We start from the raw sequence: 72,089 nt of genomic DNA on the forward strand, positions 1-72,089 counted from the left end.
CAATCTACTTGATTCATATCAGAATCCCTTATAGCATCTTTCCATAGAGGGTGCAAAATAAAAATTTATAGAATCTAAAACCTGTTAGTGAATATCTATGTGAAGGTGGCGCAGAAGTTCAAAAGATTAAAACTTGAAATAAAAAGCCTGCACCATCCATTACAATGACCACTAGCTACACGTGGCTATTTAAGTTAATTGACGTTAAATAAAATTAAAAATCCACTTCCAAGCTACAGTAATCAGGACAGTGTGGTATTGGTGAAAGAACAGACAAACAGACCAATGGAACATAATAGAGAGCCCAGAAATAGACCCACATAAATACAGTCAACTGATCTTTAACAAAGGAGCAAAGACAATACAATGGAGAAAATGTAGTCTTTTTAATAAATGGTGCTGGAACAATTGGACATTTACATGCAAAAAAATGAACCTAGACACAGACCTTACAACTTTTCATAAATATTAACTCAAAATGAATCATATTCCTAAATGCATAACACAAAACTATAAAACTCTTAGACGGTAACATAGGAGAAAATCTAGATGACCTTGGACACAGTGATGACTTTTTAGATACAACGTCACAGGCATGATCCATGAAAGAAAGAATTGATAAGCTGGATTTCATTAAAATTAATCATTTCTGCTCTCTGAAAGACAGTGTCAGGAGAGTGAGAAGACAAGCCATAGACCAGGAGAAAATATTTCCAAAAGACATATCTGATGAAAGAATGGTATCTAAACTAAACAAATAGCTTAAAAATCAATAATAAGACAACAAACAGCACAAACAGCCCACTTAAAAACCGGTAAAAGATCTGAAAAGATACCTCACCAAAGAAGGTACACAGATGGCAAATAAGCATATGAAAAGATGCTCCACATCATATGTCATTAGGGAAATGTAAATTAAAACAACGAGATACCACTACAAGCCTCTTAGAATGGCCAAACTTCAGAACAAGAACACCAAATGCTGCAGAGGATGTAGAGAAACAGGAACTTCCATTCATTGCTGGTGGGAATGCAAAATGATAACAGAACTTTGGGACACAGTCTGGTAGTTTCTTACAAAATTCAACATACTCTTACCATATGACCCAGCAACTGGGCTCCTTGGTATTTACCCAAAGGAATTGAAAACTTATGTCCAAACAAAAACCTGCACATGGATGTTTATAGCAGCTTTAGAATTGCCATAACTTGGAAGCAACCAAGATGTCCTTCAGTTGGTGAATCGATAAATAAACTGTGGTATACCCAGACATGGAATATTATTTGGTGCTAAAAAGAAATCAGCTATTAAGCCATGAAATGACATGGAGGAAACTTAAATGCATATTACTCAGTGAAAGAAGCCCATCTGAAAAGGCTGCATACTGCGTGACGTTCTTGAAAAGGCAAAACTATGGAGACAGTAAAAAGATCAGTGGTGGCTAGGGGTTGGGAGGAGAGAGGGATGAATAGGTGGAGCACAGAGGATTTTTTAGGGCAGTGGAACTACTCTGTATGATACTATAATGGTGGACACATGTCATTATACATTTGTCAAAACCCATAGAATGTACAGCACCAAGAGTGAACCCTAATGTAAACTATGGACTTTGGGTGATAATTATGTGTCAGTGTAGGTTCATTGACTGTAACAAATGTACCACTCTGGTGGGGGATGTTATTATGGGGGATGCAGTGAGCGTGTGGAGGCAGGAGGCATATGGAAATCTGTGTACTTCTTGCTTAATTTTGCTGAACCTAAAACTGCTCTAAAAAAATAGAGTCTATTTAAAAGGAAAAAATTCAGTCACATCAACCTTATCTGAAGTGCTCAATAGCCACATATGGCTAGTGGCAATCATACTGGATAACACAAATATGGTTCTATTGGAGAGACTCCTCTAAGAATTCCCAAGTCACTTTTCATCTATATTATCAGACCCTCACCAACTCTGCTGTAAGTGGTTGAAAAAAAAGGTGATCAAACCCATTTCATAAATGGAAAGATGGATCTTTAGAGAAGTTAAGTGAATTGCTTCATGGCAAAGTGGAGGAGCCTAACCTATAGAATAACTATGAGACATGAGAGAGTATCTAGAATCTAATAGGTATTCAATAAATTGCACTCCTTTATTTGTTGATGTATTCACAGCTTCCTTTATTTTTTAGTTATTTATTTTTTTACGGTACGCGGGCCTCTCACTGCTCTGGCCTCTCCCACTGCGGAGCACAGGCCCCGGAGCGCAGGCTCAGCGGCCATGGCTCACGGGCCCAGCTGCTCCGCAGCATGTGGGATCCCCCCAGACCGGGGCACGAACCCGTGTTCCCTGCATCGGCAGGCGGACTCTCAACCACTGTGCCACCAGGGAAGCCCGCTTCCTTTATTTCTAAACCATACCTGCGTTTATCAATGTGTTAGACACAGAGCTCAGCACTGAGGATGCACAGGTGAAGAAGAGTGAGACACACTCCCTGTCTTCAAGGAGCTTACAGTCTAGCCTTCTTTCCCCTTGTGTATTCCAAAGTCAGCCAAAGACGTTAGTGAGCTCAATACCAGTGGGCTCATCATGATGGTTCTTTAACAAACACTGACCCAATACATCACCTCACCTCACCCAGGTGAAGCTTAGGTGTTTCAGGTTGGAAACACTGGACTGCAGGACACCTGTTCTTAGGTTCCCTGGCAATTGCATGTTGTCAAATGCCGTTTTTCTTATCAAAGTCCACGGCCTCAGGTCCAGAAGTGAAGGAAGGGAACATTAGCTTCCCAGGGCAGAGCCCTTCCTGCTCCATTCCCTGAGGGAGATTCTTAGTTCCTTTTGTGGTAGTCTCTAGGGCAGCTGAAGCCTCATCACTGAATGCCACTTAGTTTTGGTGAGCACATCTTACTTTCTCTGTAAAACACAATAGTTTTGCTTCTCTTTTCCTTAGCACCCAGCTTAATGCCCTGCAAAAAGTAGGCACGCAATTAAGATTTTGTAAAATGACAAGATGGATGTTAACTCTTGACCCAGTGGTGCCCCCCAGCTGAACCCTAGCAATTACTCTAGTTAAATCATTAGAATACCTACTATGTACCAGATACATTCCATACCAGCCCTAATAGATGTATAATGTAAAGTACACAGTAATTTTATATTTTCAGTAGCCAGATTTTTAAAAGTTAAAAGAGATGAAATTATTTAAATAATATATTTTATTTAACCCAATATATCCAACCTATTGTCATTTCAACATGCACTCAATATAAAATTATTAATGAGACACTCTACATTTTTTTGTACTGTCTTCAAAATCTAATGTGGATTTTTAACATTTATCACGTATTTCAGTTTGGATTAGCCACATTTCAAGTAGTCAGTAGCCACATGCAGCTAGTGGTTACTGCATTGGACAGTACAGTTTTTTACAGTATTTTATTAAAGATGCATAACAATAATAGCAAAATTTTGAGTGGTAAGCATTTTAGAAGGCTCATCTTATCTAACCCTCCTAATTACCCTCATCTATAGATGAGGAAACACAGGCGTAGAAATGGTTAGTGGCTCATCCTTGACCACACTGCTAGTACATGGCAGAGTTGGATCTTGAATTCAGGTAATAGGAAGATTCCACACCCTGCCATGGATTAATTGGGTGTCTTGAGCACGTCACTTTAGTTTCCTCTTCTACAAAATAGGAAGAGGGGTGGAGTGGATCATCCAAAGTGGACATTGCATGCCTTCATCTTCCTTTTTATTTTGAAGCATCTGGCAAGCCTGGATCTCCTGTTCCACCCATGAGGACTTCAGATTTATACCGGTCCTCCTCTGATTTGAACAAAGTGCTGTTCTTAACCTGGACTTTTCTGGTTGGGGCTACTCTGACCATAAACCTATAAACTTGCAGCAGGATGGAGAGCCCCTCCCATGCCCAAGAGTGGTGCTGCATATTTGTTTGAGTTTCTTCTATTTTCAGCATGTTGTCCAGCTGCAGTTTCTTGATGCTTTTTTGAAAGAAAAGAAACTTCTTGCCTGGGCACTTGGTTTTAATTTTCTGTCTTCTTTGTTCTTAGGTATGTTGTAGAAAGCTCCCCTCTCCCAAGGAAATTCTACTATATATTTCCATAATTTTCCTTCTCTCCCTCTCCCAGAAATGCAAAGAAAATAACTGTCAACATTTTTTTGCATATGTAAATTTTAACAGCCCATACATGTCAACTAATCTTTTATCCAGGAAGGAAAAGCTTATTTCAAGTGATTGAAAATTGAAACACTTTGGTTTTCATTCTTGTTGCGTAATGGAATCACTGTGTGGACATGCTACCTTATGATTAGATCATCAATTCCATTCCTCAAATCCACTAACTCTAATAAGTTCCTACTGTGTGCAAGGGCAAAGCCCCTGTTTTCTAGGAATGGATCTTCCACCAGGAAGGGTAAGGCAAATGTTCAACCAACCACAGCACAAGGCAGACCAGATGCCTTAAGAGGGGTGCACAGTACTAAGGCAGTTCAAATATTTGGTTTGGGGTAAACTGGGGTGGTTGTACAGAGGAGTTGGCTTTTAGAATGGACCTCTAAAGAAAGGTAGGGATTCAATTAACAGAGAAGGCAGAAAAGGCATTTCAGAAGAGGCAGAGGCAACTGTGCCTGTGTCCTGCACTACAAGCAGGAAGAGTAGAGAGCAGCACGTGGCCTGGTCTGAGGATTACACATGGATTGCAGGAATTATGTAAGGATGTCAGGCCGTTTAGCAAACTCCTGGCGCCAGTGTCCCGCTCCCAACCCTCCACCCATGGGAGACAGCATTCATCAATCACCGCCCACACCTTTCCAAACAGCCTCAGGAGTTCCTTCATGAGATGAGATCAGTTTGCCATCCCTGGTGCAGAAGTGCAGGGATAAGTGAGGTAGAGCCTTGAATACCGTGTTGACTAGTTAGTAGTTAATTGGATAGGCGATAGGGAGCCATTAAAGTCTTGTAAGCAGGGGAGTGACATGGTGGGAAATGAGAACTGTAGTTCAGGATAATGAACTTGGCAATGCTTTCTGGGATGGATTAGCATGGTTATAAGACCAAAGGCCAGTTATTTGGAAGGTTATGGTTTAGACGAGCAATAATGTCTGGAATTGGAGTGTTAGCTGCAGAAAGGAGGGGCAGATGTCACAGAGGTAGAATTGAAAGCAACTGGCGAGTCTGGCCAGCTGTGGAGAGCGAGGTGCAGGAGTGAGAGAGGGGAGTCAAAGCCAACTCTGAGCTTCCTAGTAATGACCTTGGAATAAGAAAAAACTGGAGTCACCATTAAGAGGGGAGCCTGTGATTGAAGAGGAGGTAGGGGAGTTCTGGTGAGTTTGGGGAGGGCAAGAGGAGTCTACAGAAAATGGTTTTTAGGTTTCCGTCTTCTACAAAGCATAGGTTTTTCTAAGCCATTGTCTGTCTCAGAACTCAGTACTGCAAAGTACAATAACCATTTTTAAGCAAACACTATTGCCTTTCACAATGAACAGAGTCTAAGGAAGGCTCCCATCTTTCCAAATATTTGGAAAATTGGAAAGCCTTATAATTAGTAATCAGGGAAGGGACATGAGGGAAGGAAAGAAATATAAACTTAATCACTGTGCTTCTCAGGTTTCAAACGCTTCCCCATCGAGGTAATTTACACTTTAGTAACAATGATTGACAGTCAAGGAATGTATCTAACTCACTTTTATTTTTCCCTTAGGGAAAGCACTTGAGTTCCCAATTGTTTTAAATTGCAGAAGCAGTAATTGTTTTAGGAAGGCAAGAGAAATGGCTTTTTGGTACCCTGAGGGGAATATGGAGTCTATCTTAACTAAGGTCACTGGGGCCATATTCAGGATGGTCTTTCCTGGGTAAACAAATACCAGTTTAGTCGAAGGAAAACAGCAAAAGAACCCATAAAGGCCCAGGGGAATAGATTTCACCCAAAATATTAATAAGTTGCTATTGGTACCTAAAATGAGCCAGAGATATTTTTTAAGCTGCTTGCATCCCAAATAGAATCATTGGTGAAATTTAATATGAAAAGTTTCTTTTCTCCCAAATATTCTAAAATAAATATGGAGCAGTGGATGTATTTTGACATACTTGCTGTCCCAGAGGAACTTGTTTATTAAACCATGCACTTTGATATATTTGTTTACTTAGAAAAGTCAAGTGTGACAAGCTAGGTCAATTGCATCAAGAACGTTATTAACAGGCTGACCCATTGTAAATGGCGTGAAGGCTGCTCTGGAAATCTGTGCTTTGATGTATGGGGAAACCAACACATCTGATTTGGGAGGGAGGAGACAATCATGGCATTGTTTGTAGGCGCCAACAGACAGGCAAAAGCCAGGGATCCTTGCAGAGACTGGATTAAGGTATCAGAACTGTTCACATCTCATTTGTATCACTCCGAAGAGTGGACCACAGGTTTTGCTGATTAACACACAGACCATGGCAAATAGCATTGTGTATTTGAAATCAGACCAAGATCAGTAACAGTAACACAAACCATGTGTGAAGTTTGGCATATGGAGGTTCCTCTTAAGCTATTATCTAACTAGGTTTTTTTCCTCTTATTTTTCAAAAGCATTTTTCCAAACCAGGAAGTTAGCAAAAGCAAAATGTTCCCCAATTCCCTCTCCACCCCCTAAATACTCATATTTATGCCACCTTCTGGTATATAACAATATTTTTTGTTGTCAAAATTTGCAAGTGTTCTGAAAGGAAGGTGGGCGTGTGTTAAAAATGTACTGATTTCATCAGTGTCTCGGCAGGCAAGAGGAAATGGTGGATTGAGTATTGAGGCAGGGAAATCAGGCTACTACCACCTGAATATTTTCCACTCATCCAATTTGTATTTTTCCTTCATAGTGGAGTTCCAGATCAAAGTAACACTGATGCAATTCTTCACTACCCTTGGGTTTCATTAAGCACCTGATGGGCGTGTTTCAGTGGAAGGGGGGAGTGCGGAATGATGCCTACAATGATGTGACTTATTAAAAGCTGTTAATTACCTGAATTTTATCATCCAGATGTTATTAACGCCTCTCCAGTATATCTTTTATGGATGAGACTGTACATTTTATAGCAATAGTACCAGTGGGAATTGACAATTAGCAGCCATGCATTAACTAGATGCAGTGTGGCATATTTCATCCAGTTTAGATAGTCCTCGACCAAACAAGCCAAAGTTTTCTTTAGTGGAAATTGCCCTGCCAAGTGGTTTCTGGATCCTTCTCGGAGGAAACAGCAAAGGAGCTGAAAGCGACCTCTTTCAACCATACCAAAAATTGGCTATCCATGGCAATTCTAGACTCACAAATTGTGTTTTAGACACATATATCAATCCAATACTGGAACCCACTGGACGTCCCATCGCAAAGTAAGAAGTGCCACGTCCTCCGTCCTCCCATCCTCTGCCTTCCTTGGGGTGTCAGCCCAGGTCTAACTCCTTTTTAGTTTCTCCTCAGTCCTGGTCTGGGCCGGCAGGGAGCTACCTGCGATTCCCCAACGTGGATAACCGGATTTGTTTCTTCCCAGGCTGGCTGCGGATGGGGACAAGTTCTGCTCCCGAGAGAGTCTCAGAAGTAGGTACAGAATCCTTGTCGCCAATCTTAATTTCTGTCCCTGGGCTAGGGGGGCACGTGAGGCTCTCCCCTCCTCCTCCACTCTTTTCCCCACCTCCCAAAATTGGCAGCCAGTCCGTGGCTCTCGGTCTGGGGTCTGGAGGGTGGGGAATGTGGGTGTGGGGACCGGCTGGAGAAGCTCTCGCTAGCGCTGCCTGTGGCCAGACCCGCCTCCCATCCCCTCTCCGGCGCACACACACGTCCACCCAGACACACTTCGCGCGCTCCCTTGCGCTCTCGCCCGCCCGCCCGCCGCCGCCTGCTCTCTCCTTCTTGCTCTCCCCGGTCTCCTTCTCTGATTTTTTTTTTTTTTTTTTTTTTTTGGTACCATAGAGTTGCTCCGAAAACAGAAGATAGAGGGAGTCTCGGAGCTCGCCATCTCCAGCGATCTCTACATTGGGAAAAAACATGGAGTCAGCTCCGGCAGCCCCCGACCCCGCCGCCAGCGAGCCGGGCAGCAGCGGCGCGGACGCGGCCGCCGGCTCCAGGGAGACCCCGCTGAACCAGGAATCCGCCCGCAAGAGCGAGCCGCCCGCCCCGGTGCGCAGACAGAGCTATTCCAGCACCAGCAGAGGTAGGAGGCTGCGAGAGGGGCTGAGGAGGGGGCGGCGGGAGCCCCGGCGCGGAGCTGGGGGCGGCCGGGAGCGGGCGCCCGGGGCGCGGGGTCGGGGGCCGCGCGCGAGCCTGCGCCGGCGCCCCGAGCTCGGAGCACCCCCTTCCCCTCCCCCCTCGGCCCCCCAGAAATGTTGCAAACTTTTGCAGCCCGTTCTCGGGTTGCGGGAGGAGAGGGGGGCGGGGGACGCGGCAGGAGGGTTGACAGCCGGCGGGTTCACCCCCTGGCTTTGATTTTTCTGCAAAGAGAGGAGGAAAGCCGCGTTGCCGAAATTAAATACGCTCCCCAAAATACGGAGAACCGGAGAGTGGGGGCCCGGGAAAGAAACTTTTAAAGCGGCAGTGTCCTTTAAAAAGGAAAGGAAGGGAAAAAAAATTCTGTTTATGACCACCCTCTTCCCCCTTTACCTTTTCTCCTCTTGACAGTCTTGGCCCCGGCAGCCCGAGACGGGGTGGGTTTTCGGCTCCCCACAGAGCTGAGGGGGGCGTTAGGAGTGAGTGACCAGGGCAGCTCCAGGGGTGGAGAGGGGGCGCTCCTGGACTTGGGGGGCGACGTGGGCACCTTCTCTGGAGCACGGCGTTGGGTTTGGGATTTGGAGATTGGGCTGGAGGAAGCAGGGTGCGGGCGCGCGAGGTGCTCGCCAAGTTGTCTAGCGGGCGCGGCGAGGGGAGATGCGCAAGTTTGCAGACCCGGGGTTCGCAGCCGGACGCCCATCTTGGCGGGGGGCGTGTGCGCGTCAACTCGCCCGGGCGGCGGTCTTGTGGGGCGCTCCACGCGCATTCGGAGTGAGCGTCTGCAAAAGCAAACAAGCAGAAAAGAAAGATCGCCAAGGCACCCAAACTTATTTCTGACCTGGGAAATCCTTCCCTCTCCAAGCGTTTCTGCAAGAACCTGGGAATGGTCAGTGCGAGTTGAATGCTGGTTGGATAGTGCGATCGATGTTCCCCCCTCCCCGGGCGATATTTACACACTTCATTTTGTAGAATGTGTGTGCGTGTGTATGTGTTTGTTTGGTGGGGGGCTCCATTGCCGCCTCCTTGCTTTTTTTCTAGTTAAAGTGAAGTGTTGGGGAAAGCTCACCCTCTTCCTTTCTTAAAGGTATCGGCACCTGATTTGGTGTTTTTCTTGGGGATGGGGGATTATTTATTTGAATGCGCCTGGAGTTTGCAAACAACAGGAGGAAGCTACGGCTTTAATTACTGTTGTTAATAATGTATAAATCATCCCTGTCACTCTAGAGGAAGCAGACTCGCGCGAGCCGCCCAGGGCTGGGGGGCAGAGAGGATCTCCAGCCCTGGCTTGGGCACTGGCCCAGCGGGCCCCCTCTTCTTGCCACTCGGCTTCTGGCGGCGATTGGGGAGGGCGGGAGAGGCGAGTGGGGGGCCCCCGGGAGCCGCTCCCTTCTTCTCGATGTTAGAGTTGGAGGTAGGAATATGGCTGATCATGTGCTAGCTGTTTTACAGTATTCCCCCCCTACACACACACCTTAGCCACACCCCCTGTCCAGGCGCTTTCCCATTCACGGAATTCGAGTACAGTAAAAGCCATCAGGATGACACACGCGAAAAACATTTAATTAAAGGCGATTTCGAAAGAGTGAACACATTGAACTGCGGTTTGAGCGGGAGGGAGGGGGCAACGAGGGTCGGGAGTACAGGGAGGGGGATGGGGCTGGGGGCCGGGACCTGCAGCTAGCTCGGGGAGTTTGTGTGTGGCGAGCTTTTGGCTGCACAGAGTATATTTAGACCTGAGACGGTGGATTTGGAATGCGAGCGGGTTATGTAACAGGGTTAATCAGAAACACTGGAGAAAATCCCCTTCATGTGTTTCTGAGGCTTTTTTTTTTTTTTTTTTGGAAGGATGGGGGACATAGTATGTAGGAAGCCACAGTCATTTCTGGTTTGTGCTGCCACCCCCCTCCGTCTTAGGCATCCCCCTCCCGTGTGTTATTAGCATCTTCAGGTGTCATTCTTGCCAGAAGGTGTTCTTGCAAGAGATCGGGGTGGCAGGCTGCAGAACCGACTAGCAAATCCGTAACTGGCTGTTCTTGCAAATTATATAACGATGGGGCTTTCAGTACCACCAGCCCTCTAGGCTCAGCAACAAGGGGAGAGGGACAGTGTAGGGGTAGGATGCATCTTGCACAGCTGACCTGCTGACCCACATCCCCTTGCCCCCTAGAGGGCCACCCCCCACTCTCTCTTCTTTGAACCAACCTCTTGTCCATCCCTCCAGAGATTTAATGGGGGGAGGGAGAGGAGGTAAGGCCCAAACACTCAACTCACATCCTGCACGCAGGCACTAGGTTATATAACAGTCTGAATGGAAAAAGGAAGGTCAGAGATGGAGGCATCCTTTAGCTAACACAGCAGTAGTAATAGCTTCCAGAAATTATGTGCATTTGCAGACTTTAACCTCAGATGTACTGTCTGCTCCTCAGGGGTACCAATCTTTGAGAGTGAGAGCTAGGGAGAAAAAGAGAGAATGTGTAAGTATGCTTGGTAGATGAGAGTGATTTGAAAATGGGAAATGTTTGGGTTTTCAGATGATGTAATGGAGTTGGCAGAATATGCAAGTCGGCTCCCAGAGTGTAAGCAGCAAGAAAATTGGAGCTGGCATCCAGTATTAATGTTGCATAAATTACAATATCGGAAAGAAATTAACCTACACACTAGGTGATTATGCCTTTTTAATACTTAAAACCTAAAGGCACACAACTCAAAAGGAAAAGCAAACATCATCACCTTAAAATTAGCATTTTCAACCTCAAGGAGGGTTGAGTGGAGTCCTTGGCATTGGGTGAAGTGCGTGCTTTCTGATTCGGAAGATGCTTTCCAGAGAGGTAGCTGGGTTAGCTTCCAGGCAGCCAGTGTTTGCAGTCCACAGAGATTGTGGTCAGGATTCTCGTGACATTGAGGTGACCTCATGAGACATTACCTGGGTAGACTTGAAGCTGTTGCTGGATTCTGAACACCTGAGAATCTACCAGTGAATGGGCCATGCACCATGAGTGCCTGAGCTTCCAAAATCAGATGTGTGACTTTATAATCTGAAAGACGGCCTCCCCTTCTTCTGAAAACTGGGCAGGGAATGTTAGCAGTTTTAGTGGAACTGTTCTGTTTTCTGGGTGCTATTCATGATGGCTGGTGTCGTTCAGTTCCATCTTTTCAGCCCAATGAAAGGGAAGAAAGAAAGGCAAGAGGCAACGTGGGAAGTAAGAATGAAGCGGAAAAACTACAGCGAATCTTTAATATAACATGGCTTTCAGGGACTTAAGGGAGCCACGAGCATTGTGACATAACTGTTGTTAAAAACCCTCTTTCAAGTAAGTCAGAAAGAGAAAAACAAATATCGTATATTAATGCATATATGTGGACTCTAGAAAAATGGTACAGACGAACCGGTTTGCAAGGTGGAAATACAGACACAGATGTAGAGAACAAACGTATGGACACCAAGCGGGGAAAGGAGGGGGTGGTGGGAGGAACTGGGAGATTGGGATTGACATGTATACACCAATATGTATAAAATAGATAACTAATAAGAACCTGCTATATAGAAAATAAATAAATAAAATAAAATTTAAAAATTCACCCCCCCCCAAAAAAAACCCTCTTTCAGAATCTCATTATTATGCACACGCCAGAATTATGTATTCTACCTCCCTAAAGTTTACCTCACGGAGCTGTGTGCCCCGCAGTTGGTCTGGAACGCCAGTGCTGAAGGTGGAAGGCTTTTAGGGCAGGCTGACCTAAGGGAAAAATCGAAGCCAAAAGATGGGATTAACACTGAAAAGCTCAGTTGGGTTGAGATCGAACCTCCTGGAAGCTCAGCTTAGATTGACTTAAAATCAGTTAAGAAGGCCTGTAGTATATATGGAGCCCTGAGGACTTCTAGACCTACAGAAGTCTTTGCCTTTCAAAGTGCTTTGCCACCATTCCCCTCCTCAGTCTTGGCTGATTCACTTTCTGGTCTGCTTTCTTGCCTGGCAATTTCGAGCACTTTCTAGAGATTGATTCTTGAATCAGCTTTTCTTATGTGGACCTGGCTCTCCCCAGTGAACAAATGATGCCCCATAGTTTGAAGGAGCTACTGGCTGGGATAAAATTCTTTGCCAGAGGGATGGAATAATTATTTTTTAAACTAAGGGGCTTTCATTTTCCAGTAAATTGCTCATAAAAACATTTATAATTATACCCTTTAAAAATGTAATAGAATAATTTTAGAAAATGCATTTGATGATGATTAGGATAACCTTTTCTGTTGCTTCCTCCTTCTTCCTTAAAAAGAATTGAATTATATGAATCCAGAAGTCAAATCCTGAGTGGCTAAAAACATTTACAACAGACTCTGTTTTTATGTTAGTCACCTGCTAGAATTTTCCAAAACCTACCGGTGTTAAGAGGAGCTCTTGGCTTTAGAAAACGTCTCTGTTTCCGAAACTGAAATATGGAGCCTGCATGGATCAGACCCCTCACCAGGAGACCTTAAGCTTGTGTTTTCCAGGTAGCAGAGGTGGGGGGGGGGCGGTACAAGCGCGAACTGCTGGTTCCACATCAGACTCCAAGGTGGGATGTAGGGAGGTGTAGGAATGTTCATCGCAATAGCTGTTACCTCCGGATGCAAATGTTCTGGGGTCTTTGGTGACAGCTGAATCACTTTTGAAAGCAAACTGATCCCTGTCGAAAGCTAACCTTTGGAATGTGAGTGAGACAAGCCCGGGGTTCTTCTCCATGGGCCATACTCTTGTCAGTTCTGAGTTAAGATTCACGTTTTTCTCCCGATTCTCCCATTCTTGCGTTTAGGAAGTTGTGATGTGATGTTGGAAGGACAGACTGAGTTGGGTGTCACTTCGAATTCCGTTGGTGTGGTGTGGTCCCTAACAGCATGTGCCACTTTTTCTGAGGGTGTCCCCCCCCCATCTTCCTGGTCTCCTTGATGAATGGTGCTTCTATACTTATCTATGTATTTCTGTGTCTGTGGAAGCAAAATACTTAACTACATTTCAGGTGTCTGGGGAAAGAGTTGTAATGTGATTGCCCCACGCACAAAATTTTTCACAGAGATTGCTACTCTCCTCAAATGACGTATCCTGCTGCTTACCCTCTTTGTCTTTCACGAGCCAGTGTGCTGGAACTCTGAGGTAGACATCATCCTTCCCCTCCTCAAGGAGATTCCTGACCCATTCATCCCAGACTAGTAAGAGGTTCTTCCAGAGCAAGAAGAGTCTGCTTTGAAAGGCCTTGAGGTGCCAGAGTGAACACCAACCTAGAATGTGCAATACCTTTCTGAAAATGAAGACTGTCTTCCTTGCTGAGAATTTAAGAACAGCCTCCTCTTTATTTCTCTCTCTGCCTCTCTGAGGTGTTCTCTCTTCCATCATTTAAAACAAAATGTTTTTTTACAAGGGTGTTTTTTTTTTGGTATCTCATTCAGAATGGAAAGTGTTGGTTTGAAATGAGCTGTTAAAATGTTCATCCATCTTATTAAGCTGTACATTAAGAAAATTACAGTTGAATATTGTGAATTAACACCTCCCCAAAACTCTACAGGTAGACAGTGTTGGAGCATTGATTAATATACAATAAACCATGATTTTTCTATAAGAGTACCAAGGTGTCACTGATGAATTAGTTTTTCTGGCTAACAGGAGATTGAGCAGAAATATTTTTTGTCTTTTCCTTACTGAATGTGTTTTTAAAGTGTGCTGGTCCCCTTTCCTGCCCTGGAAAGAACATCGAGGATGTAATTGAATCTTTCTTGGAGGTTCGAGGATCTTAGGGTACCACAGTGTCACTGTTCTGAGGATGAATTCTGATTGTACATTATACAACTGTAAATGGAGACAGTATCAGAAATTGGGCTAATCTGTCCTGATCCCTGCTTGGAAATTGTTTTCTTTTTTTGGTTAAATCTTCAATATCGGTATGTTTTGTTACTTGCCTCCTTTGTTCTCTGAGTTGCAAGTTGCAGAATAGAAATTCACATCAGTTAGTTGATTCTGATTAGTTGATATTTTTACTTTAGAGGAAAATTTCAACCTGAGTCTAGACCTTAATTCTTTCTCTAGCAGCGTAGAGGATGTAAAATCATCCTTAAGAATGTGGGAAGGCTATTGTATTTACAGATAAGTTACATGCTGTATTACCGTAGCATTATGTAACTTCTCCCCTGTGTAGTGGTAGATAGAAACGTCAGCTATTTTTGCCTCTCCTTTAGGTGAGTTGAAGGTGTTTCATCAATCCTGAAAGTTAGGAAATTCTAGGGTTAGAAGGAAGACTTTCAAGGATGTCAGTAAAGAACAGTTAGATTTCTCCAGAGGAGACTCTCTCTCCAAGCTTAGGCCCTCGTTCACTGGACCAGTGTGGAAAGCATCCCAGGTACTACAATCAGAGGCTGACTTTCTCAAGACCATCCCACCTGATTTAATGGTAGTCTGTGGTTATCTTATGATATCTTTTTTTTTAACATCTTTATTCGAGTATTATTGCTTTACAATGGTGTGTTAGTTTCTGCTTTATAACAAAGTGAATCAGCTCTACATATACACATATCCCCATATCTCCTCCCTCTTGCGTCTTCCTCCCACCCTCCCTATCCCACCCCTCTAGGTGGTCACAAAGCACCGAGCTGGTCTCCCTGTGCTATGTGGCTGCTTCCCACTAGCTATCTATTTTACATTTGGTAGTGTGTATATGTCCATGCCACTATCTTCCTTCGTCCCAGCTTACCCTTCCCCCTCCCCATGTCCTCAAGTCTGTTCTCTACATCTGCGTCTTTAGTCCTGTCCTGCCCCTAGGTTCTTCAGAACCATTTTTTTTTAGACTCCATATATACGTGTTAGCATACGGTTATGTGTTTTTCTTTTTCTGACTTACTTCACTCTGTATGACAGACTCTAGGTCCATCTACCTCACTACAAATAACTCAACTGAGTTATCTTATGATATCTTTGATATCCTAGTGTTGGAAATTCAGCTGGGGAGTCTTGGTGTTCTTTTGTGACAGGCTTATTATTATTATTATCATTATTTTACTTTTGGAGTAAAGACATAAAGGAGATTGTCTAAAGAAATCCTTAGAAGAGTGGAGTAGGGCATGATGAGGAATAAACGTACCATAGCCCGTGGGTTAGGCAGGCTCCATTTCGGCTCTGGCTTCTACATGCTAATGTAAAAATGAATTACAGGTAACAATTCCCTTGTGTTGGTGGAAGAACAATCTTTCTTTTCCTAACAGATGTTTATGGCCTCCACTGACACATCATTATTACAAACTGTCTTATCACATTACGTGCTGTGGCACGTTGACAATGGCACGGCCCTGTGGTTTTCCAGTGATTGTCTTGTCCACAGAATGTGCCCGTCGTGGCCCTGTCTGCAGGACCCACCACAGTGGAGAGGACAGGTTTTCCCACACCCTGGAAGGTGCTGGAGGCCTCCAGGCTGTCCCAGGTAGTTTCTACACCCTTGCTGCTTTCCCTGGAGCTCAATCAGAGGCTGGAAACCGAGAGGAATAATCAAGGTGTAGAGGATTTATAGTCACCCAGCCTCCAATGATCTCTAACAGCATGGTTGGGCGTTTGAATTTTGATCATGAACTATCGTAAAGTTTTTTGAAACAATTAGGAAGTTCCTACATCTGTGAACAGACCATAATAGATGAAACTCTTCCTGGGTACCAGGAAGGGTACCACTTGGTACAGGATTCTCACGCCTGTGAAGGAGGCAGTGCACTGTTAAAAATACCTAGCTTACTTCGGGGGAGGATTTGGCTGAATACTGATGAAGTTTATGAAATATGAATGTTGTGAAGTTGCTGTACGTAAGTGGTAGGCGTGTGTGAAAGAAGTAAAAAGCAATAAAATGGTGTATAAATGACACTGAAACTTGATGGACTTGTATACGTGACAAGAATGGTGACGTTCGGGTCTGTGCCTAATGGGGGAGAATCAACTGGCTTAAAATCTATGTCAGACTCTGAATGTGGGACTAAAAATTACAGCATATAGAGTCATTTGACTTATTTTATAAGCGAAGAATGCTACCCAGGGTAAGCAGGCAGGTTGCAAAGAAGAGAGGTGAAACGGAATGGGGGGAAAACAGGAGGGACCAACACTTGAATTTATAATGAGGTATGGTAATCACTGTTTTAAATAATCCAGACTATTAACAGCTGTGCTGCTAGGTAGAGAATTCGTTATAGCCAAACAAAAGGCATCACTATGAATTTTAGGTTGTGTGGGAGAAATCCTCTTGGTCCCCAAAGCATAAAGGCATGTACTGAGAAGCAGAGCTGCACATGTAATTTTTTCTATCTCATCCTGATTAATTGACAGCCGACTGTATGCCTGTTTCCTGAAGGTGACTTTACAATCTCCAGACACAGACATTTCTCTCAGAAGTGGAGTGAAGGAAGGAGAGCCACATGCTAAAGTGTGTTTCACTGAGTGAAGTATTGGGGGGGAAAGATAAGAGTGGTGAAATAGGGGAAGGGGGTCGTGCATACAGAGATTAAGGATGCTGCCTGTGGGGGGCTGGGGAGCGGGGGCTGTGAGTGAAGGAAGGGAATCTCTAGAGGGAAGGAGATTCCCATGCAAAAGAGGATGAAATTAGCAGTAACTCTGAAATGGCTGGGAACGTGCCTTTCTAATTTTAAATTATCTTTAACAAGGACGATGAACAGAGGAAAAGTTGGCACTTTGAGAAGTTATGATGAACTTGTTGAGAATGCCAATTGACAAAGGCAGGTAAGGGAATATTTGGAGAAACAGAACAAGAGCAGGTCTGAAGGGCAGGCCGATCTGCTGCCTAGTGTGTTAAGGGAATTGGCTGGCGTGTTTATTGACTCTTCCAATTAGTTTTAAAGAAACCCGAAGAAATGGACAAAGACGGAGAAAAGACAGCCCGATATGATTCTGCCCTTCCAGAAGCAAAGGGGCCTATATCATCCCGTATGATCAACGCCAGTCATGGGGAGGAGTGATTGCTTACAAGTTAATGGATTTTCAACAGACAAATGGCAGAAGAAACGGGTACATTTCGCAATTCTCAATAAACTGCATTGCTTTTCATTTTCACTGTACACTTATAAAGCCAGTGGATGGTAAAAAGGCCACGGTAACAATACAGCACGTACTCCCAGGAACGTTTATGTGATGGGGATATTATATCTGGAAGTACAGAGCACCTGGGAGGGGGAACTGCCCATAACTCTCAATTGTGCAGGTAATGAAGCAGGAGGAAAGCAAAGGCAAATGAAATACTTTGATAATCAAAGACGATGCTTCTTCTAGTGATTGTATTAGTTGACTGATGATGAGAAGGATGAAATCGCTGGAGTTGTATTTTACCGTTTCTGGCACTGTGACCCACTTTGGATGAGCACGTTTCTACAGAAAGTGCATGAAGAGTGGTGAGCTGCTAAACTTTCTCGAGGGCCCCCAAAAGAATCAGGAGAACTGAAGGTACCCCTGAAAGGGCTCTAAAAAATTCAAAAGCTCACTTTCTAATCTTGAGCTTGTGGGTGTACATTAGATATGTAGGGCTCACTCATGAGGCTGCCATGGGTCATGTTTTATTAGACTAAGGCCTGTTAGAGCCAGAAGAGGCCTTAAGAACCATCTAGCCTACACCCCACCCCCCATTTAAACTGGTACCCACAGAGATCAGAATATGCCTGAGAATATCCCATTCCTAGTAGGTAGCAAGGCTGTGACCAGAACACAGGTCTTCTCCCTCCCTAACAATGTTCCTTCCACTTGTGTGCTATGTCAGGATGCTCAGAAGTTCCAGCAAGTTCTTGTCCACCAGGAGACACCCCCCCGCCCTGCCCCAAGGCTATTACGTTATGTGCGCAGGTTAACCCAGCCTTAGGTGGTAGATATGTATGAAAGTCACTTTGTTTTGGCTGTGCGTCAACAGTAGAACATTATCAGTATTATTATATATATATATATATATTTTTTTTTTTTTTTTTTTTTTTTTTGCGGTATGCGGGCCTCTCACTGTTGTGGCCTCCCCCGTTGCGGAGCACAGGCTCCGGACGCGCAGGCTCCGGACGTGCAGGCTCAGCGGCCATGGCTCACGGGCCCAGCCGCTCCGCGGCATATGGGATCCTCCCAGACCGGGGCACGAACCCGTGTCCCCTGCATCGGCAGGCGGACTCTCAACCACTTGCGCCACCAGGGAGGCCCTGTATTATTATATTTTAATCCCATTGGGCATTTTTATTATTCATTAAAAATTAGCCGGTGAGCTTGAGGCTCTGCCAGTAAAGCCATTCGAAAGAACAGTGAAAATTGTGCCTGTGTCTCCCGCTCTGACTTGGTAGAAAGTAAAATACAGGACATAGAGGGGGGCATCCAGTACTTGGAGCCCTTATATTTGCTGGAGCTAGAGGCAGCCAGCTCAAGCTGTGCAGTGCGGGAGGGTTATCTCTCAGCAGCTGTCCTCTTTCATCAAGGCAGACGGTTTAAGGCTATGTCTTTTATAGGGATGCTCCTGAGCAAGTCTGTGAATGGAATAGTATGTAGCCAGTAAAAATCATGTAGTGGAAGATGCTTGGGATCTGCTACTTAGTGAAAAGTCATGGCTTTCATAGTAGTGTGCAGGGAATGGAATCATTTTTTATAAAAACTATAGTGTGTGTGTGTGTGTGTGTGTGTATGTATGTATGTATATATTAACATGGGCCCACGTGTACCTAAATGATAAATGATAAAGTGGTCAACTCTGGATGGTGGGATTATCTTTGAGTTTCTCTTTCTCTGTGCCTTTCTGTATTTTCTGAGTTTCCTGCATTTATGCATGTATTATTTTTATAACTGGAAAAAATAAATCTTTTTTTTTTTTCAAAAGAGATTGTGTGTTGTGAAACTGAGAGGCCACTTTAAAGGAACTGATCTGAACTTAGTATGTTACACAGAATTTCTTGATGTTTCAGGATGGGCCAAGTTTACTGGCCCAAAGAGCAGTACCTTTGACAGTCATATTTAGCCAGGAAAACAAGGGTCATTCAGCTTGGATATGAAAACAAGTGTCCTAATATTGGAATTTCTTTTCCCTCTAGTGCAGTGTCTTTCAAGGGTTTATTATGAGAAAAACATAATATATTGTAAGCCAGTGTACACACACACAGTAAACTTTTCACATAAAGTATCCATTACCTGCAACGCACTGTTATTTTTGCTCTATTATTTAAAGACAAAATACAAGTCATGAGCCACCAGATTGGTTTCATGATCTATTTATGGGCTGCTCCTCGAAGTTGAAAACCACTGTCCTGGGCATGAGGTAGAAGCAGGCTTTCTGTGGGCTGTGGCCTGGAGGTGGGAGGAGAGGAGGGAGGGAGGGAGGGAGGGAGGGTTTCCACAGTAACTGATGTCGGACTCCAGGTGTTACTCATTATAGTTTCAAGGAAGAGTTGGGGGAGGGAAAATAAGGTAAATGCTTATTATTTGTAATCATTCGGTATCTTTATGCCACTTTTAGCACATGCTCATTAATATCCTGTTCCATTTAGACATGCATCTGCCTGGTTTGGCTTAGCATGTAAATTCTGGGATCCCCTTTGCTTGGAGCTGTCATCAGTGTGGACAGGCACAAGGGTGGCATTGTTTCAGTCAACAGATATTTTCTGAGCACCTTCTCTGTGCTGGGCACTGTGCTAGGCTCTGGGGTTAAAGCAGCAGACAAGAGAAGTCAGATCCCTGCCTTCCTGGATCCTACATTCTCGTGGTGGCATCTCAGTGTAGCCCGTTGTCTGGGTCGCCTTTGACCAGACACTCCTGAGGGTTCTCCTCCACATGTGTCTTGAACTTAGCCTCCTTTTACCTCTACTCCTTGTATGGGCCCTGCCCCTTCCCCTTCTCTTCTTCCCCATCCCATCTCCCATCTTATGTCCAATCTCTTTGCTTCTTGAGATCCTACAATCGTTTTAGCTTCAGATAAGACTCACCCCATCCTTCCTGCATTTCTCAGGCGCTGTGTCTTTTACAGTGGTCAGTCACATGGGCCTTACTCATTCAGTCAGCATGTGGCCTCTTCCTTCTCCAGGTTCCCTTACACTATCTTCTAGTGTTATTTCCTGGGCAGGAGTCTAGTCCCCGCAAGAAGATGAGCTCCATGGTTTATTCTTTCACCCCTGCACAGCGCCTTGCAAAAAGTTGGTGCTCATTAACTGTGCAGATTGTCTCTCCCACGTTGCCCTGCAGAGCTGTTTGCTGCCTCAAAAGACTCAGCTCTGCACCTCCCAACTCTGCAAGTGCAGCTTCTAGTTGCTTCTACTTCCAACTGGGCCTTGGGTTTGGACCCAGCCACCCTTGTTTGTCCCACTTCTGTCTCTCTTGGATCCACCAATCCTCCCCTCCGTAGCAGGTTCAGGCCTGCTCCAGTCTTGAGCAACTCAGACCAAGGCTAGACGTGTTGGGAAACAGCATACGTGGCCGGTACAAGCCTGCTGGGAGTGAGGCCCAGGTGTGCTGTGTGCTAGCTGTGTGACCTTAGGTAAGTTCATTCACCACTCAGTCTGTTTCTTATGTCATCTGAAAACCGGGGATGTTTATGATGCTGGCTTCCCACGGTACTTGAGAAGCTCACCTGCGAGGATGCCTGTGCAGCAGCTGGCGGGATGCCCAGCACACATTCAGTGTCGCTCCAGTGTTGTTGGTGATGGCGGAGCACACCGGGAAGCAGGGGGCCCTCTGGCCATTTCTCCCCTGTCTCCTCTTCAGGTCTGCAGCTCCCTTTGCTTCCAGCATTCCTCCCTGGTTCTGATTGGTTGCTCTGTGAAATAAGCAAGAGTCCTAGGGCATCTGAGTCTTTCCGTTTAACTACCAGTTCTCTTTCCTGAACTGGATCCTATCCCAGTCCCTCAGCTCCTCTGCCACAGGCTAGATCCTGCCAAGTGCAGGCGAATCACTTAAGTTCAACCCCGTCAGCCCCTTGTTGGGCTTCCCTGAGGTTACACCCCACACCTTCAACTGAACCAGAGGAGGGCCTCATGTCTGCCTGCTCCCTTCCCCCGCCCTCACTAGTCCTTTAGTACCGCTGGCTGCCCCCTCCAGCCATCTAGGCTGGGGGAGTGCCCTCCTTCCCACTCTGCTGGGTGCTCTCTCATGCCTCATTTCTCAGCAACCCGTCTTTGCTTGCCCTCCCTCCCCCCTTAGTCACTTTCTCCTCCCTGCCAAAAAAAATCACAGTGGAGAAGCTTGTCTTCGAGGGTTCCATTCAACTTGCTCTACATTAATGCTCCACTATGGTGACCCACCGCTGAGTCTTTCACTTGTAATGTAATCTAATAATTTACATGCACTTTGCAAGCAATACTCTCAGAGACTCACAACCTGCTTGAAATCACTCTGCTGTTACAGTATTTGAGCTGATGAGAGAGCAGCACGAGAAAGAGTAGTTATTGATACTACAATGGTATCGGGTAAATCTGGGAAAATAATGTTCGCCCAAGGTGAGGGTGTGCCGATGGATTATAATATCCTTCCTTAGAGAATCATTTAAGCTTGCTAAGGGTCTTTGATTGCTTTTTGGCTTGTAATTGGACTAGGCTAGGTCAAAGTATTGTAGGAATAGAAGCAAAGGAAGCTAGAGGAAGTGAGCTAGGCATGGAATCCCATCTTCCTGGGATGCTGTGAAAATGTTTTCGTTTTGATATATTGTATGACTTTTACAGAATTAATTGGCACTGTGATTAGGTTGCTTTATTTCTTCCCTCAAACATGTTGGAAGCCGATCCTAATATGCAGTAGTAATGAAAATAGAGTAATGCTGTAATAATAGTACCATTGTAAAGTGAATTACACTATTAAGCATCTATTTTGTCTAACTTGTATTGTGATGGTGTGAGTGATACACACACATGCAGACTTAGAGTAGCTGGTCTTTAAGAAACAGACTCTAGCTGAGAAGCCCCAATGCTATATAATATTGAACAGTCAGTGAATGAAAATAAACCATTGTTCAGTGAAAAAGTGAATTTTTATGTATTTAAATATAAATTTATATATGTATACACACATATATACAAGTACAAACACATAAACACACACAGGCACACAAATATTGTACCAGTCAGGCAGATCAAGAAGAAGATATATGACTAGCATTAAAGTGCTTGCCTGTGTTGCCTTTTTAGCAAATTGGCTGGCCTGCCTGGGGACAGGTATCAGTTACGGCAGGCCAAGTCAATAATAGTATCAAGGGTAGGGTTTGAAAACAAGGCTTCATGTATTTGTTTCAACCTTATTATATCTGGGAGCCTCTATGAATTGACATGTCTCAAGTTGGGAAAGAAGCATTAATGGCCCAGGAACTCTGGTCATTTTATTTTGTCATTTGTCTCCCAAGGAAGGACATTGGCCAAACAACTTCTACCACAGCAGAAAGAGAGAGGCATATTTTTACGCCTTAAGTCATAAGCTAACCCTAGAGCAGAAACAGGATCTGAGAAGGTGGCATCAGATGTGGCTGCTCACAGTGGGGCATGTGAATTAAGAAGTCCCAGGATGAATTACACTTTGCTTTGGTTCCAGTGACTTTATCCCTGAACCTTCAGGAGAATTGGCATCAGTGGGGTAGTTTGGCAGTAAATGTGCATGGATTTCCAGCCATTTCCAGGGAGGTCCTGAAGACTTACCTGGTTAATCTCTAGGCTGGATTGCCGCCTCCAAGACCTCCTCTCTATGTTTTCGTGCAGAGGCCATCTGGAAGGGATTTTGTTGGTCATCTCCATCTCTCACCTGCCCTCACTCCAGGATCTTGCTTCTGCAGCATTGTCAGTCAGTACCACCACCTGGTAATCTGAAACCCCAGAAGGACCTCGTCCAAAGAGTTGAGATTTTATGTACTTTAGAATATATCTAACTTTCATATATATATAATGCTGGCTCTGATGACCAGAATATCAAAAGCAAATTTTCTTCATAAACAACTGCACTTTCTGTATCTCAGGTCAACAATGTTGATTTTTTAAACTCTGTGAGCATTTGAGGAAAGAGTACACAGCATCCATGCCTGGCATCTGGATTAAGAATATATTTAGTGGAGAAATTTTATTGCAAACCTCGGTGAAAAAATATCAATATCACATTGTGCCCAATAAAACATTATAATGAAAATTACCGTGGTGTTTGACAACATCCTGGTATTAATTGGTCTTGTCCATTATTATTTCTTAGTAGCAAACACACTCTGGTTTTATCGCTCATTAGTTACAGTCTTTATTGAAGTCACATTTTGCTGCTTCAGCTCTGTTTACCTTCTTATTGGTCTCAGTTCCTGGAGGGCAGCGTTGTAAATTGCCTTGAGTTTTCTGTCCCACATCTCTGCCTCTTACTTTGTCGTTCAGTGAATGCCCTCAGGATGCCAGTGACGGTACAGGTTAGAATCAATATGTGAAAGATGAGCCAGCTGAGGGAAAACTGGGATGAGGCAAGAAAATCTAATATTCTTCGAAAGCTTCAGATATTTAAAGGTGATGCAATATATTGCCTCCTTTCATTGATACATCAGGTATTAATTGAGCACTTACTATGTGCCACATCCCCTGTTGGTCAGTGGAGGTACAGAGTTAAATTAAGGGAAGAATCGATAGGCAGGAAAGACCTATTAACTAGTAATTTCAAAAAAACATGGAGCGTGCTATAATAGAGATATTTACAAAATGTATAGTGCACAGAAGTGGGAGGAAACATTTCACGAGGAGTCAGGGAAAGCTTACTGAGTGGGTATCTCTGCCTAATTTTTGGAAGAATGGGGAGTGATTTGCTTAGAGGGCAAAAAGTGAGAGGGCATTCTGGGCCAGGGTTCATGAAGTGCAAGTTCATGGCACATTCAGGTAGGGTGAATGAGGTGGAGCCTGGCCTAAGCATAGACTGTGTGGGCAGGACTAGGAGATGAAGCTGGAGAAAGAAGACGGGGGCCAGGCAAAGCATTTTGGACCTTTTCCTAGGAAAAAATTTTGAGCAAGTGAAAAATATCTGATTTCTTTTTGGTAAAGTACTTAAGCCTAAGTATGTTGAGGTTGGGGTGGAGGATTGCCGGTGATAAGGAGCCAAGTTAGGAGACCTCTGTGGTGCTTCTGGAGAGACGTGCTGCAGGCGGGGACCGGAACGGGGTGCGGAGGTGGGCTCTGAGGGAGCATTTCCCAGGGGGTGGAATTGGAGGTGCATGGTAGACGTTCCGACAGGAGTCAGCCCCAGAGTTGGGTGGAATTATTGGCTGGGACGGTTTGGGGTGTGATGTGAAGAGGGGAGACGGCAGGGGTTCCATTTTGGATGGGCTGAGTTGGAGGTGCCGGGGAAGTATCTGGAAATGTAGGTCTGGCAGGGAGCGTGTGACAGTATAGCACCTTTGGGATTAGGAAAACCAGTCTTTTAACAGGGCCTGGAGCTCAGCAGGGACCGCCGGGCTGGAGATATTACGAAGCAGCATTTATGACAGGGGACTGGCAGGTGAAAGTTTTACACAGGACATGTTTCTGGATTTTGAAGTGAAATCAGGAGAAAATAAGCCTAAGATCCAGGTGGTTCTGGCTAAGAAAGTTAAGAGGATGGATTGGTGCAGTGACAGAGAAAAGTGTCTCGGAAAACTGGCTCTGGACCTGGAAATCTTGTATTTACTAGAGGCACGCACACACAGAACAAACCAAGAATGTCTTTAAATTCAGAGTGAGGTTTTAATACACTTTGCTGCTTCAGGTTGCATTTGAGTTTTATCTGCTTGGATGGTGGTCTTGTTCCCAACATGTCTAATTGGTGATTGTAGAGTTGTTGCTCTTTTTTTTTTTTTTTTTTTTTTAAAACTTTCTACACAGTCCAGCATTGATTTATCCTGTCTCTAAAGGGAATCTGCCTCACACTTGACAGAACCTCAGGGTTGGGAGAAGTGGAATGCATAGTAGCTGTGGAGAGCCACATTGCCCAGGGAGAAAGCCTTTGTGGGAGAGAAGGTTGAAAGAGGGTCTTGAGAAAGGGTGTGAGATCTTCAAAGGATGGGTTTAGCCATGGGAAACTAAAAGAAAAAACTTTTTTTTAAGTTGACCAGGAAGAGACAAAGAAATGCACAAGTGTTTGTTGGTGGGCTGGTGGTGATAATGTTGATACTGACTCTAGTGGGATCGCTATTCTGCATGTTTGCAGCACTTACTGTTTGCAAGGAGCTTTCCAGTATTCAGTAGCCTCCGGAGGCCCTGGAAGGAAGTTGATAATGTCGCAGGCCACAGAGTGACTAAAGAATAAAGACGTGTGTAATTAGGGGGACCTGTTGACTTGAAACAACTCCAGTGAGTGTGACAGGAGGGGCTTAGCCTGTTGGAAGGACCCTCTCTTTGCCTTCTGATGTGGTGGCCGAACTCTTATTGTTTTCAGTGAGCCCTGACTAAACACTTTCCCCGCAGGTACGCCACTAATATGTCACATGAATTATTTGTGTTATCTCCGTGCTGTGAAATTAGAGGCCTCTCCCCACAGTGCGATGCGCAGATTAACACGAAAGCCTGTTTTGTATGGTATGGGGGAAACCAGGCACATATCAGGGAACTGTTTTGTGTGTGTTTGATCTGACAGTGGGGAGGCCTTGGGACGCCAGTGTCTTCTAAGACCCGAAAGCTGAGCTCCGGCTGGAGTTTTCTTCAAAGAGGTTTAAATTTTATCCGTTGGCACTTCTGAGGAGGGGAAGGAAGGTTTGGAGTGGGTGATTCTGTGATGATTCTTTTCTTGCTGCTGTTTTCTTCTCGGTCTTTTTAACTTTGCAGAAAGCCCTTCCAGTTCTACGGTCAGACCCTGTTCAGGACGTTGGTGGCCAAACAGTCCCCTTTTGTTCAGTGAGCGTCCTATTTTTGTTGCTCTTGAAAGGTGCCCTTTGGGACAGCGGAGCCTTTCTTTGGGCTGTTTAGAATCAAGGCCTGAAGAAATCTAAACAGAAATCATTCTCAGCCCTGGCCAAGTGTCTCCTTTGCTTAGCGAGGCTAAGCTAACCCACACAAGATGAAATCTAACCAGCTGGTTACCTGAGAACCACCTTGGGGAGTTCTCCAGCCTGACTTCTTGCTTTGGCCAGCATCCCAAGAGCCAGGGAAAGCTGAGGGTCACAGCCTTTCTGTGCAGAGATGCAGGAAGAGGGTTCCGGCTCCTAGTGAAGAAGCATAGGTTGGGTTATGTTTTAAAGGGTCCAGTGTCGGCCTGCAGAAGGTTGAGGCTCTGTAAGGATCCTGAGAGGAAGTAGCTCAGAGTAGATATTTATGATCATTAGCTTAGTTGTCTTAGAGTGGTGCAGTTTTTTCCCTTTATTGCTCAAGCTTTCAGGGAGTTCATTTTATTCCATTTACTTACTTTTTTTTTCAGAGAAAAAAGTATCCATAGCTTTAGCCCACCTCACATATTTCTATTATTCCCAGTTCTGCCTTTTTCTTTCACAAATTAGGTAAACTGAGTCATTTGAGAAAATTAGGACATATATAGGATTTGATAGTTTAGAGGTTGTGCAGTTTGAGGTTATTTTATTTGCTTCTGTTATAACAGGTGTGAGGTTAGGCTCTGTGATTTGAAACAGAATCTTTATTCCTGCCCCAAAGATCCTCTGGTTTAGGGCTCACAGACCTCATTGCACAAGTACTGCCTTCAGTTTTGGAATTTTTCTTTCCACTTTAGGTATCGCATGGGTCAATCAGGTGGAATAGGGGAAGAGTTTTGGGCTTTGTTAGAGAAAGACTGGCTAGACAAGTTTGATCCCTCGGGGCAGTTTGGAACCTTCTTGAGCATGAGGTCATTGGTATATTTAAATTCTGAGCTTCCACTCGTACTGGTCAGTGAAGCTCTGTCCCTCCTCATTAACTGTATATTTTCCTCTGTGTTTCCAGAGGAGGAGACACCTGCCTGTCTGGGAAACCCCAGCATCCTGGGAGTGTCCATCCAGCTGGCCCCTGTGTATACAGACAACTGAAAAGTGAAGCAGTTTGGAGATGGGCATTGTTTTAAAACTAAAGTCATATATTTCAGAAAGTTAAGGACTGGTTCTGTGACAGGGAAGTTGAGCTAAATATGCAGTTCTATTTTAATTTTCACTTTATGCCAAGGCGAAAGCATTGGTAGATAGGCTATAAATGTATAAGTAAGTCACTGCAAGAATAGCCCCTTGCAAAATGCAGATTTAGGAAGGCTAAATATTTTCTCACATACTTTAATGCACATGTATGACTAACCTCTGATTGAGTTCCTGAGAAAGGGATGTTGTATAACCACTTAACCTTGATCACTGTAATGAATTGCACAGCGGTCTGCACAACTGTAATGGAAGTATTTGGTTGTCTTAGCTTAGGCTGCAGTGACAAAATACCATAGACTGGGTGGCTTAAACCACGTTTATTTTCTCATGGTTCTGGAGCCTGGGAAGTTCAGACCCAGGTGCTGGCAGATTTGGTTCTTAACGAGGGGCCTCTTCCTGGCTTACCGATGGGCGTCTTTTTACTCTATCCTCACATGATGGAGAGAAGTCTGGTGTCTCTTCCTCTTCTTTTAAAGGCACTAATCCCAATGGGGACCCCACCCTCATGACCTCATCTAAACCTGTTTACCTCCCAAAGATCTCACCTCCTAATATCATTACAGGGGGCAGCAGTTATGGCTTCAACATATGAATTTGGGAGGGGGCAGGGACATATACATATAGTCTATAATGTTGGTTGACACTTAACGCTTTCGAATAATTTTCAGGGTGGTCAATTTGTCTCCAAAAAGTTGTTTAAAATTCTTGACTTGCTCATTTGTTTGTTTAAACAGAATCCGATTTTTCTGTGTATGTTTTATCGTAGGCATGGCTGTGTCTCATCATATTCCTGTACTGTTTGAAAGCTACAGTAGTAAAGCCCAAGGTAATTAAGGCTGTGGTATCATTGTTTTAAATTAGTGTGGGTGATTTTTTTAATGTAATTCAATGACAAATTCCTTCCTATTCTGCATAATTGGATCACATGTTAATTTTGTGGCAAATAAAGATCTATTTTACATTTCTATTAGAAAGACAAGCCCCTGTGGCTAGGTCTGAATTTGGATGTTTGCTGTTGGTGGTACTGAAGCAGTGAGCCTTTTAGAGTCGATTCAACTTCTAAAAAAAACGCATCTGTGACTCTTTTGGGTAAGGAAAGAGTTTTCAATCTAAAGGTCATAAACAGGCATAGGTTTCACATAGAAACAAATATTGAGAAGACAAGAAAATGAAGTATACAAGCACTAATGCAAGCAGAGAATAACTAATTCATAGGTTATCCAGTATGTTCTATATTCCCCAAAACGTTGACCTTTGCCTCAAGCACATCTGTTTGTGAATGGTTATCTGTATGATTAATGCCTTGGGAGTTTGCATGAAGCAAAATAATAAAGATAAGTTGTGAGTAGTGCACTAAACCAGTAATCAAGAGACCTGGGTTCTCATCCCAGCTTGACCATTCATCATGGAAGTGGCTTTGAGCAACTGGCTTTCACCACCACCACCTCCTCCCACCCTCCCCCAGCCCCCCAGCCCCACCTTCTTCAGGTGAGTCCCAGGTGTAGCTTACGGAGGCACTGAGCTACAAGTTCTGCCAGCTCTGACCTTCTGTGACCTTGTGACTAAGACCCAAGTTTTAAATGCAACAATGAATATACATTCCTTATTTTTTTCTCCCTTTTTTAAAAAAAAGAGGTATAATTTACATATCATAAAATTCACCCTTCTGAAGTGTACAAGTCAATGATTTTTAGTAAATTTATACAGTTGTATAACCACCACCACAATCCAGTTGTGGAACACCTTCTGTCACCCCCAAAAGATCCCTCATGCTCATTTGTTGTCACTACACCCTCCTATGGCCCAGTCTAAGGGTCATTCATCTACTTTCTGTCCCTGGAGATTTGCCTTTTCTGGGTGTTTATTTAAATGTAATCATATAATATGTGGTCTTTTGTGTCTGACCTATTTTACTTAGTATCATGGTTTTGGAGTTCATCTATGTTGTAGCAGGTATTGGTATATGGGTCCTTTTTATTGCTGAATCCTATTCCATTGTATGGACATACCACATTTGCTTTATCCATTCATTCATTGATAGTTCCCTTTTTCTTCCTTTTTTGTCCTGTGGGGCACTTATTCTCACTGTAGCCTGCTCCATATGGGGAAAGAACAGATCTCTCTTAGAGAAATGCTAATTCTTGATCTCATATCTTCTTTAGTAGAAGAGGCCAGAATTTTGTGTTTAAACCACTTAAAATCTTCCAAGTTAGTGGACTGAGCTGTCTGGGTCATTGAAAATGTGATCAAACAACCATGTAGTAACTATCAGTAAATGGGAAAACACTAGCTGTGGACCCTTCTCCATGATATACAATTAATGTAAATGTGAGGTTTCCCCATAAATGAACTTGACTCAAAAGCTTTTCCAATGTTGTTTGTTGTTTTACACATTGGGTGATGAAATACTTGGAAGCAAGTGTTAAGGATACTGGCCATTACTTTGACATAATAATGTTACTTTTCAGCATTTTCCTCTGAAAGTCATCAGAATTATTATGAGCAACAACAAATCCAGAGAGGGAAATACTTGCAGAGAAATTCATGCTTCACTTTTCAGCTATGAATCACAAAGACCACTGAATATAATTGTGAAGAAAAGGTGGATAGATTGAGAGAAGCTTGATTAAGTATTCGGGCCATTGATTTCTTGAAAGAGATGCCATAGGCTAGACTCTAGGGATTTCGATATTTGGTGTTCTTTTTGTGTTGTGAGTGAAAATGAGATGTGTAGGCCATGTGGTAGGCTCTTAGCTAATGGAGGATAGCAATTCAGTACTCTTGATGCTTCTCAAATGGTTCTCCAGTTTGGAGTTTACCTCTTCCTTGTGGCTAATTGTGGCTAATCTGCAATATGTTTCTATCTTCATCTATTCCCAGGTCCATTCAATTTTCTTGGCTAGTGTGTCATGATGGATGAAGGAGAAAGGCTACTCCCTTTGTCTTTCTCACCTCCATGGGTTCAGTATGTTTTGTAGCCATGCTCTAGTCTAAATCTCAGAAATTGGACCCATAAGTAGTGTGTGTGAATGTGTGTGCATGCACATGCATGTGTGTGTGTATGTATGTACATACGTTTATGTACACACATAGATTCACACACATGTATATTCTTCCAACTACATAATACGGCTAGGCTTCTGTAAGCCAGCAGCTTGACTCCGTTTTATTTAGCATGCTAATTATAAACAGCATCAGTAATATCTTTTGGAATTTAGATGTTAGATTGTTTACTATTCCCAGTGGTGGAGGTGATGTTTAGAGCATCACACCCTGCCTCTTGGATCCTGGGAAAGCTTTGCCTTGGTTGAATCCATATGGTAGGTTACTGTAGAGAAAGATAAACCAGGACATTCTTTAGTAAACCTCAGACCCTCCTTTGTGCAGAGCCTGAGCTATGGTAGCTGTGGGCAGAGAAGCCTGCCCAGGGCTGGGTGCTTCCAGGCCTTCCTAAGGATGAGCAGGCTGCATCCAGGCATGATCACATTCTTACCCTTCTCTCCCATGGCTTTAAAGAGGGAAAAAATTTCCTCCTCTCATGCAGGAAGGAAGCAGTTAGGAGAAAAGTGTCATGTCACTTTGTGGGTGGGGTGAGGGAGTGAAGGCCAGTGGCCTGTCTTATTTGGACCCATGTTACAGTATTATCACAGTTGATCATTACTAGAAGTATTTATGTATGAGTCTCTGCCTAAATCGTGAGATCCTTGAGGATAGAGATGCAGTAGAATTACCTCTGTGTTTTCCAGTGATCCCAACACAGGGCTTTGCATACATCAGGCACTCAACTATCGTTTTGTGAATAAGTAGATGATGAGTAGATACTTTCCATATAACAAATGGTATCTGTGACAATGTTAGCATTCACTGTAGGGCCTGCTACTGTTGCTGGGAGCCAAAGATAGAGAAATAAAGGACCCAGTCCCTGGCTCTCTCCCTCTCCACCTCCCTCCCTCCTCCTCTCTTCTACCTTCCACAACCATGTATTCAGTTCTTATGCTTACCAGGCCCTGTACTAGGCATTTAGGTTATAGATATGAAATAAAATATTACCCTGTACTAGGCATTTAGGTTACAGATATGAAGTAAAATATTACCTGTATCTTTAGTGAGTTTGCAAGAACAGTTACCTTCATGTGTGATTTGATAAGAGTTCCTAATAGTTACGAGCTCCTACTTATTGGTTACTTACTCTGCTCCAGGCCCTGAGCACACTGAGCTCAGCTCTTAAAATTCTCTCTACCTCCCTATGAGGCAAGTATTATGTCCCCATCTTGCAGATAGAAGACGGAGGCCTCTTGCGAGTGGCTTAGTCAGAGCCCAGGACATGGACCTCTCCTACCACAGCTCACGTCCTCTTCCCCTTCCCCTGACTGTGATAACGGTGTCTAGACAGCAGCCCTGGGGCCCCGGGGGCCTTTTTGTCTCTGTTTATGCTCCTTTCCATCTGCAGAGGTGGGAGGTTGCAGTCTCAGTGGATGGAGCTCCTTGGAGTTGTGCAGGGTTCAGCCAAGTCAGCTGACCACAGCCTCCCCGCGAGATGGTTCTTTACTCTCTCTTGCCCTCTGGCTGTTCCTGTGGCAGCTTCTTCATCATTCCAGTTGCAGGTTTTCCTTTCATTCCTTAGGTATCCTGTTGCCCTTCCCGGGCTGGAGGTGGTCCTGCCAGAGAACTCCTTGAGATTTAACTCTTCCTCACTGCCCTGGCCGACTTCCGGCTGACTAGACAAAGTGAAACCCCGATTCCTGCATACAGTCCTGACAAGTAACTTTAACCGACTGTTCAGAGCAACCTGTGATTGCGGCTTGGCAGCTGCATGTGCCATGGACTGTGACTATTAAAGATGCCGAGTTTACCACGTGCCAGGGCCCATGAACATATCCTCAGAACCTCCCCCAGCTCCTTCAGCGCTTTGCAGCCCTAACAGGAGCTGCCAACAGAGAAGCTGCTGAACTTGGCATTGGCTGGGGCATGGTTTTATTCAGCCAGACTCTTGTGGGCTTGCCGCCCCTGGTATGGAAGCCGTCCGTACAAGGAAAGTCATAATTATTACCATGGACCCTTCTCTGGTTCACTGCTTTCGCAAGAAGGGGGGAAACCCAAACTTCATAAAGTTAGTGAGACTTGCCTGGGCCCACATGTGACACATTGGTATTTCGAGGCAGGGTTTGGCCCGGTGCAGGGCAAACAACGTGAGAACAGCAACGGTGCGGACCAGCACACTGAAGTTTTTAGATTGAAAAGCCTGAACAGAATGTTCAGCTGGAGCTGGGGACATATTCCTTTCCTATTTTATCTCTGCCATAAGCCTCGGGGCTGATTGGAAAACACACCCGCCGCAGGATGTGGATAGCCAGGATTTTATGTTTATTTCTTAGACCTGCTCGTGCACGGTCTCTCGGTCTCTCTCCTTCCCTCCCTCCTCCACCCCACTGCCCCTCTCCCCCTGCTTCCCTCTTCTCTTTCTCTCCCTCCCTCCCATCTTCTCTCTCAAGCTCTTTTGGGTGAAATCTGAAAGCTGCTCCTCATTTTACTGGTGAGGAAGTATTCTTTCTCCTTATAGAACAGTGCTAACTTGCCTGACATTGACACTAGGACCCAAGTGATTTTTGCAAATGCAAATCTAATATACCTCTCCCTTGCTTAAAACCCTTCATTGAATTCCTATTGCTCTTAAAATAAAATCCACACCCTTTAACATAGCCTAAACTGGTCCCTGTCTAGCTTTCAAGCCTCATCCTGCACCTGTCTCCTCATCACCCCATCTTCCCCGCACTCACATACATACTCTGTTCTCTAGCCGTACTGAACTTTGGTGCTCAAACATGCAATACTTTTTCGCCTTCACCTGCTTTCCCTTATACCTGTGTCCTATTCACTCCACTGATTTGCCCGTCACTCATTCATTCAGTAGGCAATTACAGAGCACCTCCCCGGTGCCAGGTACTGTTCTGAATCCTAGGGATACAGCAGTGCCGACAGTCTTCCCTTGCTCTCACAGATTGAAGTCCTCCCTTGCTAATCCTGTTCATCTGATGGATCTCAGCTTGGATTTGCTTGTTCCTGGAGGCTTTCCCTGACCTCTCTCCTCTGGGTTAGATATATTTCCTTGGCCTTTTAGATCACCTGTATTTCTACTGTCAAAGTATCTGAATCCAGAGTTTTGAGCTCTTTGAGAGCGGGGAAGTTCCTTGACCAGGGTGGCATATAGTAGGTGCTCAGTAAAAACCTGTTGAAGAAGTGAATGAAGGATGCATTTAACATGGAAGGCTCTTTTTTTTTTTGGAAGGCTCTTACTGAGAAAAATGTTCTCCCTGCAGTCATTTCAAACAAAATGCATTCTCCACGTTGTCAACAAGTTGGCAGTGGCCTTTGACCAATAGGAGGAACCAATTGTGTAGATGATGTTTTGACTGTCAGTCAAACTGTTGCTTCTTTATAGGTAATTTGTCTTCCTGGTTGCTTTTAACCTTTTCTCTGTCTTTGCTGTTCTGCAAGGTCGCTATGATATGTTTATTTGTGGATTTATGTGTTCATTCTGCTCAGGATTCGGTGTGCTTATTCATTCTGATAATGCTTTCCTTCTGGAAAATTCTCAGATCTTGTCTCTTTTCTCTCTCTTTCTGAAACTCCTTTTAGATGTATGTGAGATCTCATTTCATCTTCTGTTTCTCTTCTCTTTCATATCTTTTATCTCTGTTTCTCTCTGTTCAACATTCTGGGCAATCTCCTTGCTTTTTTCTTTGAGTTCACTAACCTTCTATGTCTAATTTGCGTCTAAACTGCCCATTGAATTTTTTACATGGTTGTTTAATATGCATACAAGGAAATAATCGTGGCATTACCTGTGAATACTCTTCTGTAATTGTCACCCAGATCAAGATAGAGGACATTGCCTGTTCCCAAAGCTAAATGTTCTTTCGACTTCCATTGTCATAGATTAGTTTTGCTTGTACTGGGTTTCATATGAGTGGAAACATACCAAACATATTCTTTTGTGTCACGTTCTTTGAGTTTTTAATTTTAAATGACTAATATTTGTCCTATCTAGAAATTTTTTTCAAATTTGTCTATTTTTTGCCATAGTGTTCTGTTGCTTCATTGTTTATCCTCTTTCTTTTTTTTTAACCTCTTTAATAATTTCAGAGTAGCTTATTCTATAGAACCTACTATAATATTCTATTATGTCAAGTTTTTATGGTGCTAATTTTTAAATTTGTATCTGATGTATAATGGATCTTTTCCTTATGTAGTTTTTGATTGCAGATTCATCTTCGATCAGAATTTTTCATCAGAGAGTCCTGTATATATGGAGCTGTAGAAGTGTTCCTATCTTACAGCACAAGAAAATTCAGAACCCGGATACAGTTACATATTACATTGGTTTAGGATTTCAACTTCTTATAGGAGATTTTTTTTTTATTACCCACCTGGAATTCTTAGTAGGTGGCGAGTTTCTTTTTCACTTCCTTTGGTCAGAGGTAGAGTTTTTGTAGTGTTTCTTTCATGAAGGGGGAAATTTTTTATGGATCTCTGTTTTAGTAGAGATCTCAGTTCTAACTTTTGGCCTAGCAAGGGTACAAGGTCACGTCTCCCATCACTGTGAGGGTGTTAGGACCCTGGCCCCTATGTGCCCTCCCCAAGGTGTGTACATATAGGGATGTGTCCCCCCTGCCCCCAACCCAGGCCATCACTGCATCATGACGTCATTACTTTTCTGACTCTAACATTTTTGCTTTGTTTCTGGCCTCTGTGTTTCATCCTAAGTTTTGCTTCTGGTAAGCTTGTATAACAGAATACACTATGGAGGCCCACCCAGATCTCCTGAATCCAGATCTTTAGAAGGAGGACATAAAAACCCTGTGTGTTTAGGAAATGCCCCAGGTGGCTATTAAAATCAGGCAAGTGTGAGGCATGTTACATATGGTAATCTCTTAGGTTCTGTTTAGTCTGTGATGTTACGAGGACCTAATGTTTCTTTCTCTGTTTCTGTCCATCCTCCTTTATCTTACCTCTCACATCATATCCCTACAAAAGTGGGCATTGAAATGTCTAATCTGGATATTCAGGCAAAAATGAGTTGGTCTCATTCTATTTTGAGTTACATTAATCTTCCCTGGCCCATGGCTGGAGGAGGCCCTGTGAGACAGTGGTTCACTATTTTCTGTCTCTGTCTCATCAGAAATGTCATGATAACCCAGTGGTGTGCAAACTTTTGAAGAACAATAGAATTACTAAATACTTTAGTTAATTCAGAAATATTTCCTGGAAAAATTTGAGTTAATATGCAGGGTTTGAAGATACTTGTTCAGTTAAGTACCCACAGGACTGAATCTGACTAGAGGCAAATCACCCAATTACTGGCAGGGAATGAAATCATGTTTACAGAGAAACCTTCAGAATCCCACCTGCCCCTGTTTCATCTCTTCACCATTTTTTTTGGCTCACAGCATGATTGCATTGTTTTGGGGGCCTGATTCCAGATATATTTCTTAGTGGATTATTCTACCCGCCTCTCTTACCAGCCACCATGGCTACTGTGCGATATAAGAAACCACCTGTAATTCTTTCCCTTTATTTTGAAGAAGCAGCAGGTTCATGGGTGTGGCAACAAATTCACAGAGACTTTTAACATTCACAACATTTAGTAAGATTGATCAACCTGGTCTGATCTTGCTTGGGCACCTGGGTCTGAAAACAATAGCTACCCATCCTTTGGGTTTGTGCATGGTACCTCCAAGAAATGCCTCAACTTCCAAAACAAAAACCCAAATGTAAATTACGAGGGTGGCATGGAAGATACTTGTTATGAAGACTGATTTAGAAAAACCGTTTATTGTGCTGCTCTATTGCTGTGAAAAAATATGTAGCTTCTTGCATTTGTTAAAACCAGCCGGCTTCTGCTTTCTGGTCTCAAAACACGCTTTGCATTTTTTTTTGTTTCCCCTGGGACTGTCAATTTAATTCAGGAGTGATCTAATTATGAGGAAGTGAATCCAGTCCTCTGGATCATACGTGTTGACTACCGTGGGAGAAGCCCTGGCAGATGGTTAGTTCAGAGTGAATTTACCTTGGGATTGGGGCTTTAGACTGACAGCTTTTTTCACTCAATTATGTGCAACAACTGCCAAAAGGACAGCATTGAGCTTCATGCAGATCACGACTGTTGCAGGCCTTGATAAAGTTTAAGCCCATGCCCTGAGTCAGCCAAACTTGTTAGGGTGTTTCAAGGCACCATATTGTGAATGGAAAACAAAACCCAGTGATGCACAGAGGAATATGAGGCCCCTCCTTTAAAATGCAGGTATTTATTTCCTTTTCCAGGTCAGTTCCTTTATTTAGGCCTCTGTTTTGGTGTCCTGTCAGTGATTCATTAGGTATCTCTTGCAGTTGGCTTTTGCTCTGGGCCCCGCGGACCCTGCAGTGACTCTGTGTTCCCCAAAGTTAATTTATTACTATTTTATTTGGGATGCACAATGACCCCACTCTCCATGCCTTGCCTACCCTGGATGGCTCTCTAAACACCTGAGAGGCAGGGTCTCAAAAGGAGAGAGACCTTCCCAGCGGGTGGGGTGCTTCCTTATGTCGTCGAGAAGGCCCACATAGCTTTCTAGGCCATTCCTCAGCAAGTCAGCTTAGGCCAGAAACTGTGCAGAGTGATTCTTCTCCCTGACTTCTGCCGGGTGGCGCTCGGCAGTCTCCAGTCCTCACCGCAATGGACAACTTTGACTTCTTTCTGTCTCTTTCCGCTCCCCAAAGAGTCCTTTGACTTAGTGCTGTGTTTCTGTGGTGTCCAAGGTCAGGACCCATTAAGATGTTTTTGAGCAGGGCAACGAGAGAAATTGCTTCCTGCAAACCATGGTCTTGGAGGTGGGCCTGTCAGAGGGGCTCCTTTGCCCATCCCCACCCCCAGTACCAGGCCTTCCTCACCCTCCATCCTTCACCCCAGAGGCGCCCGCCCAGGTGCCCAGCAGTGCTGCACAGCTGGTTCAGTGTTGTTATTTCTGTTTTACAAGCCTGGGGAATCTGAGCCTGAAACTCCTCAGTCAGGTATATGCCGTTGTCAGCCCATTATCAGTTTCCTGATTTACTGTGTAAGCAGTTTTGATCATCCCTGTCATATTTGATTACATTCCCCCCCCCTTCCCATAACATCTCGGTGTAATTGGTTGGGTAAACTCAACCTCAGTCCAGTAGTTTGCTTGGAATATACTTTCACCTTCTATCTGTATGACTAAGATGGTTTTCAATTGCTCTGCTCAGGAAAAATCAGGCTTCGAGCACCAGGCCCTTAGCTGCGGAAGCAAATCACCTGGGGCAGGTGGCACAGGCCTGGGATAGCTGGGGGCTTCGGTTAAGCTTCAGGACTCCAAATGGAATTTTTCTTTCCTCCCCTGCTCGGGCCAACAGTGGTGTGTGTTTCTGTGTGTGTGTTCTTCAGCATCCAGAGAATATTCATGTTGTATCTGTACCTGGGACCACTGGACAGACCTCTTTTCCATACTTCATCTTTCTTAGAAGTTGGATGTGTTTGGTTTTATTTTTTGTTCCAGGAGGAACAATGAGGAAAAGGAGCTTTATTTTTTCCATTTTTCTCTTTTTCTTTTCTCCCCTCCCCCCCCAGTGGTGCTGCTCCTGAGGGCAAAAAAGGAGGAATCAGTATGCTTTGACAATGGGGCATTTTGGGTCAGTTAAGTGTTTTGGTTAATTATGGGTTAATCTGAAATACAGAAGCTACTTGGAAATCTTTCTTACTAACATTAATTTGTCCTACAATTTAGCACCCAGAAGAGCTCTAAGGCTTCATGGAGAAGGTAGTTGTAGAATTGAGATTGGAAGAATGAATAAGATTTAGAGAAGGACTGGTGGTTGGGCAGGTGAGAGACAGGTGTTTCTGCTTCTAGGGGGCCACACCCTCAGCAAAGGCAGGAAAGCTGGAAAGCCAGGGTGGGGAAAGGGACAGGCCTCCTGGTATGTGGGTGGAGGAAGGGGGAATAAAGGCGAGTCATAGGAATTAGCGAAGAGAGTAAGGTTCTTGATTACTTTGGGCTTTGGAGTTTGAATTTAAGTCTGTGGGCACTTGGGAGCCATGGAAGGTTTTTGAGCGAGGGGTGGCATCATCAGAATTATGCTTCTAGCAAAGTAAACATAACAGCTGCATACAGAGTTGTCTTTTCCTTTTAGAGGAAAATATAATGCAGGCCAAAGCTTTATCAATGCTTGAATAGTAATTATTTTAAAGAACTGTCATTCTAGCATAAACCTTTTTTGGAGAATATTTCCTTCCAGGACACAAACTTTCCTGGGAGTCATCCTTGAGAATTTCTGCACAGTCTGGTCTTAGCACACAGAAGCCAGATCCCACTCATTGGCATATCCCACCAGCGTGATTCTGCAGAATAGTACTCATTCCCAAATATCCATGATCAGAATGTTTAGCAAGTGCAGATGTGGATGTGACAAGGATGAAAATGTGGATCAGTCATCGGCGGTAATTTCCCCTGGTTATTTTCTTAGATCTAAATTTAAAGCGGGATGGGAAGACGTTATGATGGTTTATTTCACACAAGCTAGACTTTCTCTTTTAGAAGAATCTGGCTGTCTGGTCATTACTGGACTGCTCCGCTTTCTGTTCAAGATTCTGTTCTTTTGCTCATCATGATTTCTTTTCATGAATGTTAACTTTTAAAGTGGTGTATTAAAATATTATTTATCTTGATCCCTGAGTTTTTTGGCCCCCTTTAAATTTTGTGTCTGAGGTATCTCGCTTGCTTGCTTAGTCTGGCCCCATTGAGTTTACAAAACAGAGTGGAAAATCTTCTCCATGCTGCGAATTTTTTTCAGCATCTCTTCCAGTCTGCTCTGTCCTTGTAAAATATGCCCCTCACACCACACGAAACAAACAACAAATAAACCAACACAGCTCTCCAGCCTCCATGAACTCCCTGGGGGTCTCTAGTGGTGATGGCTTCTTTCCTGGCCACCCCCCCTCCCCATCAGGTTTTGAGATATGCAGGGGAAGAACATCTTATCCGTGGACACCTCTTTGTCGAGATTGAGTTCACCAGGGCTCTTTGGATGGGGTCCAGGACAAACCCACTTCATAATGAGTTCTGCTGGGGAGTGAAGAGGATGGGCAACATGGTCCAGTGGATTTATCTCTTTTGACATTTTGACAGTGAATGTCCTTCTCTTGGCCTCACCTGACATAACCCAGTTTAGAATTAGAGGTTCCCTGCAGAGTTACTCCTTGTCTGAAATGAACAAAGATCTGCCAATAAAACCAGAGGGAGAAATGATAGACTTGGGCGGGCCTCCTAGAGAGTTAACCCTCGTCCTTATTTTGCAGTTGACAAACCTGAGGCATAGGGACGTGATGGGGCTCCTCCTTAGCCCCGCGGCTGGCAGTGCAGGGCCAGGCCTAGAACCCAGGCCACAGTTCCTCCCCGGGTAGCCTTCGCCACGCTGTGGCCATGGTGGAGCCCTCTCCTGGGCATGGGGATCCACTTTGTTCTCGCTGGAAAGCAACTGGTTATTAAAGCCTTGCCCTGATTCTAGGTTTCAGTGCCTTTCCTTCCGGACTGCATTAGGCCCCCTAAGTGCCTTTATTGCCATGTGGGGAGAGAGAAAATGCAGACAGCTTGGTAGTTGAACAACCATGCTCTTGTCAGCCCTCGGTGTCGTCCAAGCAGCTATTACAGGGGGCTAGTGCCCTAACATGGCACAGTCTGGCCGGTCTGGCCTTCTCCAGCAGCTCCTGAACCAGCGCCTGTGGTCCACAGGGCAGTGTGGCTTTAAATTTTCGTTGTTTCCTAAGTTCTGCTCTGGCAAGCCAGCTCTGCCTTAAACCTGCAGAGTTAAATTTACCCCGACTGACAACTGTATATGCAGGGTTTAGTTACATAACAGCAGTTGCTGCCTTTCACATCGTGCTAATCCAAACATGGGGCTCAAAGAGACCATGAAAACGCAGCCTTCCGTTTGGTGCGCTCCATGGGTGACTGGCTTATACGTCTTTGAATTTTTTTAAACACTGTAACAATTATCCCATTATCCTGACTTGGGTGCCATTAGGTGACTTTTTAAAATATCTTAATTATTAGGTTAGCAGATGCTGTGTGCACATGTGCAATTTGTTAATTTATGCTGTTTGAAATGAAATCCAGTTGTTTGCAGCGGCTTTCATAATATTATGGCTAACTGAATAGGAGTGCTGCTGGAATTGTAAGGCTCCTCGCAGGGAAAATGTGCATGCGAGCCCCCGTGTACTCTTTGATCATAGCCTTGTGTGCTGTTGTGTTACTTCTCTGTGGCTCTCACCTCCCCACTTTTCCTCTGAGAAGATCATTAGATCCCTTGCAACCTGTAGTGGGCCGGTGGGCCAGGCATAGTGTCTTAAGAGCTGCTGCAGCCAGAAAAGGAGGCTTTTCCGTCTTGAAGCAGCCTTGGCTTGTTGGGGGACTGCTGAGCTGCTTGAGTTGTCACACAGAGACTCAGGGGGTCTGAGGACTGGTGACACATGTTACTGGTTGGTTGATGGTCTAATCTTGCCAGGTATTCAGCACAAGCTGCTCCTTAGCTATTCAAGCAAGCCGTAAATATTTATTGAGGAGGTACTGCTCGCGATGCTAAATAGACATGATTTGATGGGGCAAAAATACATGGCTTTCGGGGTCAGATCTGGCTTTGAATTCTGGCTTTTGGCTTACCTACAGTGTGGCCTTGGACAAGTAATTTTATGTCCTTAAGGCTCAGTTTCTACAAAGGCAGTAGAAATATCCATCTAATAGCATACCGATCAAGATTATAAAACGGCCAGCAATGTGCTTGGCGCATATGAGATGCTCACTAAATGGTCAGACCTTCCTTTTATTGCTCTTGGACACTCATGTGGAATAGAAAGACATCTGTGGCCTCAGGAGATTATTGTCTCGTTGGAGAGGCAAAGCATCAGTGTGTACTGAGTTAAATCAAGGTACAAAGTAATCGTTAGAGATCCGTCACAAATAGTCTGGGACTCATTGGCTAGGGATTGGTATAGACCTAAAGTTCACCTAAAGGAGGGGCTAGATCACTAGGAAGTTGAAGTGCAGGTGTACCTTGATGAGTCTTTGAGGGACGAAAAGAATTTAGGTAGATGGAAAGCTCACTGGGGATTGTGTGTGTGTGTGTATGTGTGTGTGTGTGTGTGTGTGTAGGGGGTTTCAGTTGCTTATCAACGGGGGCAAATAGTGTGTGAAAATGCACAGTGATGAAGAGGCCCAAGGTCGATATGGGAAACAGTAGAATATGCTTTGTCTGGGAGTGATGGTTTGTATATGGTAAACAGTGGAGTAGGAGGTAAGAAATGTAGATCTGAACCCCACTGTGGAGAGCTCTGAATACCAAGGAAATCATTGCATTATCTAATGTGGTTTGGCTTGTTTAACCATGGAACTCAGGATAGACCAGCAGACCTCTGGGAAGCCCAACAGGGCAGTGAACCACGGGATGGCGAGTAGACCTCTAGTGGCTGAGAGAGTTACTGCAAAGTCTAAAGATACGAATCTTGCTTCACGTGTAATTTTCACAAGCTTGGCTATATTGTAAGTTGGAAGCAGAGTGTAAATAATATCCAGGCTGACAGCAGTAATGGCTCACAGTCTGAAATCTCACAGTGTCAAAAGAACTACAGAAGGCAGAGAAAAAAATTATAAAACAGCCTGGGATCATTTAGGGATGGCACAAACCCACCTGTATACCACTGTTGATCGTAAAGAAACCACTGCTTTACAAAAAAAAAAAAATTGATGACATAAAGTAACAACCTTAACAATGTTACTTATAATGACAAAAAAAAAGAGCTATTTTTTTTTTTTACTGGCACAGTGCTAAGCATTTTACTTACTTAATTCTCACGGCACTTAAATGAGAATGGTCCTGTGTTACAGATGTGGAAAATGGAGCTTAGAGAGGTTAATTAACTTGCCCAAGGTCACAACAGTTGGAAAATTGTATAACTAGGATACAAACCCAGGCAGTGTGGCTCTACCTATGTTTTTAACAAAGACTCTCTACTTCCTAATAACCTCCAAACCTTTAGTCATTTTAAAATAATATTCAGGAAACTCTTTTAATAGCACACTGAAATGTCCAGTGTTTCATTCAAAAATACGAACAGTGAAAAAATAAACTGAGTTTCTGTTATCTATGAAATCAGTTCTGTTGCTTTCTCCAACAATACGGTCTGAGAGAGTATCACACATTTTAAGTCAAGGTAAGAACTATGTGTTGCTTTGTGCCTACTCCCCCTGCCCCCACCATGTGCATTTTCTTTTCTTCTCTGGGAACTTGGAAGGGCGCAGGGTCGTACATCTCTGAAAGGCATTCAACTTACCTTCTGCTCTAGAACTTGAAGCAATTTCATTAGTGCTCTTATTGATTCATGTTGGACTTCAGTGTACTTCTCACTGGCCATTCATTATGCGTCTGGCCTGGCTGCAAGGGTGAGTGAAGGGCAGCAGGAGGTGAGCTTTGTAACTGTGCCCTCCTCGGGGCTGTAGAGAATTGCTATGGAGCCCCTTTCAACTAAGGCAGTTCTTGAAAACGGGGCCTTAGAAGACCAGTAACCCTTCCTATGCCTCAGAGCCATCCACTTAGGTGAGTGCCTCCGGTGGCTTATGGTGGTAATGGAGCATTAAGCCAGGAGTCTTGGCCTTTGATACTGGCACTATTGTGTGATCCTGGGAAAATTATCAAACCTCTCTGGTTCTCAGCAGATCTACCACTGTAAAAGTGGAGAATTTAAAAGCTATCGTACATGTAAAGCAATTCACATAATGTTTTTCACATTCAAATGGAGCTACTATTGATATTGGTATTGGTCACAATTCTTCTGAGTTCAAATGAGAAAAACCAAACTCAGACTAGCCAAAAGAGGAAATGAATGGGCTCATGTAACTAGAAAGTTTAAGGGGAAGGTCCGGACAGCCAAAGAGCTTCTGAGTTGGCCTTTCTCTGTTCTCAGGCATTTCTTCTCCAGTAAGAGATCCAAGGGAAAAAGTACAATTGTCTTCTCCCCCTCGGGCTATGTGAATCCTTAAAAACATACTCATTGGCTCAGGCTGGGTCATGTGACCCCACCCTGCACCCTTAACCACCTCTAGTCAGGGCTGTATGACCCTCCACGGCCATCCTGAATCTTGTGCCTGGCCTTGTGGAGAGCACAGTGGATTCTACAAATACATTATTGTTTGATGAGAGGATAGAATTTAGCTAGGCTGAGCTGAGAGAAAGACAGGAGTATTTCAGGATGATACCAACAAAAGTAAAAGGGATGGGAACTGACATCATGTGTGGCAGGATTAATCAAAAGACGTTATGTTTGGAATAGATGGTTTATCCTGGAAGGGAGGGAGATGTAAGGTGGGAGAGGGAATATGGGCTGCAGTGGGTCTTGACTTCTGGGGTTTTTGTTATTCCCTTGGTGAAAGAGAGTTGCTGAAGGTTTCAGCACTAAGGAGTTATAATAGTAATAACAACAACTAATATTTGCAGATACTTCTTCTGCATTTACCAGTCACTGCCATACATACCTTGTCTGTTGGACCTCACAGCAGCCCTGGGAGGCTGTCTCTTTTACAGATGAGAAAGTAAGTACTCTGAGATATTAAGGGACTTGCTGGAGCTCTCTGAGAGCCAGAGGCTCGGAGCTGGGAGGTGCTCTGCTCACCAAATCACGTGTGCCGGGTGAGGGACACAGTGCGTTTGGATGTAAACTGGGAGCCGCAGGTGTCAATCATTCATTCATTCCCTGACTCACTGTTGAGTGCTAAGCAAGGAAAAGCAATAGGCTGACTCACTGCCCAACTGGCTTTGAGTCTTAGCAAAGTGAAGAGCCACGTTGGGTCCTGCAGGCACCTGTATTTGGGATGCTTCCAGGTAGCTGAGACTGGGCCCAGCCCAGAGCTGCAGATGAGGCCCGGTTACCGAGCACGGTTCCCCATATTTTGTAGCACGTCTGCCTTTGCTGGTGAATGGAATATCTGTAGGCCCCTGGTAGGAATGGTAGATCTGTCATCCTTTCCCTCCCATTTAGATTTTCTCTTGGACCATGGGTCGAGTGGGCTGGAACCCTTGTACCCTGGTTGGGAAACCAGCAATCCAGAGTAATTTGCTTTGAAGCACAAGCCATACAACATGTCACTTTTGAAATAAAACACATTAATTTACAGGATGACTATTTTATGGTGAAGAGCAGCCTGCCTAAATGAGGGAAATTAAGGGCCAATGGTCAGGTCCTCTGCATTATTCACACCATCCTCCTCAATAAATCACCATGGCCGAAACCACAGATTAGCACTTAACTTAAATAGCCATGTGTTGGTTAGGGACGACTGGTGTCGACACGACCTCTGTTTGCACACAACATGCTTTATGGAGAGCTACCCCCCACAAAAGCTGTGCCATCTCCCTTGGCTGTCCACCTAAGTACCTTGTGCACCATTAAACAAGGTTGAGATTGAACCTGGCCTGCAGTTGTCATCTTCATTCCGGGCAGCCTTTTCTGTGAGAAGTGAAGCTTGAATGGCAATAGTCGTTGGCATTCAGACCTTATAGCACTCTGCAGACCTGATTTTTAAATATTCCTGTTGCCACCAGGTTTTCAGAACAGAAGCCAGACTACGGAATGCAGGGAAGCAGAATTCAAGGATGAGCCCATTGGCAGCTTGGGTCTTGCTGAAGGTGCCTTGATGGACAGAACTGTACTTGAGGTTATGAGGGTGTGTCCTTGGGTTAGTGCATGGGTTTTGGTTGCCTGAGTGCCACTTTATTGTGTTTATCGTTTAGAGAGAGAGAGCCTAGATCTGCAGTCACTCTCTCCATTCCACTGGAAGGAAGGGTAAAAGGGGAAGATGAATATTTTAAATCTTGACAGTGTGTTCATCTGCAAAGCTCTGGTTTTGACTAAAGTGGTTTGGACACAGCCTGAGAAACCCAGTAGCCAGCCTTTTAGTGTCCTGGTGCACATCAGCATGAACTTGAAAGGGGCTGGGTGGTGGTATCAACTTCCCATTTCACTTTTCACTCTCACCTGTTAGGTGTACCCTGATCAGAGTGGATTTCTCTTTTTTTTTCTGATGATGATATCACAAATAGCAATTTGTTAAATAATAATGTAGGTAACAGTTACAGAGTGCGTACTCTCGGCTGGGAGTGGTACCAGAGGCTTCGTTTGTAGTGTTTCCATCCTGCATGATGATTGTGCAAGGGAAGGGCTGCTGTTCCTAATTTTAGATGAGGAAGCAGAGGTTCAGAGCTTTGCCCGAAGCCACAGCAGTGGGGCCAGCCTCTCTTCGACTCTAAAGATTATGTTCCTTCTACTACACATCACTGCTTCCCCAGTGAAAACCCAAATATACAAAATATCTCCCTGATGCATTTAGTCTTTGTTTATAGACCATTAATTTCTCAGCTGAAAGGCTAGGAATCTCAAAACTATGCTGTTATGAGTTGTTGAAGATCAATTGGGTGTTTGTATTTTTAAAGGAAGCCAGTAGAAAAATAGAATTCTTATATATAAACAAAAGTATTTATGCTTTATATGAAAAATATATGAAATTATACATATATATACACATATATACATATTTGCAAGCATTCTTTAATATATCCATTGGGTGACATATAGATTCTTCCTTGAATTCTTTATGTAACCTATTTTTCATGGCTTTATTTTTTAGCAAAAGCCTCTTCTGATATTTAAAGGTAGGCTTTACCTTATGTAGAAGATGTCTTTGTAAAGTTTAGTCAGTTTAATTTTCACGAGACATCATGCTTTCCATGCACCCTGTAAAATACTCAATTTTAGGGAACCTATTAGAGTCCCTTTTATTAGTGGCCACCCTTTGTAAACTGAGGAGTTACAGCTTTTTTGTGTGTGTTTCCTCATTTTAGGTCTGAGCACACTGATGTTCTTAATGCAGGACACATTGATTTTTTTTTTCTGGCCAACATACTAACTGATGGAGAAAATAACTTATTTATATACATGAGAATTTGCTTCAACAGGCTTTTGGAGTGAGGAACAGATAAACTTCAAAATGTATCATGGACTTCAAGTCACTGTATATAAATCTAATTTATTCCTTTTATTAAGAATTGCAAAATTTCCCATAGTGTAGACACATGTTAATTTATTCATCCCTGTTGATGAATATGTATATTGTTTGCAGTGGGGGGTTTTTTTGTGTTTTTTTTTTCTTTTTTTTTTCATTTCACTCAATGCTGGAATAAGTACAGATATTAGTTCTATCTTTAGCATCTGGGGCCCCTTTTAGGCTGTTGCTCTCCTTCTTGCTGGGACATTGATATTGTACTGGCCTCATATGGCTCCTTCTTCTACCATCCTTTAAATCATCTACTCTGGATCTACTAGGAACTGGGAAGCTAGGTAAGAAGGCTAGTAGATCTTTTCTAAGACAAGAGGCCAAGGATGCTGAGTAGGAACCTGCAAACACAGTGCCTACATATAGATGCTGTATATTATTTATGTCTTCATCCTTTTATGTTCTCTGTTATTAGACCATTAACCCGGGGAGGTCAAAGGTCATCTCATATTCAATTCTGAATCTTTTATAACATCAAGCATAGAGGTAAAAATTCATTCATTCAAGAAACATTTACGTACTGTGTTAACACTGAAGAGTCAAAGACGAAGACGTGGTTTTTATCCTCAGTGAGTTGCTACTTATCACCCAGCCAAATCATCAAGAGAAGCAAGGTCTCTTTTTTTTTTTTTGGCGGTATGCGGGCCTCTCACTGTTGTGGCCTCTCCCGTCGAGGAGCACAGGCTCCGGACGTGCAGGCTCAGCGGCCATGGCTTACGGGCCCAGCCGCTCCGCGGCATGCGGGATCCTCCCGGACCGGGGCACAAACCCGTGTCTCCTGCATCGGCAGGCAGACTCTCAACCACTGCGCCACCAGGAAAGCCCGCAAGGTCTCTTTACTCTTGTTTTCTTTCCCCAGAGCTGTGTATTTTTTCATTTTCCATTCAGTCCTAGAAAATCTGGGCCTGGGTTTGTAGTGCCTTTGGTTCTGACAGGCTTGTAAAATGTTTCCTTTCTCAGTGAGTCCTCCAGATATTCCTTCTTAATATTGATAACGGTGGTAAGGCTTTTTCACACTGACTTGTGTTATTCATGTGTTAGGAGACTATGTCCTCCTTCATTAAAAGTGTTTTGAGCTACTTGAGGGAATCTCCTAGAGAAACATGTGGCCTTAGATGCTTTTGAGATGCCCCGTTTGTGTATAAGCAGTAAGACCACTTTTATTACCTGCCCTCTTCCAATCACGGACCTCATGCTTTGAAAGATTTTGATCATCTAACTATTTAATGGTTATTTCCCAATTTTCGTTAGTCAGACAATGGGAGGCATGTATTGTCAAAGTAAGTAGCTAATACACTTCCAGCCGGGAGATCTGGGTTAGTCTGTGCTAGTATTGCAAACGCATATACACCTTTTCTGTCAGAATTTTGGAACTATTCCATCCAGTTTTGCATAACTCTTTAGCACCTGGATCCCTGGATCGGGCACTGCTGCTCTAGAGTAAAAGCCAGACAGCTTACAATCCACAGATCAAACCCGGCCCACGTACTGCTCAGTTGTGCAATAAAGTTTTATTGGCACACAGCCATACCCATTATATATATATCGTCTACATGTGCTTTCAGACTACAAGGGCAAAGTTGAGTAGTTGCCACAGACACTGTAGGGCCTGCAAAGACTGAAATATTGGGGGGGAGGGATAAATTAGGAGCTTGGGATTAACATGCCCACAGTACTATATATAAGATAGATAACCAACAAGGACCTACTGTATTACACAGGGAACTCTACTCAGTATTCTGCAATAACCTATATGGGAAAAGAATCTGAAAAAGAACGAATATATGTATGTGTATAACTTAATCACTTTGCTGTATACCTGAAACTAACACAACATTGTAAATCAACTATACTCCAATAAAATTTTTAAAAATATATCTTTTTTAAATTAAAAAAAAAGGGAGGGGCTTCCCTGGTGGCGCAGTGGTTGAGAGTCCGCCTGCCGATGCAGGGGACACGGGTTCGTGCCCCGGTCTGGGAGGATCCCACGTGCCGCAGAGCGGCTGGGCCCGTGAGCCATGGCCGCTGAGCCTGCGTGTCCGGAGCCTGTGCTCCGCAACGGGAGAGGCCACAACAGTGAGAGGCCCGTGTACCGCAATTAAAAAAAAATTTTTTAAAAGACTAAAATATTTACTATCTGGCCCTTGACAGAAAAAGTTCTCACATCTCTGGCCTGGTTTAGAGGAAGGCTACTGAGGTAGGTGGTATGTGAATCCTCTTCAAAGCATAGGCAGCTCGAGGCTAGTTGGGGGGACCACAGGGAATGTACAAGATGTTAAAAGAAAAGGTGTGGCAGAGAAGGGCACTGCCCAGAGCCTGTCAGGACCCTCCCTCTCATGGGGCAAAGGAGGAAGGTCTGGAAGGCCCGAGGCAAAGAGCTCAGGGTTGTATTAGGCGAGCATCAATCACGGGAGAGGATGTTAGGGGACTGCCTTTAAATTCCTGCCTTAGGACCAGCACAGAGGGAAGTAGAAACACTGACAAAGCGAGACACTGGGCAGTTCCGTCTTCTCCCTCACAGAATGTTCTCCAGAGCCCCCCAGGGGGCTTCTGGGGAAGCGACCAGATAAACAGCAGCTCTTGCCAACAGTGCAGGCTCGTAAACTCTTTCTCCTTCCTTTCTATGCCTGTGGTGATAAACATATGCTTTGAAGCATGAGATTTGATTATCCTGTCTTAGCGCTTATAAATACGAATGTGATTAATGGTCATAAAAAACAGGTTGACAGTGTAAGTCTAATTCTCCACAAAGTCCCCCCGCACTGTTTTCTGGAAGTGCTCATTTCTTACAGGGGCACATTGAGCAGTGTGGATGACGCAGGCCCCCGGCCTGTGCCCACCCCATCCTCCCGTTCCTGGTTTTCCCCTCAGATGCCCCTGTCCTCTCCTAGGAGGCTCTTCCTCCTTGAACGTTCAAAGTGGTGGATTTTCCCCGAGAGAGCTACCTGAGGTAAGCGTCTGAGCCTCTTTGTCATGCCATTAATAGTCCGGAACTCTGCAGAAAGGCATTTGGCTGCATCCTCCATTCCCCACTTGGGCCTGGCTGGCCGCCTATACATGTTGGGGAACAACACAACCTAAATCCGGACAATTTGTATTTTAGTAGCAACGGGGATCTTCGTGCTCTCCCTCTGTCATTTTGCATTAAAGACCTGCCACTAATAAAACTAATTAATAACTGCTGGCTCAGTGTGGAAGAGTTGGACTTCTTAAACCTGGCAGGCTGCCACTGCTGCTTTTGAAAGAAGCACTTCATCTCTGTCATGGACAGGATGAATATTTCTCCACACTTCTAATTGGACAAAGTGCCTTTCAAACTCGCTGGCATTTCGGAGAGAGCAGAGAAGTAGTTTGTGTGCTCTCTAGATACAGTCACCTCTCGGCTGCCTCCGAGATGAGGAGCCAGTTCCTGAGGGAAGCTGGCACAGAGGCCCCGAACTTTCTCTCCTTTAGTGACTCCTTCTGACTTCACCTCTGACCTCGGACCCAAGAGGGAGGGAGTTTGAAGGGCAAGCGGATGACCTGAGCTCATCAAACCCACACTGTGAAAGAGTGAGTGGTTCTCATGTTTGGGGAGCAGCACAGTCAACTAGCAGGGGTGGAGGACCTAGTGGAAAATACCGATTTCTAGAACCCTCTCCAGTCCTCTGAGTCAAAATCTGCAGAGGCTGTGCTGTGCTAAAGCATTTGCATTTTTAACAAGCTTCCCAGCTGCTTCTGATGCACACAGGGGCTGAGGACCACAGGTATAATCCCAGATTCTTTCCTCTCCTGGTACAGGATGGTTTTTCAGTCACTCAGCACCCCAACACATCTTTTTAAATGACCCATGTAGGCTGAGTGCTGTGCTGGGAGATATGAGGGAGGGAGGAGCTCACCGTCTCGTCAGAGACACAACACATGTGCACATGAAAACATCAGTGACAAAGAGTTAAGCGATTAAATGCAACAGACAAATTGTATTCCGTAGACAATTCATAGATATGCCATTCTTCACAGTGTGGTGGGTCCGGCCACAGGGAGAGCTTCAGTGTGGAGTACTGAGTAATTCAGTGTGGTTGTGTCTTCCCTGGGGTGAAGGTTAACCAGAGCACTTTAGAGCTGGGCAGCAAAGGATGTGTAGGAGCTTTTTACTTAGAGAAAGAGAGTGGAGCATCCCAGGAAAGGCGAGTGGTAGCAGAGCAGGTCTCAGTCTCTCGGTGTTTCACGGAGCTTGTGTGGTAAGAGACCAGAGGGGGAAGGTGACTGCAGACCATCTTCTGGTGAGGCCACCAGAGCCATGGGAGGAGCTGAGATCTTTGTTCTGCCTAAGGTCGCGGTGGTCTGTAGGGAAACCAGTGAGGCCCTTGTCCCAGACTAAGCAAGAGATGACGGAGGCTGGGATTTGAGCCCTGCCTCAGGATGGAGGAGAGACTTTTTTTAACTTTTAAAATTTGAAATAATTTTAGATATGCAGAACTGTTGCAAAGACAGTACAAAGAACTCCTGCCCACTTCTCAACCAGCCTACCCAAAGTTAGTATCCTCCAGAGCATCCCCATGCTGCAGTTACCAAAACTAAGAAATGAGCCTTAGCAAGATGCCACCATCTAAACTACACACCTTATTTGGATTTCACACTGGCTTTCCACCAGTGTCCTTTTTCTGTTCCAAAATCGAATCCAGGATCCCACATCGCATTGAGTTGTCTTGTCTCCTTAGTCTCCTGCAACAAGGACAGTTCCTTGGTTTTTCCTTGTTTTTCACAGTCTTGAGCCTTGTGAAGAGCTTTAGTCAGGTACCTTCTAGAATGTCCCCCAGGTTGGGTGATCTGGTGTTTCCTCATGGCTAAGTGGAGGCCAGGGCTGCTGGGGAAGCCCACAGTGGTGCAGTGCCCTTCCCAGCACATCATGTCAGGGAAACAGGACCCCACTGTTTCCCATTTTGGGGGATGTAGACCTCCATCCCTTAGTGAAGGTGGTGTGTAATAGGCTTCTCCACTGTAAAGTCACTCTTTTTCCCTTTGAAATCAACGAACACTTCAGGGAGACACTTTGAGGCTAGGCAAACAGCCCATCTTCTTAAACATACAGAAGTGTGGGCCGCTCTTCAAGCCTGGGCCTGAGCTCCCTCTCGCTGCCTCCTTGTAGGATCAGCTCTGCTGCTTCACGGTGATAGTCTGTCTTCCATCATCCCTCAGTCAGCTCGAGGGAATAAACACACATGCTGTGTACGTTCCCGGGGTAGCGGTGGCAGGTGGAAAGCATTGCTTTTATTGATGTAGGGAGGAAGTGGCGCTCAGGACTAGCGATTTGTCCAAACACACATTTCCAAACGAGTATCTGTACTTCTTTGCTTTGGTATGATGGAAACAGCACTGTACTGCAGGAAAGGAAACTTGAGGCGCTGTCTGTTTCTGACAGTCCTTAGCTGTGTGACCCCAGGTAAGGGATTTGAGTTCTCTGGGCCTCAGTTTTCCTAAAGTGGATAGGGTTAGATTAGTCACTTCCTGGGGTGACTTTCACCTCTAACACTCTGTGGTTCTGCAATGAGATTTTCCCCTGGGCTAAGACTGTAGCTCTAACGAGGAAAACTGAGTTATAATGGAGTAAAGAAAAGAGATACAGAGCGTGTCTGGGTGTTAGTTGACCTTGGAGTCTCTGATAATTGAGACGTCCAAAAAGGGTGGTTTGAAATCAGACTAATGAATGAGAAATAAATTTCTATTTTCAAAGTCTAACAAAAGGATACAAATCCAATTATACAGGGTCGTTGTGAGGATGGACAAGCTCTTTTATACTTCAAGACCTTTACTCTCTGTAGCTTTTCACAAGATTAGATGGCCTTTAGTTACCCTATCTCAAATTTCCACCTCAGTGTTACTGGTATTGCTCTCATCTTTTGGAGGCATGTGGACATCTCTTCCATATTAGATTCTGGGCAGCATCTTAATTCTTACCATATGGCCACATTCTTAAAGGTAAACATGGAAACGACCTACTTTACCCATTTCTTTGCCAACACTAACCCTAGGCATACAAATTCTTCCTTTGCTGTACTAATGCAAATGTATGTTCTTTGCTGATGGGCATGTCACTTGAAAGGTGGCAACAAAGCCTGATTGATCTTAGAGCATGACTTTCCAGCTTTCTTTGATGTCATATAAGCATTCAGATAGTTAGATTTCCCCTCTTCTCCAGTCCTTTTCTGCTAATGGACTGTTTGTCACTTCACTACAGTTTTTTGCCTTGTGAAGTTTTTACCTTGGTTTGATTTATCATTTGAAATACTTGCCTCTACCATTTGCAATTTGTATCCTTTCAGAAGGATGAAAAGCTAAAGCTTCTTCCAGGAGATATGTTTTTAGGAGATGGCTCTCTTTAAGTGGGCTGCTCTTCATTCTCAAACATGGCAAGACTAACTCATCATCACTAAGACACATATACTGGATTTCTAGCCGGCTGGAAACGAGCAGAATTTCAAGTAGTAACTTCCTTATTATTCTTTTGCATTGTACTTAATTCTGATAGTTGTCTTATGCGTCTGTAAGGTGACTGACTAGAGTTTGTGTGGGTTTTTAAAATGCCTACAGTGTTTTGGTGCTGATAGGTACTGGAACACAAAGGTAGGCAGTGCGTGGGCCCTGCCCGCAAGTGGCTCAGGGTCTACTAAGGAGATAGTGGAAATGAAGAATTTCAATATCATGTGCTACATGCTGCCACAGACGTATGTACAAGGTACAGAGGTAAGTCAGAAGAAGGAATTTTTAATTTTTTCTGGGAAAGAAGGCAAGGAAAGCTTTTTGGAGGAGGTATTGTCCAAAATGGATTTTACAAGATAAAGAAGACATTTCCAGGAAGAAAGATTAGAAGAAGCACATGAACACCATGGAACCCAAGAAAGTTAACTAATTGGTCCACACAGATTACCCCATGACTTCATGGTCTTCTTAGCACTTGAATCATTCAGGATGTTACATAGTTTAATTAGCCTGTGTATAAAGTCCTCATAAACCCCTTTGGAAGGACATGCTCTCTGAATTCAGAGAACATACTGTTTCTCTGAAATGAGAAATAAGTGGTGATAGGATGGATAAAGGAAATCCACTGATAATCAGAACCCATTGCCACCAGTACCTACACTCCTTTACTTGTCTTTACCTGTCTTTAGCCTGTACTTACCAGGCATCTTCTGTCTCTGTTTTGGCTCTACACTTTTGTGTTCTTACCATCTTTTAAAAAAATCACGTTGTGAGCAGGTACAGAGGCCTGAACATGGTCATCTCAGGGTCTTTACTGGCCATATCCATGTATTGAACTCTGGAGTCTCTTGTCCATTTAAAAATAATTAATGCCCTTTAATCAGTCAATTTGCCACATATTTATGTATTGAGCCTTTACTGTAAGTCAAGAACTGTGCTAATAACTGGTTGTCAAACTGTTTGGTTTCAGTATCCATTTACTCTCTTAAAAATTATTGAGGACCTTCAAGAGCTTTTGTTTATGTGAATGATATTTGCCATATTAGAACTGAAAATAGAGAAAGTTTTAAAAATACATTTATTTAAAAATAGAAACAAACCCATTGTATCCTACCATAAATAACATATTATAATAAAAATAACTATTTTCCAAAACGAAAACAGAAGAATGGCATTCTTTTAAATAATCTCTTTTATGTCTGGCTTAGCAGAAGATAGCTGGATTCTCAACTCTGCTTCTGCATTCAATCTGTTGCCATACACATCATGTAGCCTCTGGAAAACTCTACTTCTTGTGATAAGTATTATTACGAAAACAGTTATGACCTCATCGGTTTCCTTGAAACAGTCTTGGGGACCTACCAGGGTCCAAGGACCGTATCTGTGGGAACTGCTGTGCTAAATGATGCCCTTACTCTCCCTAGAGTGGAGATGCTGAAACACTGGAGGTGGCTTGAAAGGAACCAGAGGAAGCCGACTGCAGACTGGTGGCCTCCAGCCTACGCTACACGTCAAAAGAGGAGTCCACGGATATTTCATGAGACTGTGTTTCTCTGGGTTTAAGTCCACAAAAGAAAAGAGACCTCCTGTATTTAGGTTTTCTTTGTGCCAAAGTATACGGATGAGGGAGGGTCATGGAAAAACATTAAATAATGGGCCAGATATACGAAAATATTTTCATCCCATCAAAAGATATTTCAGAAGTTGCATGTATTCTATGCAGTTAGCTATTCAAGACTGTGCCATTGGTGTGATGTTTCTGTTTATCAGATGTCTCTTGGCAGTTTTCTGTTTGTCAGTTATATGTGGGGTTGTTTTCCATTTAAACTAATTCATAAACCATTTTCTCCTGTCTGGTGGTGTGTGCGTATTGGTAAAAGGGGTGTCATCATTGGTAGTTTCTTCTTAGAGGGTATCTTATATCTTTAAGGAACATTTTGGGGTGATGGTTTATTTTAGAGTTAAATTAATCAAAATATCAAAAAGCTTTCCAATGCTACTGTAAAAGCATTTAAAAATTTTTTTAATTTAATTTTATTTTTTTATACAGCAGATTCTTATTAGTTATACATTTTATACATATTAGTGTATACATGTCAATCCCAATCTCCCAATTCATCACACCACTACCACCACCCCTGCCACCACTTTCCCCCCTTGGTGTCCATACGTTTGTTCTCTACAGCTGTGTCTCTATTTCTGCCCTGCAAACCAGTTCATCTGTACCATTTTTCTAGGTTCCACATATATGCATTAATATACAATATTGTTTTTCTCTTTCTGACTTACTTCACTCTGTATGACAGACTCTAGATCCGTCCACGTCTCTACAAATGACCCAATTTCATTCCTTTTTATGGCTGAGTAATATTCCATTGTATATATGTACCACGTCTTCTTTATCCATTAGTCTGTCCATGGGCAGTTAGGTTGCTTCCCCATCCTGGCTATTGTAAATAGTGCTGCAGTGAACATAGGGGTGCATAATTTTTGAATTATGGTTTTCTCTGGGTATATGCCCAGGAGTGGGATTGCTGGGTCATATGGTAATTCTATTTTTAGTTTTTTAAGGAACCTCCATACTGTTCTCCATAGTGGCTGTATCAATTTACATTCCCACCAGCAGTGCAAGAGGGTTCCCTTTTCTCCACAACCTCTCCAGCATTCATTGTTTGTAGATTTTCTGATGATGCCCATTCTAACTGGTGTGAGGTGATACCTCATTGTAGTTTTGATTTGCATTTCTCTATTAATTAGTGATGTTGAGCAGCTTTTCATGTGCTTCTTGGCCATCTGTATGTCTTCTTTGGAGAAATGTCTGTTTAGGTCTTCTGCCCATTTTTGGATTGGGTTGTTTGTTTTTTTAATATTGAGCTGCATGAGCTGTTCGTATATTTTGGAGATTAATCCTTTGTCCGTTGATTCATCTGCAAATATTTTCTCCCATTCTGAGGGTTGTCTTTTGGTCTTGTTTGTGGTTTCCTTTGCTGTGAAAAATCTTTTAAGTTTCATTAGGTCCCATTTGTTTATTTTTGTTTTTATTTCCATTACTCTAGAAGGTGGATCAAAAAAGATCTTGCTGTGATTTATGTCAAAGAGTGTTCTTCCTATGTTTTCCTCTAAGAGTTTTATAGTGTCAGGTCTTACATTTAGGTCTCTAATTCATTTTGAGTTTATTTTTGTGAATGGTGTTAGGGAGGGTTCTAATTTCATTCTTTTACATGTAGCTGTCCAGTTTTCCCAGCACCACTTATTGAAGAGACTGTCTTTTCTCTATTGTATATCCTTGCCTCCTCTGTCATAGATTAGTTGACCATAGTTGTGTGGGTTTATCTCTGGGCTTTCTATCCTGTTCCATTGATCTATGTTTCTGTTTTTGTGCCAGTACCATATTGTCTTGATTACTGTAGCTTTGTTGTATAGTCTGAAGTCAGGGAGTCTGATTCCTCCAGCTCTGTTTTTTTCCCTCAGGACCGCTTTGGCTATTCGGGGTCTTTTGTGTCTCCATACAAATTTTAAGATTTTTTTCTTCTAGTTCTGTAAAAAATGCCATTGGTAATTTGATAGGGATTTCATTGAATCTGTAGGTTGCCTTGGGTAGTATAGTCATTTTCACAATATTGATTCTTCCAATCCAAGAACATGGTATATCTCTCCATCTGTTTGTATCATCTTTAATTTCTTTCATCAGTGTCTTATAGTTTTCTGCATAAGGTCTTTTGTCTCCCTAGGTAGGTTTATTCCTAGGTATTTTATTCTTTTTGTTGCAATGGTAAATGGGAGTGTTTCCTTAATTTCTCTTTCAGATTTTTCATCATTAGTGTATAGGAATGCAAGAGATTCCTGTGCATTAATTCTGTATCCTGCAACTTTACTAAATTCATTGATTAGCTCTAGTAGTTTTCTGGTGGCATCTTTAAGGAACATTTTGGGGTGATGGTTTATTTTAGAGTTAAATTAATCAGAATATCAAAAAGCTTTCCAATGCGACTGTAAAAGCATTTTTAATAGACATAGTACTTATTTTTCAGTACCCTTGAAAGAAATAGGTATGCATATTCTAGGTAAAATTGATATATTTATCTGTACTCTTCAACTCACATAATGGAATTTGATCACTTTTGGATTATATTTTGAAATATTTAGGGCAGGGTATTTAAAATGTTTTAAAAGTTAACTAGGGAGAAAAGATGAAAGACTTTTTAATTTCCTTGGATCTGAATAATTCAAGTTGAAAGCTTCTGTATTCAATTTTCCTTGACTTCTGTTGGTTGGTTTGGGATTTTTCTTGGCCTGGGATTGAATATTTTGTGTCACTTTAGGAAAGTCAGGATGTATCTAGCTTTTGAAGTAATAACCCAGATTTATAGTTGAATGGATTTAGAATCAAAGGATTTTGAAAAACACACATTAGGTCCATTCCTTTTTTTTTTTTTAATACCATTAACAGAGAATCAGAGTATTCCAACACACTTTCCGGTAGAGCTCTTGGAAGTTTTCCTTAAGGCTAAGAATAAAGAAATGGAAGGAAGACGTTTTTCCCTCCCTTGCTCTTTCCTTCCTCTTCATTTTTTTCTTCACTTTCTTCTTTCTTCCTCGTTTTTGCTTTAAAAACATTTCTTTATTCTTTGTCTCTCAGATTTGCAACATTCAGAGGCCCATTAAATTGTAAAAAACAGTGATGTGATGGAAACTGGGCCCTGGTGCTGACAGCAGTATTTTTCACGTGGCTCTGAACATGTGTGCAACCACAAATTAGTCTTTGGTTCAATTATTTGTAGTAATAATGCAGTGATTTATAAATTTCCCCTTTCAAAACGAAATCTGGAGTGTGCAGACCACACAAATTACAAACATATTCAAAGATGTAAAATGTCCAGAGTGAAAAACCCAAGCCTATTGGTATTTTTAAAAACAGATTTCTGGAAACACAAGTCCCCACTCATCCCCCCAATTCCCATGCTCACTTGGATTCTCTAACCTTAACCCAAAGCAGTGAATCCTCTTCCTTTCTGCTAGAGGTAGCGTTATTTTTGGGTGCTGAAATGTTCTAGACTTAAACATGAGAGCTCCTTCTGTCATTTCATGGCAGGCCTGTTATACACACTGAATGGCTGTGTGGGGATTATTGGATTATCTCTTCAGTGTCTTTGAAATCTTCAACCACCAACATCCATCTGAGGCCAACCCACCCTCCTCCCTTCTTTTTCACCATCTGCTTCCCCTCACCTGTGGGAACAGGCATTCCACAAACATACGATAACATGTTAATAAGAGGTCAAGACATAGAAAGCATGAACATTCATATCATAACCTTTGTCCCTCTTTTGATCATGTGTGAATGCCTGCCTGAAGTTCAATAACAAGCATAAGAGCGGTAACCATTTTTGTTAAATGCTTATTGTATGCCAGGCATCATGTTGGGCACGTTATATGTATTATCTCACTTGATTTTGAATTGCACAACTTCTTTAAGGTAAGTACTATTATTTTCCCATTTTTCAGATGGAGAAACATCAGCTCATCCAAGTTCATGCCGCTTAGGAAGTAAGTTTTAAAGCAGTCAGTAAAAATATTTTATTTTCACAGACTGGTTTACTGGAAGGGCTAGCCATCAGATGTGCCAGGAAACGGAACCTCTCTGAAAACTAAGTATTCCCCTAGTCACTCCATTTAGGCAAGATTGGCCATAGACTCCATTTAGGAGACCAGGTTTTCATTTTGATCCACATGCAACTAAATGAGTTAGAACCACCCCCCACCCCCTGACCCCATACTGGCAGGATTCATTACTTAAACGGCAGTAGGATGGCCTGCAGAAGGTGCACCCCATGATTGGACTGTCCACAAGTAAGAGGCTGTTGGAATGCACTGTACACCCTCCTCGCTGTGGAGTGATGTGCAGCCCTGAGTAAGAAGGAACTAGATCTAGTTGACCTAGGAATATAGTCAATGTATGTTAAGTAATAAAGGTTCAGAAATGAATAAATGTGTGTGTTACATTTTTGTTAGTGTGTGAGTCTAGAAAATAGTATGACAGTGTATGACTTGTACATATCAAGCCATTGATCTCTGGAAGGTAGGAGCCGGGGGTTAGAGTGAGACAGGGGACACTTTTTTCTTCATGTCAGCTCTTCCTGTTCTGCTGCTACAGTGATCCTATTTTCTTTGTGATTAAAAAAAAAATTATTAAGGAAAAAAAGACAAGTCTCACTCACAGCAAGAAACGTGGGTTAGGGGCTCAGCTTAGGGGCTTATTAGCTGTATGACCTTGGCAAACACCTAACTTCCCTGGGCCTCAGTTTCCCATCTTCAAAATGAGAAGATGAGACTAGGGATGTCTGGAGTCTCCCTGGCCTTTCCATTTGTGAAACTTTCTGAGACGCAGTGCTGGCAAAGTGCCAGGTCCCCTTGAGCCCAGGGTTCTCAAGACTGAAGGGCACAGCCCTTGTGGCATCTTTAGTTAGAGGTGCCCCTGGGCAGGCTCGAACCTTTGCCTGATGAGCTCTGTGCCCCTGGCCGGTGAGCTCCCGTGATGAAGCTGTGTCCTTTGAAAGAGTGTTTTCCAGCCTCAATCTAGAGCCTTTTCTTCTTCCACTGATATATTGATGTCACTGCTTATACTCTGGAAAATCACAAGGATGTTCTTATTTAAAAATTAGCAGAGTAGTTAAGAACATGGGCTTTGCAGTCAGGCAGATTGGAGTTCAACTTCCAGCATTGCTAACTGTGCAGCTGTGGGCAAGTTATTCAACCTCCTGAGTTCAGTTTTTTCATCTAGAAAATGGTGATCCTAGTATCCCAGAGGGCTCTGGTGAGGATTAGATATCATGCATATAAATAGAGGCTTCAGTTCCTGGAACACAGTAGGTGCCCAATAAACATTGGCTGGCAATCAGTAAATTCTGTTCCCCCAGGGAACAGATGCCAAGTGAAAATGTGGAGTTGGATGGCTGAGGCTTCCTGGGGTCTGGGAAGGTGCAGTCAGGCTCAGGAGACATTTGCTCTATTTTGGGTGTGAATGAGGTGGTTGATAATGGTGACAAATGCAAACATTAAAACTTTATGTCAATAAAATCCACCAGTTAGGTAACCTACTGAGTATGTCTACTAAAATGAAGATTTTACTTAGCTTGAGGTAGATGGTCTTTTGTATTTAGAAATAATTTGAAGCTAGAATTGTGGCACAAAATGTTTTAAGATATGGCATAGTGTAATCCTCTAAGGATTTTCTTTTCTGTTTGATCTATTCATTAAAAACTTATACAAAAGAATAGGTAACTAAGCAATATACCACTCTTTCTTTCAAATTGTATACTTATTTGGCTTCTTACAAAATCTGTCATCTATGATAAAGTTATACCCTCCTACTGAGCTAGAGCTATGATTTCTTATATGAACTATTTTTTCACCTGTTATTATTATTTTAAAATAATCTATCATTTTCAAAAGCTTAGGTTTGTTTGTAAATTGTAATTAATTTGCATACCTTTTAAAATCAATTAAAACACTTCATTTCAAAACTCCAAAAAAACCCCCCAAAAAAACCCACTTTATGTCAGAGTTTATTACAGGAAGTTTTGATCACAGTGAAAAATACTAGGTCCTGAGAACCATTTGTGCATTATTAATCCTGGATCACATTCTTAAGGGAAAAAATGAACCATCATTTTTTTCTCTTTGTTTAATTGCTGTATGAGCCCCTCTCCCTTCCCTTCCCTTTCCCTCTCCCTCCTGTTTCTAGTACAGTAGCTACTCCTGGTCTCCGGTGACAAATTAGACGTGCTAATCCTTATTAAGAACCTTCTTTGGCCAATGCGTGTGCTAAGAGCAGGGAGAGCAAAGAAGGTTAGTGAGAACCAGTCCTATGCTTAAAGAGCTAACTGTCTACTGGGTCAGACTAGGGACAGCTCTCCATGATAGAAGGCAGAATGTAAGCAGGGTGCTATGGGGGCGGGTGGGACCTGACAACTGCTAACAGGAGACAGGAGGCAAGGTTCCCAGAGGAGGCCTGGGAGCTGGGCCTGGGAGGAAAGGGTGGGACAGGCTGGGGAATGGTCCAGAGCAAAGCACAAAGCTGAGAGAGTAGGCAGTGTGCTTGTTATGTGGTGAGTTGCCCTGGGAGATTAGAGTTACCATGTCTGTGAAGAGTCATGGTCAGGATGGAAATGTTGCCCAATCTTACCTGCCTATAAAGGTTTCCTGGGGAGCCTGCTACAGATTCCCAGTCCTCTCACCTCTTGTTCCAGACTCTGTGCATAACACAGTTCTGAAAGATGGATTTGAAGAGATAGTGAGGGCCAAGTTAAGAAGAAGAGCCTTGAATGTCATTCAGAGTTTGGACTTGATTTGACCTTAGATCCCAGGGCATCAGACAGTTTTTTTTGTTTTTTTGTTTGTTTGTTTTTTTGTTTTTTGCGGTACACGGGCCTCTCACTGCCGTGGCCTCTCCCGTTGCGGAGCACAGGCTCCGGACGCGCAGGCTCAGCGGCCATGGCTCACGGGCCCCAGCCGCTCCGCGGCATGTGGGATCTTCCGGACCGGGGCACGAACCTGTGTCCCCTGCATCAGCAGGCGGACTCTCAACCACTGCGCCACCAGGGAAGCCCCAGACAGTATTTTTAACTAGCTCTTTTTGTGCAGACCTAGAAGATGCTCATTGCAAATGATACTCCGGTAGTTCTTGGTTAGGGGTTCCTCATGGGAGATCTGGGAGAGCTAGGGCTCCACAGAGACTTCACTGGGGATCTTCAAGCTATGTAAATTGTTTCGAAAAATCTAATGCAAGTTATGTGTTCATCCTTCCTAAGTTTGTAACTAGTTTAACTAGTCGTTTCTTCGGTCTGGAAATGTATTAACATGGTGTGGCAACTTGTAAGGTAAGGCAGCACTGTATAGTGGTTAAAAGCATGGATTTTGGAGACAGATCTGAGTTTCAGACAAGTTCCACCACCTTCCAGCTGCAGGATCTCAAGCAAGTTACTTCACCTGTGTGACTGTAACTCCTGTATGTAAAATGGGGATAACAGTAGTACCCAGCTCAGAGAATTGTGGAGAGGATTCCATGAGAGAATGCATGTGCAGGGCCTGACATAAAGAAACGCTCAAAACCCGTTATTCGTATTAACCTGTCTCATGGAAAAATAATCATACATGACTATGTGTAATTTGTCTGGTAGCAAAACTCCGAGGAAATAAAAATAACAAAGGAGCCTTGAAGGTGAAGAGCCTGGAAAGCTTCTTAAAGGGCTTGTTTGGACACAGCCTCTAGAGCAGAGAGCAAAGACATGGCTTTTCTTAGCTCCCCAGTCTAGGATGGATGCTCCTTAGAGGACCCTCACACTTAAGCTCTGCCTCTGGAATGTGATCTATCCTGGAAACGGTTCTAACGGAAAATAATAGAAAATTACTTGCCAGGAGAAGAATCAAGGGAGAGTGTGTATTTACTTTGGGCGATTTTCCCATTGCACTGGGTTAGCCTGCCAGGAAGTTAAAAATAGTGGTGATAAGCAGTCTGTGAATTGGTCCCTCTTGGGGTGGCAAGGGTCAACTGAAAGCAGAATTGTTCCTCTGGGCCCCTGAGAGCTCTACTCTATCCCCCTCTAAGTCTGTTTCGAGAACCCCTCTTGCAGCTTCTGTTGGCTGATCTCCTGCCATCTGCATACCCTGCCCGAGTTTCCCTGCCTGTCCTGTCAATTCCTCAGACTTGTTCTCAGCAGCCTATGTTAAACCAACCCATTTTGGATGGCCTCATGCTTTAAATACTCTATTTATAACCAGTAATTTATGTTTTCATGATACTTCATGTAGCAGCTGGTCTTTGCACCACTGTAATGAGGGAATAATGAAATACATGGTATTTATATGGGTGCCTATAGTGTTTGTCGTTTTGTATATGGATTGCTGTTGTAGGAAGCATGTCAAATTGCAAAGGGTCTTTTTTCTCTTAAAGGTAAGCCCCAGCGTATTAAATATTCATCTGCCATGTAAGAACATTACACCATCTTTTTGTTTCCTTCATCCTTATTTTCTCATGGAAATATATTCAGATGTCTATAATATATATTGCTCTCATAAAAAGCGTCTCCTTGCAACTGGTCCCCTGAGCAAAGTGTAAAAAAATCTTCATCAACAGTTATTCCAAAATAGGCTGATGTGCAGGCTGGAGGGTCACATCTAAATACCACCACGTATTTTCAAAGCAGAAATAGAGACACAGACGTAGAGAACGCGACGTATGAATACTGAGGAGGGTGGAGGGAGTGGGATGAATTGGGAGATTGGGAGTGGACATATATACACCACTATGTATAAAATAGGTAACTAATGAGAACTACTGTATAGCACAGGAAACTCCACTCAGGGCTCTGTGTTGACCTAAATGGGAAGGAAATCCAAAAAAGAGGGGCTATATGTAGATGTATGGCTGATTCACTTTGCTGTACAGCAGAAACTAACACAACATTGTAAAGCAACTGTATTCCAATAAACATTCATAAAAATTTTTTAAAAAAATAAATAAATAACTAAAATAAATAAATACCACCACAGAGCACACTGGAAAACTTGGCTCCCGAATTCCTTGAACCCTGGCAAGCTCACGACCTTGAGCTGTGGATGAGGTGTTGAGGATCCGTGGCCCCAAGAACCTTTGCCCTTTTAAAGGCGTCACCCCGCTACCCTGCCGCCTCGTTCCCAAAGGGGATGTTTGGTGTCTTACGTTGTATTTCATTGTTTGGCCCAGCTGCAGAGACTGGGAGGACCTGTGACCCAGGCCTCCTTCTGAAGATGATACAAAGCTAAGGCTTCCAATAAGGGCCACCTGGAGGAGTCGGGGTGGGGAGGCGGGGGGTGGAGTGAGCAGTGTGCTGTAGGTCCCATCCCCTCTGCTGGATCTATTAGTCAGGTGGCCCTAGCAGCTCTGTGGAAATCAAAAAGTGGAAAGAGTGGGTGGGGACTAGGGAGTATGGGTCCCACAGACCTGAGCCATTTATTCTCCTCTAATGAATTTATCGCCAGATCACTCCAGAACAGTGTTTCTCGAAGCGTCAGCCTGCACCACAAGCAACATCACCTGGGTGTTTGTTTGAAATGCAAATTCAGGCCTATGGAAGTCTGGGGGTGGGGCCTATGATCTGTTTTCTCAGGCCCTGCAGGTGATTGTGATGCCTGCTCTCAGTTGAGAGTCATTTATCCATCTCATTGGAATCAGCTGCTCCTCAAAACATAACCAGGGCGTCATGGCCCACATCCCCGTGTGTCCATCGATGGGTGGAGGGCTGAGAGGACACGAGAGAAGCACAGACCTGCCTTCTGCCCTGAGAGTGTGCTGGCTGCCGGCGGGGCCAGCCTGGCATCGTTCTGATGACCAGAGTGCCTGTGAGCCAGTCCTGGTGCCTGGAAAGAGAATGGGCTCTTGAGTCGAACAAAAGAGGGTTCAAATCCTGCCCTTGCCAGTCACTAGCTGAATAACCTAAACAAACTGTGTAGCCTAAGTCTTACTATGAGTGGGAAGTAGTGGTATCTAGTGGGTGGCCAATAAACATTTTTTTTTTTAAACGAAGGGTGAGGCTATGAAACTAAAGGGATGTCTCTGGTCCACAATAGTACTTCCTGCAGCTCGCATTAAAATTTGACCACGTGGCCCCACTTTACCTAAGGAAGCACCAACAACCACTTGCCTCACTCCTGTGATGCTTGTATTGCTTTATTGCTGTAACTGTGGCTGACATCCTGGGAGTCCTTTCAGGGGGCTGGGCAGTATGCAGGGGACTAGACATGTATTCTCTTCTCACATTTAAATAATGATCCTGTAGGGAAGGGTGGGAGGCACAGTAATGACCCCCTAAGGATGTTCACATCCCAGTTCCTGGAACCTGTGAGTATATTACTTCACAGGTGTGGTAAGTTAAGTACCTTGAAGGGGGAATTCTCCTAGATGATGTGGGTGGGCCCAGTGTGATCACGGGGATCTTATAAGAGGGAGGCGGGAAGTCAGAGGTCGAGTAGGAGGTTGATGTTGGAAGCAGAGGGGAAGGGTGAGGAGAGAGAGAGCCTGCCTGCACACGGGAGAGGGAGGGAGGGAGGGAGAGAATTTGGAAGATGCTATGCTGTTGGCTTGGAAGATGGAGGGGGGGTCATGAGCCACACGCTGCAGGTGGCCTCTTAGAAGCTGGAAAGGGGAAGATAAACGAATTCTCCCCAGTGCTTCCAGAAGGAACACAGCCTGTCAACACCTTGCTTTGAGGACTTCTGACCTCCAGAACTGTAAGTAATACATTTCTGTTATTTAAGCCACTGAGTTTGTGGTAGTTTGTGCCAGCAGCCATAAGAAAATAATATAGGAAGTCTTACAACTGTCCCCATTTGACAGAAGAGGAAACTGGGGATCAGAAAGACAAGGCAGCTCCCCCTGGGTCACTCAGCCGGGAAGTGGTACAACAGGGAATCATGCCCAAATCCAGCTCCAGAGCCACACTTGGAACTCTCATGATACACACTGCCTCTGCAGGAGAAGGTGTCTGGCATAGTATGACTGAGTTCTGGGCCCTCTTTTCTATTTTACTTGCCTAGCAGAGTCAGCAGGAAGATCCACAGCAGACTCAGTTCTGGGATGAAATGAGATGAGGTTTTCTTCCCAAGGGTTTTGTACCATTAATGTGAGCCGTCTCTCTTTTCTAAGGCATTTTGTAAGAAAGGTAGTTTCTGGGGGTGGTGATGAGAGGAAAACAGGAAGTGGCTTTAGCATCCAGTGCAGCTCCGTCAGCTGATTCAAAACAGAGCCCCCCAAAGTGCTTTTTCATGAAAACGGGGGAGAACAATTCAGCAACTAAGAAACACCGAGGTGAAGAAAGCCTTGTTAGGCTGGAGAAAGTCTGCGTGGCCCAGCTCCCAGCTGAAGTGTGTTGTTCATTTCCCGTGTGGAGGAGGCTTGGAGGCGAGAGGCTGCATTTCTACTCATTTAGGAAGTTTATTCTCTGGGATCAAGGAGTCTAGGATCCTGGAGAAGAGGCAGCAAAACTGCCCACCTGGAGAGAACTCCAGGGGGGAGGATGCCAAGCACAGCGATATCATCAGGACCCCCCAAGAGCCAAGCTCCAGACTGAATGTTTTTAATATCAAAGTCAAGCCAGGGTCCGAAAGAAGCTCAGACTTCGTTTGAAGCTGTGTGCAGGGATGCAAGAGGGAAAGGGCCAGAATGTCGCTGGTTAAGGCAAAAGGAGGCCCAATGCAGTGAACACCTGGGGGCCAGCACTGTGCTGGCAGCTACAGGGGCTGGTTGGAGAAGTCAGGCCAGCTGTACCTCCAAGGGTCTTCTTAAACCCTGGTAGGAAGAAGACAGCATTTGCACAAATTGCTCTGAGGTAAGAAGCAAGAGGATAGAGCCACAGGGAAGCAAAGAGAATAGTGGGTGTTGGGAGGAGAAGGAAATCAGTGCCTGAGGTAGAAAGGAGAGAAAGGACTAGTTACGGAGGGTCGCTCTGAGGCAGGTTCCATGCTAGACATATTCACATAAATTCTCTCATTTAGGCAGTCAGAGATGCTGAGGTGAACGTTACACTGTTTTGTAGAATGAGGCTCAGAGAGGTTAAATAACTTGCCCAAACACAGCAAGTCCAGGCCAGAACCAGGAGTGAAACTTGGTTTTGGTTTCAAGCCCAGTGTATTTTCCACCACACTGTGTTGACTCCTGGGGGGAATCATAAAATGCCTTATGAGTTATTTAATAACGGGAAAGATGTTCAAGAAATACAGCTAAGTGGATAAAGCAGGTTATGTGATCCAGCTCTTATTAACACACATTTATCCTAAAAGATCAAGATGCATATATAATACACCCTAATGCCCTAATGAAATCAAGTGGCTAACTCAAGAGTCTTGAAGTTGGGGGTGATTGGTTAAAATTCTTCTTGCTAGTCTATATTTTACAGATTTTCTACAGGGAACAACACTTAATATATTGATAACTACTAACAGAACTCTGGGCTTCTAAACCTATTTGGAAGAGTTTTGGTCTGAGCAGAGATTTCTGAGTATTTTAGAGGTGCCTGAAAGAGTGGGTGCCATTGGGGGATTTCTGAACATATCAGAAGAGCAAGAGCAAATGTATAGGAGCAGGAAATGTTATGACTATTTGTGCGTCCCTGTGAATGTGCAGGAAACAAGGATTCAATACGAGGATCGTGTAGGACAGTAGAGGGGGTGAGTATGGGTTGTGGAGTTGTTGCCACCTTGGAGGGCCTTGAATGCCAGGTTAAGATTTGGTGCAGAGTTCAACATTTTATGAGGGACCTAATCCAGAGGTGGTGGTTGAAATGCTTTGCTGAAAGTAGCACTTAAAATGTGGCGGGGAATTAAGTGGGGGCTTTGTTTCTGAGGTTGCTTTTTTGATAGAGAAAACCTGGGGAAAGTCCCCTGATCCCAGCACTGCTGGTTTGGGTTGTGGCACACGATCACCAACTAGTGGTTACACAGCCAGATTGTAGGGCTAGTGGTCTTACAGTCCTGGGTTGTAGAAAAACTGCCATCAAAGACAAAAATCCTGGTCAAGGTATCTACATCTCCAAAGACTTCCAAAGGTTTATAAATATCTGTATAAGGAACGGAATATTTTAGTGTTAACCTGGGCATCTTTGGTGTGGACACTTCTTCAGGTAACTCAAAATTGTTCAAACCCAGCAGATAGAAAAAGAACATTTATATCCTCTGGAATATATGAGTATCTGGGTTCAGCTAGAAGTTGAGAGCACTCAATAGTTTTGAGACTTGTAATGAAGAAGGAAAAACTTTTAATTCCTACCAGGTTGGCATTTAAGAGACTTAACTGAGTACCAAACAAGCAGTGATTTTTACGGAAGCCCTCATTTCAGCTGATTCCACTGCCTGATTAGATGTCATTACAACAAGGACTGGATTTTGAATGGAAGAAGAGTTGAGGATGTAGCCGATTCTGTGATTTTTTTTTTTTTTTTTTATCACTGGAACTGATTTGAGCCATCTTCTGGCAACCAGGACTTTCTCTTTTTCATTCTCTGTTGTAATTCTATGGAGGGCTGGGCTGAAGAAGTGAGCACAGCTGGGCTCAGATAATGGTTCCTTGGTAAGGATGTTGGAAGGTGATTGGGGAGGAATAACTATGATCAAGGAGATGTAGTGAGGAAAAGTACTTTTTTTTTTTTTTTAAACTGTGTTAGCTTTTAGCAGGCAGAGTAGCTATGGATAAACACATACAGGATCTGTCTGCTTCCCATGGAGCCCTGTGTGTGTTGGGATGAGCACTTTGCAGAGTCCTGAGGTCTGGGTGCTAGACCTGGCTCCACCCCTAATTTGCTCTATGACTTTGGGTAAGATGACCTGAGGCCACATGTTCCTTAGCTGTAAAGCTTGGTTTTTTATCTGCCCTTCCTACAATATAGTGGTGCTGTGAGATTCAGTCGAACATCTCTGAGTAAATATAAGGTAATATAATAGTTAATCAGTGGATGTGCAGTTTCTATGAAAAGCCCAAATGCTGTGTAAAGTTTACCTCTAATTCCCTCCCCATTCCTCCCCCTTTGTACTGTTCCTGCTCCCATCTGTGTCTGTTCTTATTCCTATCTCTGGCCATTTTCTCTAGTCAGATTCAGAAGGTGGACGGGAGAAAATTATTCTGGCATTCCAGGTTGGCTTATTCGTCTGTTACCTACCAGTGCTTGACCATGTGGTGGGTATCCAGTCAAAACTGGCCAGTTTAACAGGTCCTGAATACTGCCAATATCAATCTTGTCTCTTTCCATTAGGTTCCTCAGTAACTTCTTAAGGAAACAGTTCTTTAATAAGGTTGGTGGGACCCCAGGCCCCACTCGGCTCTAACCAGGCGGCCTGCCTTCCGTCTATCTTACATACTGGAATGGGATTTCTTTGGGGTAAAGATTCTTTGGAAAAAGGAGTTTGAAAATGCCAGTGTTGGCCTTGGTCTAGGATAAAAACATTGGATCAAAAGAAAGAGTTGGATAAAGGAGAAGACTCGAAGAGGTGGAACAGCTATAAAATGACAGAAATGCTCTGGGAATAGAGTAGACCTAGACAGATGTAGCTGCTTTTGAACTGTTGAAGATGGGGCTATCATTCCAGTAAGAAATAACCCCAAAGGATGATAGCTGGAGTTGCATGTGCAATCAGTTTTTCAATTGATGACATTTTCCTAAAGCTGGCGAAGAACTGACTTCTGTCACTTGGTGTGGTATTGACCTGGGGATGCTCCTCCCCAGGTTGGAGCAGCAGGAAGGTGAAAAGAATGAAACTTTGGGGACTTCCCTGGTGGTGCAGTGGTTAAGACTCCACACTCCCAATGCAGAGGGCCCTAGTTTGATCCCTGGCAAGGGAACTAGATCTCACATGCCTGCCGCAATTAAGACCCGGCTCAACCAAATAAATAAAAATAAATTTAAAAAAAAGAATGAAACTGCGTTCTTCCTACAAGACAGATGCTGTGTTCACAATGATAGCAGTTGATTCTTTGGGTTTGAGAGGAGGGATTGGGAAGAGAAACAGGATGCCGTACCTCTAAGTAGGAGCTTCCAGTGGAGTAGGTAGTACTGGGTGCAGGGTGACTGGGGGCAGGGCTCCTAGTCTGGCTTGGGAAAGATTCGCTGTTGTAAAATAGCACTGTATTCTGTAGTATACACGGGCGCTCCGAATTGAGTGGGGCTTCCTTGAAAAGCACTCTAATTACTTGCAACAGTCTTATTTTTCTGTTATACCTCCATACCTTTTAATAATTTAAAAAATCAAATTTGCAGCTTCCAGATCTCTTGAGCCCTTACAACAGGAACCCTCTTTATAATCTGCAGATCTAGCACAGAAAAATAAGTGTTCATTTAGGCTTGATGGATTCAGAATTTGTGATCGCTGTGTCAGAGGTAGAGCCAAAGTGGGCCTAGCTCTGCTCAGGAGGAAAGGGCTGTCCAGAGCAAGTCCATGGGAACAAGGTGCTGGTAGGTATTTAAGAGAGTGACACGTGATGTCTTAATTACAAATCCTCCTTGCCTTTTCATTAAAGCAGACCTCTCAAAGTAAGGTTGTGTTATCTAGGCTTCTGTTGCTTTTCTTGATAAAAAGAATGACACCTGATTGTTCAGGAAAAAGCAAACTTTTTTCCTTTAATTCTCATGATCCTTCATCCCCCCTTCTCCCTAATTAGTCTGAAAGAGGGCGGCTTTACCACATAGGAAAATTATCAGCCTGCCAGCAAGTGCTGGCCATTTTTGGGTTTGGGGACTGCAGAAAGACAACAAATATGGAAAATACATTTAAAGTGCTAATGAAACCTTATCCTCCGTCAGAAAAAAGCACACATTAATACATAATTAAGAATGCACTCCCCACATGTTTTTGATCTGAGAGGTCACTGAGCCACCTGGCTAACACACTGGCTATTCCAGTGATAGGCGCACTCCCGCAAGAGATGAAGTCTCCAATTGTAAGAGCTTGTCTGGGTTTTCCATTGTTGTTTATTTTTGGCATACAGGTGATTAAATTATCTAGAAGTCTATTGAGCCCAGCCTCAGTAATCTGACTAATTTAGATCAAATTAGTCTGTGTTACCTTGGGCAAGTCACGTGATTTCAGCCAAGCCTTAGCTTCTGCATGTGAATTATGGAGATAATAGCCTCTTTTTGGAAATAAACAATGTGTAAAGAGCTCAGTGCCATCCTTTGCCTGTAAAAGGTTCTCTGGAGAATGATAGGTATGATGGTAGACAGGCTGTGCATTGATTGAGATGAGAAGATGACACCAGATTTCCTGGGAGAACTCTGTGTAAGTCATCTTTGCTCCAGAGCAAACCCACAGTTGTGATTTCTTTCCTCCCTAACCAGCTACCACTGACTTTATGGCTCACCTGTGTACCCAGATCTCCACACATCTGGTCTCAATTTTCTCACTTCCCTCCACATCCCCCCTCCTCCAGGAGGAAGTACTGAGCATGAATTGTTCTTACTTGAAGGTTAGGCTCATGTCTGAGTGTTGGTCGCTGGTGCTTTCTTGCCTTGTCTAATTTGTCAGTTTCTAGAACCTTCTACGTGCCCTGCCCTCTGAGGTCTTTCTGGTTTTTGGAATGATGACTTGCCCATGAACAGATAGTCATAGTTGCCCTGTCCCATTATGGCACTGGTCTGTGGACTTTGACTTACCTGGGTGTGAACTGGAACACGAATGCCCTTGGTTTCTCCTCCAGGACCTAGGACCCTTGTCTGCTTAATTCCCATGTAACCTTCTGTGCTTTGGTAAACTGCCACTGAAGCAGTGGCAGTGTGTACATACATAGACACACAAATAAATGGAGAAATGGATAACTGGAGAACAGTAAATAGAATTTGGTAAACCCCCCTGGAATAGATGGAAAGAAGTCATCATGTGTAACTACGTTGGATGTGATTCTTGGGCTACCTGCAGCCATTGACATTGATTCGTTGATGCATTGACTTACCCGGCCTGTATCATGTCTGTGCACCTTATGAGCTATTCTTCTGGGTGCAGTGAGGGACACACAGATTGGAAGACCTATTCCAACCCTATTAAATTGAGCATAAGACAATTCTACGTTCTGCCGAATTCCCCAGTGATCGTGGGCTTTTGTCTGGTTTTACGGTGAAGAATTGTGATGAGGATTGAGTAGCTGGAACCTGTCACAGAAAGCCCAGAAACCTGCTTCACAAAGTAGCTTGTATACAGCTCAAGGAGGACTGGATTGTGTGTCTGGAGACCTTGTCTGTGGTCTCGGCTCTTGACTAACTGCGACTGTGGATAAAACACTTAACTTTCGTCTTGGACTTTGGCTTCTTTAGCTATACGGTGAGGCAGCTAATCTAGGTGAGCCAGCTCTTGAATTCTATTAATTTATAAAAATTAATTTGAAATGTCAGGGCTAAAAGAGCCCTGGATTGCTCTCACCTTGTCCCTTAACATTACTCAGGGTTGGTAGATTCCCTCACCAAGACCATTGCTTGTGAGCCTGGTGTGGAAGCAGAAATGCCTCCTTGGGCAGCATCTGCTTCATGAACAGTCCACAGCATGTGGCTCGTCTCCTGGGTGTGGCCTGACAGGCCTTTTGCCAGACTGGTTTCTATAAAAATACACACTTACAAAGATGTTTCTCTTTGCTTTAGCATTTTTTTACTTTATGTGATATGAAGAGCAAAATTAGCTGTTAGAAGTTATC

General features: G+C 43.7%; 1 protein-coding gene across 1 annotated transcript; it reads left to right on the forward strand.

The window, feature by feature from the left end:
- Positions 1-8,022: 8,022 nt before the first annotated feature.
- On the forward strand, positions 8,023-54,537 carry LOC132487550 (nuclear receptor ROR-alpha-like). The gene is made up of 3 exons (XM_060095266.1): positions 8,023-8,190; positions 28,051-28,110; positions 54,313-54,537. The coding sequence occupies exons 1-3, from the start codon at positions 8,025-8,027 to the stop codon at positions 54,324-54,326; spliced, it is 240 nt and encodes a 79-aa protein (XP_059951249.1). The 5' UTR covers positions 8,023-8,024; the 3' UTR covers positions 54,327-54,537.
- Positions 54,538-72,089: the final 17,552 nt, after the last annotated feature.

Source organism: Mesoplodon densirostris, chromosome 4 (assembly GCF_025265405.1).
Source record: "Mesoplodon densirostris isolate mMesDen1 chromosome 4, mMesDen1 primary haplotype, whole genome shotgun sequence".
Classification (NCBI taxonomy): Eukaryota; Metazoa; Chordata; class Mammalia; order Artiodactyla; family Ziphiidae; genus Mesoplodon; species Mesoplodon densirostris.

What these genes read in the sequence shown, in the direction of transcription:
- LOC132487550 (XM_060095266.1), top strand. Translation starts at nt 8,025, where the DNA reads ATGGAGTCAGCTCCGGCAGCCCCCGACCCCGCCGCCAGCGAGCCGGGC. An exon ending in CTATTCCAGCACCAGCAGAG is followed by an intron (nt 8,191 to 28,050) that starts GTAGGAGGCTGC and finishes GTTTTATCGTAG; the next exon opens with GCATGGCTGTGTCTCATCAT.